The sequence below is a fragment of the Leucopleurus acutus genome (assembly GCF_964270905.1).
Source record: "Leucopleurus acutus genome assembly, chromosome: 11".
NCBI classification, from domain to species: domain Eukaryota; kingdom Metazoa; phylum Chordata; class Mammalia; order Artiodactyla; family Delphinidae; genus Leucopleurus; species Leucopleurus acutus.
Genome location: NC_139152.1, coordinates 46,619,049 through 46,689,372, shown reverse-complemented (window position 1 = coordinate 46,689,372; position 70,324 = coordinate 46,619,049). Strand labels below are relative to the sequence as shown.

At 51.8% G+C, this 70,324-nt stretch overlaps 1 protein-coding gene across 1 annotated transcript; it reads left to right on the top strand.

Annotated features, from left to right (window-relative positions):
• Positions 1-44,324: 44,324 nt before the first annotated feature.
• On the top strand, positions 44,325-68,204 carry CTDSP2 (CTD small phosphatase 2). Its single transcript, XM_082849672.1, has 8 exons — positions 44,325-44,704; positions 58,485-58,633; positions 60,433-60,471; positions 60,905-61,006; positions 61,606-61,662; positions 63,833-63,925; positions 64,048-64,233; positions 64,439-68,204. The coding sequence occupies exons 1-8, from the start codon at positions 44,641-44,643 to the stop codon at positions 64,562-64,564; spliced, it is 816 nt and encodes a 271-aa protein (XP_082705798.1). The 5' UTR covers positions 44,325-44,640; the 3' UTR covers positions 64,565-68,204.
• Positions 68,205-70,324: the final 2,120 nt, after the last annotated feature.

Below are 70,324 nucleotides of genomic sequence, written 5' to 3'. Positions count from 1 at the left end.
AAGCCTCCAGCTGGTTCCCTCAGGGTTTTCAGTTCACCTGTACACTGCCGCCAGAAACATCACACCTCGTACCTGCCCTTCACCTTCACTGGATGCCAGGCTGCCTTCATCAAATCGAGTCCGCGCTCAGCCCTGCTCCCTAGGCTGCCTGCATCTGGCCCCGTGTCTTTCCAGCCTCCAGCCCCATCCTCCACTCCTCTGTTCCACAGTTTAGCAAAGGATTGCTTGCTGCACACACCCCTCCAACACCAAGCTCCTTTCCTCCCCTCTCCTCCCCACTTGTGGCCCCAGTGCCCCCAGGAGGCTGTCCCCTCCTCCCTCCCGCCACCTCTCAGTTCAGGCCTGCCAGCCCTCCCCTCAAAGCCTGCAAGACTCATTATCTGTACTGTTCATCAGGCAGTAATTATGTACTGCCTTGTAACTCTTCTATTTAGCCTGGAACAGGCTTTGAAACACGCTAGTGCTATGTAATCTCTCACAAGTCTCTATCTCATCACCCCCAAACAGTATAAACCACTTGAAGAAGACCGTCTAATGGGTCTAGTAGGTTTCTCCCCGCGGTGCCTAATACTTAGATAGTAGGTGCTCAACACGTGTTGATTTCCTTTTTCTTCCCACATACATTGGCCTCAGACAAATAGCCAGGACTGGTCAGAATAACAAGCGTCAGCCTTGGAAGCCTGACTTTGGCCACAGCAGATCTCCCACAGGACAGTTCCATGTTGACCCCTCGGCTGAGGGCTCCCCAGGGGCATCCAGGGCGCCAGCAGCTTTCAGGGGGAGCTGGTCTCCAGAGAGGTCTCTGACCCACGCCGCCAACCCGGGTTGACTCTGCTTCCTTTGGTGATCATACTTCCATGTCCTTCCCTGGTCTCCAGCTAAAAGGAAACATCCCCGAGTATGGGCTGGGGGTGGGATGGGAGTGGGGGGCTCCCTAAACCCTGACGCTCTCATTCGTGAAGCCACCTCCAGCCAGCTCGGGGCCGTCAGAAACACCCCGGGGGCATCCCTGCCCTTGGGAGAGAAAGAAGACACTGCACCTTTAAGTCTGCAGCCAGTTGAGAAAAACAAGCTGTGATTTATATAAGCGGGAAAATCATGTGATTTGCAGGAACGCTCCCTCCTCCACCGGCCCCCTCCCGGTGTCGCCTCCAGCCCTTCCCATAGGGGCCCAGGCCGCCGGGCTGGGCTGGAGGGGAGGGGGCCAGGCGGGCGGGCCAGGGGGCGCCCCGAGCCTCTCTGAGCGCCGGAGCCCCGCGAGCCGGGGCGCGGCCGTGACCGAGAAAGGCCTCGGTCCACGGTGCCTCATTCCTGCAGCGCTGCCCGTGGCCCCAGACGCCGGCGGAGGGCGGTGTTCGGCCTCGGGGCGCAGCAGTTTGCTCCCCAGCGTTCTGGCGGTGGGTCACGTTCAGGAGCGCTGGAGACGCCCCTACCCGGCCCCGCGGTCTGCGCCCCGGGTCGCAGCTGCCCGCGACCGCGCCGCCCGAGCATCCCCTGCCCAGGGCCGGGGGCCGCCTGCCCCCTTCGGGCCAAAGTGTGCGACAGAGAAACAGGCTCTCCCTCAAGTACTCCGGGAGAAAGAAACACAGGGGCCCCCACGGACTGGCTCCTATGTCCCGGAACACCCAGCAGGGGGGAATGCAATTTAAGAAATAACTTGATCGGGAAAGGGCATGATGAAAACCAGCCATTTCTAGAGCTGAGAGGCGGTTGTGTTTAGCCCAGAGGACCTAGCTTTCAGGGGAAAAAGAAAAAAAAAAAAAAAAGACCGATGTGGCCTTTTCAGGCAGAGCCAAGGAAAATAAATCGATGATCTTAAGGCCCTAAGAACCAGCACAGATCTTTTAAATATTAGAGGGAGGGTGGTGTAGCTACAAGGAGCCCAGGCCCACGCCCACGTGGAGTTAACTCTGACAACTTATGAAGGAAAGGAAATGCTTAGATCCTCCTGAGATGCAGAAACTGTAGAGTGGGCAAGACTTGGAGAGGTCATCTCAGCCATCCCCCTGTCTCTGGAGGAACACTATACCAAGCCCTTCCAGGAAATGCTTACAGCAGGAGACGATTACCCATCACTTCCAAAACCAAGCCCAAGCGAAGTTGGGGGATGAGAGCCTCCCGCAAGGCATAGAGCTGGGAGGGGAGGAAATATCTCTCTCAGTGCCGTGTCTTTTCCCTAAACCACAGTAATGGGCCCTGAAATTGTCCAAGGAAGGTGACCCATGGTTTCTCAGAGTAACCAGTTCCAGGAGTTAAACCTTGTCAGAGAAAAGATTTGAGTTCCATTTTATTTTCCCCCACTGGTTATCTGCTGGGGATGAGGCACAAGCCAGGCGCTGTCACATGGAGAAGAACATGATGCAATTACCGAAGTTGCTAATGCATCATCTTGCGATGACCTCCGCATCACCAGCACGGCTTGGCGAATTTCAGCCCACCCTCTGTATCCCACAGAGCCAGCTGGACCCTGAGAGGTCATTCTGGCCCTCCTCCTGTCTCCCCTCCCTCCCCAAATGGAGGGTCTTTATGCTGAGATAGTTTCCAGAACAGTGCCTAATGCCCTCTGTCACACCAATGGTAAGATCCTTCCTGAAGGAGAAGGCTCAAGTTAGGCAGATGTTCTTGATTATTCCTTAAATCCTGAAGAAGAAAAATAGTAGTTAACATAGGGAGTCAAGAGAACAGCACTCCATGCGTTCGGACAGATACCAACTTCATTCATTCAGTTATTCAGTAAGCACCTTCTGGGTGCCTGGCCCTGAGCCGGGCACAGGGGGACCATGGGAACAGCACATAAAATGCCCCTGCCCTGAGCCCTGACTTTCTCCTCCCCCACTGGCCTCCCTAGACAGGAGCCTCTGAAAGACTTTCCTCTCCTCCACCAGCATATGTATGTCCCCTCCCCAGCCCACACCCAGCTTGTGTTGCCCCCAATTCCAGCTGCATATGTCTCACTTGTCTGCCAAGAGCTTCTTATATCAGAAGGTGATAGCTCTCTGGTGATTGGGTGGTGGGTATAAGAAATAACCCCAAGGCCTGTCCAGAAAGTGAGATCAAAGTTGGCAGCCTCCTGGGCCCCTCCCACAACTTATAATCAGTTCAGGCCCCACTTCATTCCGTGCCCCTTACTCTCTCTCTTTCTTTGCTCTGATAGAGCCGGCTGTCCCCCATCCAGGTCTCCTCTTTCCTAAGCTTCCTGTGCCAGAGGCCTGCCTATCCTCAGAGCCCTCCCTTATTGATCCAGGTGCCATCTTCTTAAGGCAGCCTCTCTGCTTCCACAGGCGGCCCCAGCGTCCAGCCCTGCGCAGATGCGGCGCCAAGGTCTCTTCTGTGGCCGTACGGCTCCTCGTTGAGGGTGCTCAGACCTCCACCCTTAACCACAGGCCTGTCAACCTCCATCTTCCAACCCCCACCCAGACCATACCAGCCCCTGCCTTATTCCAGTCCTTTCCTGAGTTCGGTTTCTGGCTTCCCTGGGCCATTCACAAGCACAGCCTGATAACGTGCAAAAGGAGATCTGGCAAGAAGCCTGTGGTGAACAAACAATTTAATGAACAAACAGAAATGATGGCTCCAAACTGAAAACTCCCTGGAAGCCACAAACTCTGTTAATTTCAAAGAAGCCAGATCTGGACCTCTGAGGGCTGTTTTGTTTGTCTGTTTGTGTTTGTTTTTGTTTTTTTTTTAATGCACCAAGGAGGCCAATGAGTGAATGAGTGAAATCAACTCATCTCGGACACTGTCTCTTTCAGGAAACGGGGCCTCAGAAGAAAAAAGGCATCCCAGCCCCTGCCAAATTCCATTCTGTTTCAAATTAGCCTCCCAGCAAAACGAGGGGGCTGTACTAGCTGGTCTTCAACATCCTTCTAGCACCAAAGCTCTGAGGCTCTGCAGTTCCCCTAAACAACCGATTTCAGAACCCATCCACATTCTCCTAACGGAGTAGAAAATGCATCTGTGCCCTGGGCCTGGGTCCGCAGCTGAAGCTCAGAATTAGGCTTTCACTACAGTGTTTTCAGGCCTGTTTTCCCTCTTTCTCCTTTCCCTGAAAGGGCCTCTGGTCTTTCCCAAGCTGCCTGAGTAGAAGGGAACACACAGCTCCCCCAGAGCAGAGGGGCCCATCAAAGGGAAAGCTGGCCCGGCCCCAGGACAGGCTTGCCTGTGATTCTGCAGCGACATTCCTCCCTCCCAACCTGAAGGGAACTTCTGGAACTTCTAAACGGCACATCCTCGGGCCAGCCCAGGCCCCTCAGCACCCTGCACCCCAGTTTACAAGCTTTTAGTGGCAACTAACACATTTGGCAAACCTCCTCAAGTGTGAGCCAAGCCGGGCCCTTTTCCCCAGGACCCAGCTAACGAAGGGATGCTGGGCTGGGACCAAAATGGGATCCAGCTAGTCAAGCCCTGAGCCTTGGTTCTCTGAGCCAATGCTGGAGAGGACCAGAGGGAAATGTCCTCGGTCGGCCCCACCTCCACCATGCAGGCTGGTCCTGAGATCTCTGGATGCATCAGTAATTCCAGGCAGGGCTCCATCCCCAGCCCACACTTAGCCCAGGACCTGGTGAGGGAATCTCCAACGTTCCCGGTGACACGAAGCTCGCCTTCCATGCCAGATTCCTCTGGGATCTCTGGGTGGGAGCAGCCAGACCCTCTCGTTGGGCTCCTGCTATGTCTGGAAGTTCCCAAAAACATCTGTCTCCATCAGAGACAGTCACGGCCCCAGATCTCTGCTTTCAGACGATTTTAAAGAGAAGGGTGTTTTGAAAGCTCAAGACATGTTCTGGGCTTGGGTTTGGCTCTAGCCCCATCTCCACCTCTCAGAAAAACAGTTCTCTTCCCCGTGAATATGGACATCCTGGAGGCAGTGAGCTTAGCTGATGGGACCACAGAGAGCCTCTGCTTCCTAATGAACCAGGCTGTGCCCTGTCTAGATTTTGCCAGAAGGTCTCCAAGAAGAGAAATCCACAGCCACTCATTCCTTCAGGCTATCTAACTGGAATGCCTGCCCCTAATATTCAAGAAACGACTTGAGCCCCATCCCAACTATGGGGACCCCATCACTGTGTCGCCCCCCTCAGCCTCACAGTCCCTCTGGCCTCTTGCCTCCATCATGGACCGTGTGCGCAGGACCCTCAGAAGGTTAATGCTTCCTCTGGCGACCTCTGGCTCTATTTCCTGCTTGTCCGCCTCTCCCCTCCTTCTGCATCTCACCTCCTGTAGCTGCCGTGCTCCCCCAGCACTCCTCTATCACCCATGCAATGCCCCCTTCCCGCTTCCCCACCAGCCACCCCTCCAACTCCCACCAGGCTAATGGGCACAGTAGTAGACATTTACTTAAAGTTTGGGGAAATGGAGGGGAATCACAGTGAGCACGTTCAAATCTACTAGTAGACATTACTCTCCAGCTCCACCATCTCCCAGCCTTGAAAAATTTCTCACTATTTCCTAAGTCCCAACTTAAACTATCTTCTCCAACCTCTCTCTTCTCCTCTAGACCCTTCTATCCAAACTCCAAGTTCCTGTGGATTTCTCTCACACAACAATTTGTCTTGCCTTCAGCATGCCCAGAGGGGCACACTGTACTCACCAGACAAAGCGGCTTCTCCATCAGGGTTCATAATCCTCAAAAAAGAGGCATCTATCTCCAGGGGGGACGCACCCCTCCCCTGGAATGAGGAAGCGCGCCATTTTTTTCTATGTAACACTTTCTCCTTCTCCACTCCCCACCACCGCCCCCTTACGTCTGGTACCCCTCCCAGTTGAGAAATTCACCCCAAGTCACTTTTGTTCTCTCTCTTTCTCTCTCTCTCTTTTTTTTTTTACCCCTTTATGGGCATGGAGCACTGCTAATCAGTATCCCAGTTGTAGTTAAAAATGATGATCCAATAAAAAATAAGTCAACGTAAGACAGACACAAAAGGACAAATACTGTATGATTCCACTTACACGAGGTCCCTAGAGTACTCAGATTCCTAGAGACAGAAAGTAGAATAGTGGCTGCCAGGGTCTGGGGAGAGGGGAGAATGGGGAGTTATTGTTCAGTGGGTATGAGTTTCAGTCTGGGAAGATGGAAAAGTTTCTGAAGACGGATGGTGGTGACGGTTGCACAACAGTGTAAATATACTTAATGTCACTGAACTGTACACTTAAGAGTGGTAAAAGTAGTAAATTTTATATGATGCCTACTGTACCACGGTAAAAACGTAATGTCAGCAACATTCACTCTGACCCTAAGAGAGACTTGCAGTTAATTCAACAAATGGGGGCTTTTCCCTCTGCCACCTTGGATCTCAGCAGCTCTGTGAACACCTGTCACAGAGTTCCAGGCTAAGGAGGGCACCCTCACCTGCTCTCAGTCATCTCTCTGCTGACCCCACCTACATGGCTGTAGGCTTCTGCTCCCTTTTCAAATTGATGGAAAGCAGAAGGACCACAGAGGAGACATCACTGGAAAAGGAGTATTCAGACCTTGGCTCTAAACCTAGTCAGTAACCAGCTGTGTGCTCTTGGGCAAATTATCTAGTCTCTGTATCTCAATATCCTTATAAAGGAAATGGAGAAGGGAACAGGCCGCCCCGCATGAGATAATGGATGTGAACACAGTTTGAGGAGTGCATGCAAGTTGGTTTCATCATCTCTAATTTCACTTTGTCAAACTAGAAACGTCTCAAACATTAGAAGGAAGTTGCTGCCTGAAAATAGGGAGGTAGACAGTAAATCACTCCATAAATACGACCTAAAGATAATAACTTTGATCTTCCACCAACACCCTAAACCATCATCCTCATCAGAGGTGGAATGAAGCCGAGTCCTTCCCAGTCTGATCTCCGCCATGAAAGCCCATTTTGTCAAGACACATCTTCTCCACGATTCGCTCTTAATGCAGAGCTGGGATCCAGCTTTGCCCACAGACTGCCCATCGCATCACCTCCGCCAGGCGTGCAGTGGGGTTCCAAGCAGGGGCAGAGTTGGGGGAGGGGCATGCGAAAGGCCAGGGAGAGTTGAACCCCTCGAGCACATATTCAAAAACGGCATCTTCTAACGATCTTCAACGTACTCTAATTCGTTGACATGACTGTCAAAATTTGACTGGTGCAAAGGTGCCAGCACAAGTAGGGCGGCTACAGGACCACAAACCCCACAAAGAAGGTGGCCCAAAGGTGGCTTCAGTTAGCTGAGTTGGCTGCCCCTCAGTCTGACCACCAGCTGGCTTTGCTGCTGTCGGAAGCCCGCCAGCCCCGGCTCTACACGGGACGCAGGAGGCAGCACTTCTCTCCAACAAGAGTCCCTCTGTCCCTCAGGCCCAAGGAGGACGTTCAGGTCACCCACAGCCCAGGTGAGTCCACACCTGGCTTTTCCCTTTCCTCCTGCTGCCACCCCTACGTCACCAGGACCCCTTCTGGTCCTTCTCCCAGCCTTCCCTTCCCTCTGAGGAGGGGCTTGTCAAGGCCCCTCCCCCCTGCATGGAACACCCCAGAGGCAGGGGTTCCCAGGCCTCCACGTCTAGGGCCCTGGCCGCTCCTCAGGACAGCCTCACACACCTCACAGGGGACCCGGCTCAGCCCAGATGGAAGTCATCCGGTTAAGGCTCCACACTGATTTCACCAATAATTACGTTATGCTCGTCCACACCCATTCCCACAGCACGTCCTCCGGAGCCACCTTCCCACTCCCTCAGGCGGTGCCAAGATGTGAAAATGGAAGCAGTCCCGAAGGAACCCTGGTGGACGAGCTGGGGACACAACCAGAGCCCGAGGCTTGGACTGCGTGCAACTCCAAGCTCCGACCTGGTTGGGGCCCAGCCTCCTGCCCCGCACTGCCCCTCAGCTGCAGAATCAGTAACATCAAGGAGCCAATTCTTCCCTTGAGGCACAGGGAGGGGTCTGCAGACGTGTCCCAAGAAGCCAGCTCCCTCTAGGGTGGCCTGTTTCCCTTCTCAACTCTGGGCCTTCCGGGCGCCCGGGCGGCCTGTCGTTGCTGCGGCCCCAAGGCCCCCACCCCACAGCCAGCCACAGGCGTCTGTGGGTCACCACGCCTCAGGTCCAAGGACCCCAGGGACAGGGGGTTGTCGTGAGGGCTCTGAGACTAACACTGTGAGTTCCAGAATGTCTTTCTGTCCCGTTCTGTGGCCTTTCAACTTTTCTAAGTACGCAGGAGAGCAGACCAAGGGGACGTTGATCCCACAGGCACCTGGCGGAATAAACTGTCAGTGCAAATGGGGCCTTCTCGCCACTCTTCCTTTCAAAGGTGGCCTGTTTAAGAGCAAGCTGCTCTCACACTAACCTGACCACAGTTTCCTGGGAGCTGGGGGGAGCCAGGGTAGGAGGGTAGGGATGGGGGCGCGGAGCCTGGAAGCACCAGACGCACACCCCCCATCCTTCCTGACACAGAGCCAGAGTGGTTCCTCACAAGAAAGCGTCAAGTGTCAATAAGCAGACACTAGCACAGCCTGAAATGTCTGAGCCGCCACCTCCTCCATCGGCCACCCTCTCAGCTCCTCAGTGGAGGCTGGGGGACGGGAAGGAGTATAGCGCCCGGCGTGGGGGGGTCCTAGGCCCAGATCCCACCCCCTCCCCAGCCTTCTCACAGCGTGCTCTGAGGAAGTGCAGCTCTGGCTCCTCCAGCCTCTGCCCTCACAAAGGCACCCTCTGTCACAGCCTCCAGGGAACAGCCTTCCCACTCCCCCACCCCCCGCCACCGGCACACACAAGCACTTCCTACAGCGGCAGATTCCGAGCCCGAGCTCCCACCACCACGACCACGACGACGTGCTGGAACAAAGGCTGCGCATGACTCCATGTGCCCGAGTGCCTGTCAGGGCTCAGGGCACGTAATTATAGGGGGCCCAGCAGCTCTCGGGGCCACACCTGGCCGTACAGTAAACAGCACTTCTTCCTGTCGAGCTGGGGGGAGTTGAGAGACAGGGAGGCGACAAACCACAATTTGAATCATTTGGAGAGAAGCTATAAATATAATAATGAGTCATTTGTAAAATATAATTTCATCCAAAAGCCTGGAAAAAATGGGAAAGAAGTTCTTATGCTATTTCAGGCTAAATCGTTCAAGGGTGTTCTGCCAGAACGTGGGGGGGAGACCCAGCTGCCCACCGAGAGCTGGGCTGGGCAGCCCTCCAGGCCCGAGCCCTCCCGACACGGCGCTGCCTCACGCCCCCTTCCCCAGTTCCCCTTCATACCCTGGGATCAGAATGTCACGGTGCAGATTTCTCTCTTGGACGGCTGATAAGAATCACGGGCCGAGCAGCCCTGCATCCAGGCTGTTCAGCTGAGAACAGTTTAGGGCAGGCATGCAGTTTGTTTTGGGCAAGATCTTCCCCAGCTTTGGGGGCCCCCAGCCTTTTATGCACAGGGTGGCTTTTCCAGGGTGGCCCCAAGGCCTCCTTCAGAGCCCCGGGAAGCCTTGATTCCAGCCCCGGGCCTCAGCAGCCCAGGGGGGAAAGGAGGCGCGTGGACGGGCCCCCGGGGGAGTGTGCCGAAGTCACCACTGCTGTTGGGGTGGCTGTGAAGAGCACGAGCTCTGCAACCAGACCTCTCCTAGGTTCAGTTACAGGGGGGCCACTTACTCTCTGCGTGATCTTAAGTAAGCAACTTACGCTCTCTGAGCTCAGTTACTTCATCTAATAGATGGGCTTAATAACAGTACCTTCCTCAAAGGGTTGTTGAGAAGATGAAATGAATTAATATGTAAAACAGTTAGAATAGGACCTGGCAAAGTGAGCACTCAGTAATGTTGGCTAATAAGAGTCTGGTTGTTACTTGTCACTGGGCGCTTGGTGCAGCAAGGGACCACAGGACAGAGGCACCACAGAGTACAAGATCAACCCTGAGTGATGGTGGATAAAACGGGGTCAGGGCCCCGGGCTTGTCCTTCAGCCATTTCGTCATCTCAACTTGCCCATCGACCTGAGCAAACTCCTTAATCTCTGTGGCCGGAGCAGCCCCTTTATCCCTCCTTAGAAGCAGCTTTGTCTCTGGACTGAACTGCAGGCAGCACGAGGGGAGGAGGGGAGCGTTCCACCTAATGTCTAGAGGCTGAAGTCAGCTGGTACTTGGAAGCATCTGAGTGCACGCTGAGCTCTCTCTCCTTGTTCTCTTCCCTCTTCTCCTTCCCTCTCTTCTTTCCTCTCCTTCATGCCAGTTCTCTCCTCTCTCCTGGTCTGCTACCCCCAGGCAGAGCTGAGAAGGTGGGAGGAGGCTGAAGTGCTCAAAGCCTCTGTCTCCCTCAGGCTGCTGGGTGCTTGTCCCCTGTTGCTAAGGGTGGCCTTGAAAACCCTCAACGAGATTTCTTCCCCCAGGTGGTCCCTACACCCAGGGAGGCCAGAAGAAGTCAACAGAAATAGTCTCCACGTCAATATTCTGCATTTTCCTTTGTCAGAAACCAGAGCACCCCAGCCAGCCCTAGCCCGGGGGAAAGGTCAGAGGACGCGACGCATATGCAGCAGGAGTCTTTTCTCCTGTAAATGCCAACTCTGCCCCTCTCCCTAAGAGGGCATGCCTTTGCCAGTGCTGTCCCCACCCACTGAAGGGATCTCCCTCCTCTCTTTGGCCTGGATAACTCTTTTTTTCCTCCAGTAATTCCTTAATATATCTGTCAGTGTTCGCATTTCCCTAAATGTCTTATCTTTTTTTTTTTGTCCCTTTTTCGTTAGTTTGAATTAGGAATCTAAAGGTCCATACCTACCAATGTAAAGCAATTATACTCCAATAAAGATGTTAAAAAAAAAAAAATAAAGGTCCATACCTCATGATTCTTGACGTGGCTCTTACGTGGCTCTTAAGTCTCTTGTAGTTTGTAGCTCCCCATCCGTGTAAATGTCAATCTCTCTGTTGATGAAAACAATCTGATTGTTTATCCTACAGAATTTCCCAAGCATAGATTTTTTTTTTTTTTTTTTGCGGTACGCGGGCCTCTCACTGTTGTGGCCTCTCCCGTTGTGGAGCACAGGCTCCGGACGCGCAGGCTCAGCGGCCACGGCTCACGGGCCCAGCCGCTCCGCGGCATGTGGGATCTTCCCGGACCGGGGCACGAACCTGCGTCCCCTGCACCGGCAGGCGGACTCTCAACCACTGCGCCACCAGGGAAGCCCCTAGATTTTTTTTTTTTTTTTAATTAAAACACAGTGGCGTCATTTAACATGTTTCTCTTCCCCTTAGATATCTTGTAAATTGGTAGTTAGATCTCGAGGCTAGATTCAGGTTTATTATTATCTTTTTGTTTTTTGATAGCACATAGGTGGTGAAGTGTGCCTCTAACAATGTGTATAATACCTGGTTGTCTCTCTTTGTCATACTATCAGCCATTGTTCTTCATTGCCTAGATCCATTAATTCAGTAGGGGTTTCAAAACTGTGATGTTCTTGGGATTTCCCTGGTGGTCCTGTGGTTAAGAAACCGCCTTCTAATGCAGGGGATGCGGGTTCAATCCGTGGTTGGGGAACTAAGATCCCACATGCCATGGGGCAACTAAGCCCTTGAGCCACAACTAGAGAGCCCAAGTGTTGCAACTACAGAGCCCACCCGCTCTGGAGCCCGCCTGCCACAACGAAGAGCCCGCCCACCGCAACTAAGACCTGATGCAGCCAAAAATAAATAATTTTAAAATTGTGATATTCTAGTTATATCATTCCCTCTTCATTTATTAGTTGGAACATCTCATTTCTACTGCTCTTAACTGTCTTGTGTAGATCCAAACTTCTATATATTGCGTTGACCAAAAAGTTCATTCAGGTTTTTCCATACCATCTTACAGAAAAACCCAAATGATCTTTTTGGCCAACCCAACAGTATAAGTTTCCTTCTGCTTGAAGGACTTATGTCAACATTTCTCATAGTGCAGGTCTGCTGATGATGAATTTTTTCACATTTTGTCTAAAAAAGTTTTCATTTCACCATAATTTCTGAAAGGTATTTTTTGTTGGGTATAGAATTCAAGGGTGACAGTTTCTTCTTTCAGTACTTTAACTACGTTGCTCCATTGACTTCTGGTTTCATTGTTTTTAAAAAGAAGTCTGGGGCTTCCCTGGTGGCACAGTGGTTAAGAATCTGCCTGCCAATGCAGGGGACACGGGTTCGAGCCCTGGTCCGGGAAGATCCCACATGCCGTGGAGCAACTAAGCCCGTGCGCCACAACTACTGACCCTGCGCTCTAGAGCCTGCGTGCCACAACTACTGAAGCCCATGCGCCTAGAGCCCGTGCTCCGCAACAAGAGAAGCCACCGCAATGAGAAGCCCGCACAATGCAACGAAGAGTAGCCCCTGCTCACTGCAACTAGAGAAAGCCCGCATGCAGCAAAGAAGACCCAATGCAGCCAAAAATAAATAAATTTATTTTTAAAAAAAAAGTCTGCTGAAATTGTTTATCTTTGTTCCTTTGTCATAAAATGTCTCTCCCTCCCCCCACACTGTCCACTCTTAAGATGTTCTATTTAGCACTGATTTTAAGCAATTTCATTATGATGTCCCTTGTTGAAATTCAGTTTCTTGTGCTAGGGTTTCATTGAACTTTTTGGAAATGTGGGTTTATAGTTTTCATCACATTTGGAATATATTTGGCCATTATTTCTTCAAATATATTTCCTGCCCTCCCCCTTTTCCTGGAATTCCAATTACACATATATTAGACTCCCAGAAGTTTTCTCACAGATCCACTGATACCCTGTTCGTTTTTCCTTTCCTCAGTCTATTTTCTCTGTGTTTCATTTTGAATAGTCTCTATAATTATATCTTCAAGGTCACTAGTGTTTTCTTCCTCAGTGTCTAATCTGATGTTAATCCCATCAGGGTATTTTTTATTTCACATTATAATTTTCATTTCTAGAAGATTGACTTGGATCTTCCTTATATCTTCCATGCCTTTACGTAACATGCTTAATATTTCTTTTACTTTCTTGAGCATATAATAACTGTTTTAATGTCTGTCTACTAATATCTTTGTTCTAACATCTGTGTCAATTCTGGGTCTGCTTTCATTGATAGATTGATTTTCCTTGTTATGGGTCATATTTTCCTAATTATTTGCATGTCTGGTGATTTTGAACTGAATGGCAGACACTGTGAATTTTACCTTGCTAGGTGCTGGATATTTTTGTATTCCTATAAATATTCTTGAGCTTTGTTCTGGGATACAGTTAAGTTACTTGGAAATAGTTTAATCCTTTTCAGGCTTGCTTTTCAGTTTTGTAAGTTGGGACCAGAATATCCATTAGTCTAGAGCTAATTTTTCCCCACTACTGAGGTGATCCCCTTCTGAGCACTCTATCTGATGCCTCGTGATGTATGAGGTTTGCCATTCTGGCTATAGTGGGAACAAAAACTATTATTTGTCTTGTGTGACCTCCAGGGATTGTTTCCTCTGCTGCCTTTATTTGGTTGCTTCTCTAGACTCAGGTAGTTTCCTCGTACACATGCTCTGACCAGTGCTCAGCTGAAAACTTGAAGGAACCCTCTGCAGATTTCTGGATATCTCTGTCTCTGTCTCTCTCTCTTCTCTATCCTCCTTCCTCTCTCCACATCTCACTCTCTGGTACTCTGCCCTGAAAAGTCTAGCTGCCTTGGCCTCCCTGGACTCCCTGGTCCATCTCCCAAGCTCAGAAAGACTATTGGACTCCACCTGTGTTCCTCTTCTTTGTGCTGCATCCTGGAAACTCTCCCAAGGAACTAGGCTGAAGCGCTCACAGGGCTCATTTCATTTTTTCTCCCTCTCTCAAGGATCACTGTGCTGTCTGATGTCCATAACAATTGCTTCATATATTTTGTACAACCTTTTCATGGCCTCAGGTGGGAGGGTAAATCCCATTCCTGTTAGTCCATCTTGGCCAGAAGCTGAAGTTGACCTGGGTTACTTATACTTAAGTTTATATATTCAGCCGGGAGCCTGCTCCCAGAAGATTTCGCTACACCCCACCATCATCTCCATCTCTCCAAATTGTATGCCCTTCCTTAGTGAGCTTAGAATACCCTGCCTGTGACTATGATCATTGTTCATGAGTCTCTCTGCAGGGCCACTATGTCACTGCTTAGTCTGTGAGCTCATTTGGGGTGGGGTTGTGTCTACATAGCTTTGTATCCTCCCTGGTGTCTGGCATACAGTAGGTGTTGAATTAAATACGTAGGAGAATGAATAAAGAGAAATCTATGATCACTTGGCCATGACCAATCAGAACCATACGGCCATACTCATGACTGGTATATGCTTCAGACTTGCCATAAACAGTGGGCACTAACTCTGACAGCTGTCCTCTGAGCACTTCCCTCTTCCTGAGCTGAGCTGGCAGTGTCCAGGGCACTCCCAAGAATGTGGCTTTAAATATCCTGACCTTGACAATTCCAAGGCCTTCGATGGAAGGCGTGTGGAGTTGAGACACATGAGTCACCTAAGGTACTAGAAAAGTGTAGCTGCTTCACTCAGGCTCTCAGAACACTCCCTGTCTGAGGTGCAGTAGAAGGAAGAAAATAGACATGGCGAAACCTAGTAAACACTCTCCTCACTCCCACAGATGTATCCGGAACTCTCTGCCCGTACAAGGGGCACTGACAGAGGATCCCAGACACATTCACCGCCAGCTCAGTGTCTGGATAAGGCCACTCCAATAGGTGCAAAGCAGGAACAAGCAGAATCGAGGAGCCGGGGAGGGGGGACTCCAGGCAGATCCGTCTCTGGAATCACAGTCTGCACACTTCCCAAATCAACCTTGGATACCCCTGCTTTTCAGGTCTAGTGGGCAAGGCCCTGCCAAACTCCCATTCTGTGCCCTACACAGTGCTAGATGCTACAAGGGCAAAAGAAGTCCTGCTGTCCTTAAGGAATTTAATAATTTCCCTAAATGCAATGCTTCCCAAAGTGCGGGTTCCCAGTCACCTGCATGTGAACCGTCAGGGAAGTTTATTAATAATGCAGATGCCAGAGCTCACTCCCAGACAGAAGGAATCATATTCTTTAGGAATGAAGCCCAAGAATTGATACTTTCTTTTCTTTCTTGGCCGAACCTCACGGCTTGTGAGAACTTAGTTCCCTGACCAGAGATCCCAGGGATCGAACCCGGGTCCCCTGCAATGGAATCATGGAGTTCTAACCACTGGACCACCAGGGAATTCCCAAGAATTGATATTTTTAATAAGCTTCTTATATACATAAAAGTGTAAGAAATACTGCTTTAATGTTTTATCCCTATGAAGGTTGATTCACTGGGTCTGGAAACCTAAGAAATTGGTTAGGAGTTGAACAGTCTCTGGCCATTGGCATCTGGGCTTAGAGTTTCTTTGGCACTATAACTCCCTTGATAGGCTTCCAGTCTGTTTGCTTCTGGTGGATTCTGTGAGCTAGTCTATAAAACCAGAAATCTTGGGCTTCCCTGGTGGTGCAGTGGTTGAGAGTCCGCCTGCCGATGCAGGGGACACGGGTTTGCGCCCTGGTCTGGGAGGATCCCACATGCCACGGAGCGGCTGGGCCCGTGAGCCATGGCCACTGAGCCTGCGTGTCCGGAGCCTGTGCTCCGCAACGGGAGAGGCCTCAGCAGTGAGAGGCCCGCGTACTGCAAAAAAAAAAAAAAAAAACCCCACAAATCTTGTTGAGACTAGTCTTTGGGTCTGGAGTCTGGTGTGGGTATATCTTTCTCTAAGTAACAGGCCTTAGTGCTTTCCCAGACACTCAGCCTTATATTTAACCTTGAGCTATACCTTAGGACAACTGGAGAGGCATCCCAAGTCTGTCCTTGCCTGTAGGCTATATCCCACTTACATATCTAATGGAATTGATGGTTCCCTTTGTCTTGGAGGTAATGAAAACCAGGAGGTACTTAGGAAAGAGCTAGGGATCAGACTTCATGTGTGTCCCAGTCTTTTTTTTTATTTAATATTTATTTATTTATTTATTTTGGCTGCGCCGGGTCTTAGTTGCAGCACGCGGGATCTTTTTTTTTAATTGCTGCATGCGGACTCTTAAGTTGCGGCATGCATGCGGGATCTAGTTCCCCAACCAGGGATTGAACCCGGGTTTCCTGCATTGGGAGCGTGAAGTCTTACCCACTGGACCACCAGGGAAGTCCCTGTCCTTCCAGTTTCCAGAATCTTAGCCATTTTTTTTTTTTTTTTTTTTTTTGGTACGCGGGCCTCTCACTGCTGTGGCCTCTCCTGTTGCGGAGCACAGGCTCCGGACGCGCAGGCTCAGCGGCCATGGCTCACAGGCCCAGCCACTCCGCGGCATGTGGGATCCTCCCGCACCGGGGCACGAATCTGTGTCCCCTGCATCGGCAGGCGGACTCTCAACCACTGCACCACCAGGGAAGCCCCCTTAGCCACTTTTGACCATAGGCAGAAAGAGCTTCTCTTAGCAAAGCTCTATTTTCTTCCTTTTCTGTTTTTGGGTAGGCTAGTTTGAACATAAGTTTACCTTTTTATAGTACCTTACTAAGAGCAACAAGAAGGAACTAACCCTATCCAATGCTCTAAATTTCTCTACTAAGTAATGTGCTGCTATAACCACAGTAGGCACATGAGCTGCATCCCAAGATACAATAGGAAACTGTATAACTAGCTGTATCAGACTGCCAGTTTCTCAACCCAAGATATAGGGGTTATTACTACCCTTCATCTTACCTCCTTGGGTTGAATCATTTTAGGGTTGAATCATCTAAGGGGGGAGCTGCCTCTTGAAACCCCTGGCTCATGGTACTAATTTCTGTGCTAGTTAGGACTTTTTAGGTTGAAATAAACAAAAATCCAACTCAATCGGCTTAAACAATAAAGAAAATTTATTGGATCACATTACTCTAAAGTCCAGAGGAAGAGCTGGTTCTGAGCAAGGCCTGATGCAAGAGTGCATACAGTGTCAGCAAGGACTCTGCTCCCTGTCTCCCACTCAGCTTTTCATGGTGGCTTCATCACCATGTTTCATGCAGCTTCAGGCCTTCCATCAGCTCCAGGTTCATCCGGTCATAAAGTGGCCACAGCAATTCCCAACTCATATCCTCACACTAGTATCTGCTTTACAAGTCCTGGGACTCATATTCTCTCATTCACTCGAAATGGGTCAAGTACCCACCCCTGAACCAGCCCTTGTGGCCAGTGTGCTGAGTGGCTAAGGGATAATTGGAGGTAAGAGTCCATCCCACCCAAATCCCAGTGCTGGGAATGGGCGAAATCCTCTAAGGGGAACCATGCGCTGTGGCAGTAGGGAGGGAATGGCTGCTGGGTAGGCAACCAACAAGGAGTTTATAGCCAAATGTAGAGGGGAGCAGACACCTAAATGGTGTTACCAAAATGAGGTTAGGACTGTTACATTAACCAGGGGGATAAAAGAAGGTGCACCTAAGTCTGCCTTGAGAAATTTAGAAAGCTTCTCAAATGTTGGTGAGGATGTGGAGAAAAGGGAACCCTCCTACACGGTTGGTGGGAGTGTAAGTTGGTGTAGCCACTATGGAGAACAGTATGGAGGTTCCCTAAAAATAGAACTATCATATGACTCAGCAGTTCCACTCCTGGGCACATATCTGGACAAAAATGAAAACACTAATTCGAAAAGATACATGCATCCCAATGTTCACAGCAGCACTATTTACAATAGCCAAGACATGGAAGCAACCCAAATGCCCATCAACAGGCGACTGGATTAAGAAGATGTGGTATGGTTATATAAATGGAGTATTACTCAGCCATAAAAAGAACCAAATATTGCCATTTGCAGCAACAGGGATGGACCTAGAGAATATTATGCTTAGTGAAATGTCAGACAGAGAAAGACAAAACTGTAGGATATCACTTGTATGTGGAATCTAAAAAATAATACAAATGAATGTATATGCAAAACAAAAATAGACTCACAGGCATAGAAACAAACTTACGGTTACAAAGCAGAGAGGAAAGAGGGAGTATAAATTAGGAGTATGGGATTAACAGATACAAACTATTATATATAAAATAGATTAGCAACAAGGATAGACTGTATAGCACAGGGAATTATACCCATTATCTTGTAATAACCAATAATGGAGTATAATCTGCAGAAATACTGAATCCCTATGGTGCACACCTGAAACTAACACAATATTGAAAATCAGCTATGGACTTCCCTGGGGGCCCAGTGGTTAAGAATCCGCCTGCCAATGCAGGGGACATGGGTTTGAGCCCTGGTCTGGGAAGATCCCACGTGCCGCGGAGCAACTAAGCCCGTGTGCCACAACTACTGAGCCTGCGCTTTAGAGCCCGTGAGCCACAACTACTGAAGCCCATGTGCCACAACTACTGAAGCCTGTGAGCCTAGAGCCCGTGCTCTACAACAAGAGAAGCCACTGCAATGAGAAGCCCACACACCGCAACGAAGAGTAGCCCCTGCTCACCGCAACTAGAGAAAGCCCACGCGCAGCAACGAAGACCCAATGCAGCCAAATAAATAAATAAATAATTTTTTTAAAAAAGAAAATCAGCTATACTTGAGTAAAAAGATTAAAACTAAAAGAAACCTACAAGACCATGTTGCCTTTATTTGCCACCAATGACCTCTCTCTTTGACAGGCTTCATGGACATAGTACTTCCCTGGTTTTCCTCCTACATTCCGGGCTGCTACTTTCAGTTTCCTTTGTTAAATTAAGTTAATGGTGTTGAAGCTGGCTATGAGCTCATAGGAGGGCGTGGTAGTATTTTATACTTCTCTGTGTTCTACACTTCTCAAGATACTTTTGAAGAATAATTTTTTTGTTTTCTTTTCTTTTCTTTTTTTTTTTTTTTTGGCCGAACCGCGAGGTTGGCGGAGATCTTAGTTCCCTGACCAGGTATCCGGCAGTGAAAGCCCCGAGTCCTAACCATTGGACCAACCAAGGAATTCCCTGGGAGAATAACTTAAATGAAGTTTTTCTTCTCATCTCTTCCCTTCTCCACCTCCCCAAGTTGCTCTCCAATGTGTGCAAAGCGCATGTAACCATCACCTGCAGATCTTGTTAAAACTTTGCTCACCCGGCCCTGCTCTTTTCCTGACCTTATCTCTCACCACACTGCCTTGTGCTGACGTCATTCCAGCCATTCCGGCCTTCCTATCCGTCCTCAGATACACTGGTAAGTTCACTCTGACCTTTGCACTTTCACAACCACAAACAACAGGATCCCTGCTCAAATGCCACCTCCTCAGTCAGTCGGAAATAGTGCGCACACACACGCACACGCTCTATCACACGGGCCTGTACTATTGTCTGCGTAGCACTTACCATTAGCTAAAATTATCTGGTTTATTTGGATTTTGTCTACTGCTCCATATTGTCTAGCCCTCCTAGAAGGTGAGTTCCTGTCTACTGCTTTATCCCAACTCCTGGCAGGTTCAAACTGCTGGATAAAGGAAATTCCCTGACGGTCCAGTGGTTAGGACTTGGTGCGCTCACTGCCAGGGGCCCAGGTTCGATCCCTGGTCGGGGAACTAAGATCCCACAAGCTGCCCGGCGTGGCCAAAGGACAAAAAAGAACAAAACTGCTCAATAAATATTTGTTGGTTGGCTGGATAGATATATGCCTGCGGAACTCAGGACAAGGAGCTGGGGGTGTAGATTTGGGAGCTGGCGTCACAACAGTAACAGCTGAAACCATTTCATGAATCAGTTTGCCCAGTGAGAGTAGGTAGGAGAAGTGGGGAAGACCAGAATAGAATCTAGGAGATGTCTACAGAGTGGAAAAAGGGAAAGGAGCCTGGAAAGGAAACCAAGGGGTGGCCAGAGAGGCTGCAGAGAAGCAAGGGAGGAAGACTTGGCCTAGAAACCAGGGCAGAAGAGAGCTCAGGAGCAGGAAGTGGGGGACAAACACAGCAAAGAAGCAACTGAATAGCAAGATGCCCACTGGATTCTGGTCACCAGGAAGTTACCAGTGAACATCCAGTTCCAGGAAAAGGAGGAGTGACCAGCAACCAATGAACATCGCTGGGTAAATGCCCCAGCCTCGCGCCTATGGAGAGACAATTCGGATGTCCCTCAGAGGGTCCCCAGCAGGACTAAGCCCTAGTGCAACAAGCTCAAAGTACACCCTTTATTGGCTTGTCTTCCTTTCCTGTTTCCTTCTCCCAACTCTACCCTCTCTTCTCCCTCTCCCCTGCTCCCTGGGATCCCCTCTCACGGAAACCTCTCATGGAAATATTAGCATGTGAGTCCTTCCTCAGATTCTGCTTTCAGTGAAATCCAAACTCCAAACAGACCAGTTGTGTTTCTCATCTCTTTCTGTTTTTCAAGGAGAGAACAAGACTTCCCCTTACATCTCATTGTCCAGAACTGGACCATGTAATTGCCCGTGTGTAAACGACTTATAAGCACGAGGGAAGGGGATGATTATGATTGGCTTAGACCAGGCATGAGCCATTCCCTGGGGCTGGGCGCAGCATCCACTGAGAACATCAAGCTCCATCCCAGCTCCATCTCCAAACCATCACGACTCCCATGACGAAGGAGTGTGGGGGCCCCTCACAAGGATGGCACATCTTAACCCCTGCACGACCCGCCCCACCAGCTGCACCAACCACAGCTCTGCACTGCTGGATGTTCGGTGCACACCTCCGCTCTGCAGGTCACCATGCTGAGCGCTGGGGGCCAGAATACAAGCAGCGCAAAATAGAATTCCTGACCTGAAGGGCTGTATCATCACGTTACACACACAGGACTATGGCGCAAACAGAAGGAGAACAGCACAGTTGATTCTACATCACAGAGAGAAGAATTATCAGTCAGAATAGACTCGGTTATGCTGAAGAGACAAGCACCCCCTCCGATTTATTTCTCCCACACTTATTTAGCCCTCACGCTGGACAGGAGGCTCTGCCCCAGAGCATCATGCTCACGCCAGAACCCAGCCTGACAGAGCAGCAGATATCTGGATATTGCTGAGCCAGAGGGAAAGAGAGCTTGGGAGGATTTTGAATTAGCAATTGAATTCTTGGCTCAGAAGTGAAATGTGTGACTTCCACTTACAACCCATTGGCTAAAACTGGTCACATGGCCCCATCCAACCTCAGAGAGCCAAGGAAGTGAGAGCCCGCCATATGCCAGAAGACAGAGAGACAGATATTCGGTGAACGGTGCAAAGACTTCCAGAAAGCATGAAGGAAGAATGACGCTCGAACCGCGCTTTGAAAAATAATTTAGTCTTTAATAGATGAAGTTAGGGGAGAGGTGGGAGGACCTGCCAAACAGAGAGCTGCACAGGAGAAGACACGGAGGTCTGAAAGTGCCTGGCCAGTGTGACCAAAGCCTGGCTTCATGAGGGGTGAAGATCAGGCTGGGATTGGGACTGGGCAGAAAGGCTGAGTTTAGACTGTGAAGGGCTTTGTGTATCATACTAAGGGTTTTATACTCCTATAGGTTATTGACAGTAGGGAGTTACCGAAAGATTTTTAAGCAGGTAAGTAACATGACCTGATCTGTGTGCTGGGAGGATAACTTCGGCAGCAAAATGGGAAGGAGATTGGAAGGGAGAGAGACCAAAGGCTGGGAGACTATAGGAGGAGGCTGTCATAATAGCCCAGGAGAGCAATAAGGTGGACTTGAAGCAAGGGAAGAGCTGGAAGGATCCACAGGAAGAGACAGATGGAAGAGACACTTCCCATCTAGAAAGGATCACTGCCTTTTTTATACAAGAGCATAGAAAATAGTTGACCAACCCCCCATAGACCATCACCCAGCTTCTTTTTTTTTTTTGGTCGCGCTGCATGGCATGTGGGATCTTAGTTCCCCAGCCAGGGATCAAACCCGCACCCCCTGCATTGGAAGCCCAAAGTCTTAACCACTGGGCCGCCAGGGAAGTCCCATCACCCAGCTTTAACTGTCATCGACACATGGTGGATTGCCAATTCTGCCTCATCTACGCCCCAGCACCCACTTCAGTCCACTCAATTATTTTAAAGCAAATCCCAACTACCATGTTATTTCATCTGTAATTTCTTCCGTATATACCCTAAAAGACAAAGACTCTTTTTAAGAGTAACTACAATACCATTATCACACCTAAAAAATCAGCGACAATTACTTCACATTATTGAATATCCAGCCAATAGCAAAATCTCCCTGATGGTCTTTTTCTTCTCCCGGTCGGTTTGTCTGAATCAGGATCCAAATAAGGTCCACACATTCCATTTGTTTCTCCCTCTTTCTCTCTCTCATCATTTACCAGTTGAGGATTCTGGGTCATTTTTCCTATAGAATTTCTGAAATTCTGGATGTAAAATTTCTCCCCTTTGAACAGAAGCAGAGGGAAGAGAAGGGAAGAGGGAAGGGGGCCATTATTTATACAACACCTACTATATGGCAGGCAGTGGGTGGGCTCTTCAGGAAGATGATCTCATTTAATCCCCACCTCAACCCTCTGAGGTGAGTACTCATTATCACTGCTTTGACAGATGAAGAAACTGGAGCTCAGAGATGTTAAGCAACCCGCCCAACGCACAAAGCCAGAAAATGAAGGAGCCAGGTTGGAACCTGGTTCTATCTGACTCCAAAGCCCCTTCTCTTTCCACTGCCCCAGGGTGGGAAAGGGACTTGACCCACAAGTGGCAGTCGGGAAGGAAACCTAGCTATCCTGACTCCTGAGGTAACCTTCGTATTAGTAATAGATACTGTGACTTCAGATGTGCCAGGTACCTTAATACATCACAAGGACCTAAATGATAGACGCATTATTATCCCCACTTTACAGGTGGGGAGACTGAGGTCCAGAAGGGTCACTGCAGTTGGTGAGCAGAGCCAGGGTTCACCCCCAGGTTGGTCTGACGGCAGAGCCCGCGATTCGCACCACTGCCCTCTGCAGCTCTCCCTGTGAACGGTTCCAGCCTTCCTGGTGGCCTGGCAGGATGGAGCTGCGTGCCGAGGCAGGGGTCAGCAGGCCGCCTTTCCTGTCTGGAGTCTGGAGAGTGAGGTCTCACTATTGGCCCAGAGTGGATCTACTCCCTTCTGCCGCATGCCCCAACCAGAGACGGCATAGGCTCAGCTCACACAGCAGTGAGGCAGTGAGGGAGGGCTGGCTGCGCGGCCCCATCGATCTCTGTGGCATGGACTCCCTCCTAGAGCTTTCTCACGAGGCCCTGCTCCGTGGTTTGGCAGAGCAAGGATCCAGGTGGAGCCCACTCAAAGGGGAGATGGAGGCCACGCCGGGGACGCCCTGCGAGCCCTCTTCCTCCCCAGAGCTGTCACGGACAATTGAGAGAAAAACCGGGACGTTCTCCCCCACCAGGGTATTTTGTATGCTTTACACTTGCTGCTGCGTTTCCTTCATCTAAAAGCTCTAAAATTTCAAATAAAAAGGTACAATGAAAGCATCAGCAGGATAAATAGCCACAGAGATCTGAGCTGAAACCCTGCAAGCTTTATTCACATCTTTAGAAAAACTCTGAAGGCTCCTAGTAGCAGCTGCAGTACAAAGCCTCACACTTTAATTCTAAGGCTGCCAGAAATAGGTCTGTCAGGCCTGAAATATCACTGCATTTCATTACTCTTAAATGTGCATTACCATCTCTGCCTCATTACCAGCTGGGGGGTATTCTCCAGACCAACTCCAGAGAGAACCGGGAATCTGGGACTTGTGGGGAAGGGGAAGATTGTGCTGGAGCTAGAACATGGGGACGGGAGGGGAGACCCAGAGGCTTAAAGCCTCACGAGGACACAGATGAGACGGAGACCCACGGAAGTGGAGGATGCTGTTATTAACGTGTCCCCATCAGGCAGGCACTTGGGAGAGTCTGATGTCACCAACCTGGGCGGTGAAGCCGGGAGGAGACGGGGAAGAGGCAGGCTGCTGGGGTGCCAGTGAGGACTGGCTGCTGAGCAAAGAATGGGGCCTGAAGTGGTGCGTAAAGGGCACCGAGGCCTTCATGCCCGGCGGCAGGTAGGAGCTAGTCAAAGGCAGATTAGGCCGTCAAGGCCTGGGGAATCTGAAATCACAGGCACAAAGCAGCCAATGAAAATTCCTGGAGGGAGATGGCTGCTGGAGATTTGGAAGTTGGGAGCCCGGAGAAATCTGCATGTTTATAATAACACTGACACTCAGGGCGGCTCTGAATAATTCAGCAGGCACTGTGATCTCGTTACAGTGCGTGTCCCTGGGGTACAAAGGGAGAGGGGCTGGATCGGCCCAGGCCGGCCGCTGATGCCTGGCTCTCTGAAAGGGCATGACAGATGGGCCAGCGCTGGCCACCACCCAGTCACGCTTCGCACGATGATTGGTTTTCAAAGGAGGACAGGGTTTGTGAATGGAGCCAGCTTGTTGCTTGCTGCCTTCGAAAGGATGCTGCTGGGTCGCGTGGCCAGCCTGGGCCCCCTTGTGAATGGGGCATCACCGGTGGGTGGTGAACAAGCCAGAGGTGACTCCCCATCCCCTCCCCCTGTCCCTGATGAGGCTGAGGCAGAAGGAAGGGGGAGAAGTACCCTAACCCTTCTCTCTGCTGACAAGTCTAATCCTCCATTGGTTTTTCTCTGTGCTAGCCCTATATCAGTTGGAATCAAGTTCAGTTGCATATACAAAAAAAAAAAAAAAACGTTAAGATGGAAGTTTCTTTTTCTCCCATGTAAAAAAGTCCAAACATAATCAGAGACCTAGGCCCCTTGCATCTGCTAGTCTGGCATCCTTAGTCCTTACATGCCACTCCTGGCCTAACATGGTTGCTCACACTCCAACAACATATCCACATTCCAGCCATCAGAAGCGCAGGGCATATGCCAGCCCCCCCCCCTTTTTTTTTTTTTTTGCAATTCCCCAGACGCTGCCACACAAAAGCTTACACTTAATAGACCACAACTTAATTAGATGGTTACACCTAGCTGCAAGAGAGGCTGGGGGCTTCCCTGATTGCGCAGTGGTTAAGAATCCACCTGCCAGTGCAGGGGACACAGGTTCGAGCCCTGGTCCAGGAAGATCCCACATGCTGCGGAGCAACTAAGCCCGTGCACCACAACTACAGAGCCTATGAGCCACAACTACTGAGCCCGCATGCCAACTATTGAAGCCCACGCACCCTAGAGCCTGTTCTCCACAACAAGAGAAGCCACCACAATGAGAAACCTGCGCACTGCAACGAAAAGTAGTCTCTACTCACCGCAGCTAGAGAAAGCCCGCGTGCAGCAATGAAGACCCAACGCAGCCTAAAATAAATAAATAAAATTAATTAATTAAAAAAAAAGATTAGGGCTGTTTTACCTATGGGCTTCTGTATCCAGCACTTCTCATTTAAAAAAAAAAAAAAGAGAGGCTGGGAAATGTGTTGTTTGTTTTCTCTGGCCATGTGTTTCCTGGCAGAGAATTCTCCATGGTTCTATTCCATTTCTGCATATCTTGCAAGTGAACCACTGACTATCCTCCATTTTAGATTATCATTTCCAGGATACAGTGAACATCCATAGAAAGTATATAGTGCCTTCCTCTACAGTGAAGGGCAAGCATACTTCCCATTATAAAAGATTTGGGTTCCCCAAGTTCGGGGTTCCTCTCCTGAAATGCAACTGACTGTGTGTCCTGACATCATCACTTGGCCATCCTTGTGAAGCCCTATGGGAACTGAGGTTGATACTCTTCTACTGCTATTGCTGTAATAAACTGCCCTTCATCTCGGACCAGGAGTCTCAGCTCCCCAGCAGCTATCACAGGGGCTCATTTGCTAGCTTGTAAATAGAATAAAATCTCAGACCTTCACAATTCTCAACAGTGTTCAGCAGAGAATCAGGGTTTCTGTGGGGCGGTTACTAGAAACCTGCCACAGGTCCCTTCCAGCTGCATAAACTGTCCACATAGGTGTTTTCAGGTACCTCTGCTGCTCCCACAAGCAAACAGAAGCATCAGCCTTCAGATTAAACTCCAGCCACTTCCGGAACTCCAGCAGGTGCTGACACATCCAAAGCTGGGGGGTGGGGTTAAAACAGTTGCTCGCCTCCTCGCCTCTGAGCATTCTCTCAGGGTCCCATGGACCTCCTTGTCCCCAGGTGGTCCAATCTCAGATTCCAGGAGGATGTTGAATCCTGCTCTGGCTCTGTGTCTGGAATGACATGGTGACCTTCCCTCCGTTCCCTGAACCAAACTGCCCTCCTTCTCCATCCCTCACGCCATTTCTTTCAGTGCCCCTCCTCTCCACTCCCCCACCCTCCCACCAATGTCTCCCAGGTCAAGGCCCCCTGAGCCACCTGAGGGAGCTACAACCCTCAGTTGGCCTGTTCTGCAGCTGCCTCCCATCCCTAAGACAGTTCTCCTCCGGGCAGTGAAGCTGGTGGTCCAGCGAGCCCATCTGTGCGACACCCCATCCCCGGCCCCCACTCAAGACGCTCGTCTGGGGCTTCCCTGGTGGCGCAGTGGTTACGAACCCGCCTGCCGATGCAGGGAAATGGGTTCGAGCCCTGCTCCGGGAAGATCCCACGTGCCACGGAGCAACTAAACTAAGCCAGTGCGCCACAACTACTGAGCCTGCGCTCTAGAGCCCGTGCTCCGCAGCAAGAGAAAGCGCCGCCATGAGAAGCCCGCGCACTGCAACGAAAAGTAGTCCCCACTCACCGCAGCTAGAGAAAGACCACGGGCAGCAACGAACACCCACGCCGCCAAATATAAATAAATAAATAACATAAAAGAGGGCTTCCGTGGTGGCGTAGTGGTTGAGAGTCCGCCTGCCGATGCAGGGGACATGGGTTCGTGCCCCGTTCGGAGGGATCCCACATGCCGCGGAGCGCCTGGGACCGTGAGCCATGGTCTCTGCGCCTGCGCGTCCGGAGCCTGTGCTCCAAAACGGGAGTGGCCACAACAGTGAGAGGCCTGCGTATCACAAAAAAAAAAACCAAAAAAACATAAAAGAAAAAACGATGCTCATCTGTCTGATGAGCAGCCCCCTGAGCCTCCCTTCCCGTCCTCTGCAAGCCAGGGCTCTGAAGTCACCCTTAACCCCTCTCACCTCTCACCACGGCCCCTGCCATCCAGTCACTAAGTCCTGCCTCCTAAGCTTCTCTGGCGTCTGTTCCCTCTGCCCCAAACCCACGGCCCTGGTTCACACTCCATTGCTTCTTGTCTGGTTTCTCGTAGCAGCCACCTACCAGGCGCCCCTGAACTCCAGTCCAGGCGCCACAGAGTGCCCAAGTGACCATTCCAAGAAGTAAACTGACTCCTAGTCCTCACCCCCTGCTGAACAAGGTTCAAACGTCTTACCATGGCACCTAAGCCCTGGCTGTTCCACCTGTCCCACTGGTCTCTCTAACCACCCTCTCCTAAACCACCTGAGGGTAAGCCACGCTGGGCTACCCTGCAGTTCCCCGAAAATGCCCTGCTCTCAAACACCCCTGCGCTTTCACACCTGCTCTCAATCCTTCTGGGAATGCCCTTCTTCACTCCTCTCCCTGCCCACTTTCTGGGCACCTACCACTTCCTATCCATCTTTCAAGACCCATCTCAAGCATGACCTCATTTGAGAAGCTGTCCCTATGGTCCTGCACAACCCCAGCAGCTGGGCTCTGCCCCCTTTCCTGCCACACAACTGTTCACACACATTATCTCCATTAGGGCATGTCCCCATTTACGCAATTATTTGTTCACATTGTCTCCTCCTCCAGATGGTAAGATCCTGGAGAGCAGACACCAGAATTGTTCATCTTTGTGACCCAGCCATGCTCCAAAAATCCTGGCTGACCAAATAAATGGATTGTCTCACTTCATTCACCTCTAATCCCAAGGCTCACTGGATGGTGAGCTGTGACCAAGTAACACAGCTCAAGAGAGAGGTCGCCCTGAGGGTTTCAGGCTGGAAGACGACTCCAGAATGGAGAAAGAGGAACAGTGAAGCTGGGGAGGGGTGTATGGGGGGTTGCCCGCTCATGAAGACCAAGGAATGGCAGCCAGATAGTGAGGGGCATAGAGAAGAGTCAGGTCCCAGAGGAAATGCAGACCTGGAGCAGCATGGCTATTCCCTGGCAGGTATGTGCATGGTGGAGGGAAGGGGGCAGGGAGGGGAGACCCAGTGGGGTCTGGATTTGAACCAGATGCTACCAGATCCAGCAGGCAGGCCCAGAAGGAATCCCTTAGCAGCACTCTCAGGAAATCCAGGGCTCAAGGTATTTCCTTGGCCCCCAGGACAGGGAGCTCAGTCCAGTGACAAGGGACACTCTCTCCTACCTCACTGCCAAGGAAAGAGACCCTACACAATGAGACCTGGCTCACATATTAAAAAGCTTCACACCCTAGGGACTTCCCTGGCAGTCCAGTGGTTAAGACCTTGCCTTCCAATGCAGGGGGTGTGGGTTCGATCCCTGGTCGGGAGCTAAGACCCCATGTGCCTCGGGGCCAAAGAACCAAAACATAAAACGGGGGCAATGTTGTGGTACTTTCAACAGGGACTTTAAACATGGTCCACATGAAAAAATTTTTAAACTCTTTAAAAAAAAAAAAAAAAAGCTTCACACCCTAAATGCAATGTGACATCCCTGATTGGATTTGGATTTTGGAACAGAAAAAGGACATGAGTGGAAAACATGAAATCCACAAGAAGTCAATAGTTTGGTTAATAGTATTGCGCCAATGTTAATTTCTTCATTTTGACAAATGTACCACAGTTAGGGAAGTTGTTAACTTTAGGGGAAGCTAGGTAAAATGAAAAGTATTTGGAAACACTCTACACTATCTTGCAACTTTTCTGTAAGTCTAAACTTATTCCAAATATATTAAAATAAAACAAAACCCCCAAAACCTTTAAAACATAAGTTCAAGATTTAAGAGGCAGAAAAAGAGAGAAAGCAAAAGTTCAAAGGGAAGGTAAAGATGCAGAAAGTGGGATATATGTTTAATTCTTAGTTAGAAATCTGAAGACCTTTTCTGTATGCATTTATCCGCTCAACAAATATTTATTGAGCATCTACTATGTGCCAAGCATTGTTTTCAGAGTTGGGGTTACAGCAGTGAACAAAACAGAGCCAACCCCTGCCATCCTGGGGCTTACATTTTAGTGAGTCTAGACTCACTAGTCTACAATCTAGAGCTTAATCTGTTTGTCTAACCCCACTCCACCCTATAGGCTCCAACACTCAGCCCCCAAGACTGAAAAGCTGGGCCAGTTCCTCTCGGGGTCACATCAGGGTCCAGGAAGGGCTTGCTTTGACCAGCGAGAGTCAGGAGGCCTGAGGTGGCCCCGGATTGTGCGCCGAGTTGGGCTGCTTCTTGGCTTCTGACTAGAGATGGAACTACATGCCTGGCCTTTCTCATTTGTAACATGAGTAAAGCAGTAAGAAACCAACTTTCTCCCAGAGATATGCTGAAGTTCAGTGGGCATAATGTGTATTCAAAGGATAAAAGTGCTTGCATTAATACGATTGTTGTAAATATTTAGATTCAGACTAAGAAGTGGGTTAGGACCTCTCTTCTGTAGTTACTACAAACCCTCCTCCTTCCGTCGTCAAAGAACCTTCGCAACTGGAGGAAAAAATCGAGGCAAACATTGCGCGCTCAGCCAGGGTCAGGCCCACGCAGCCGCTTGGTCCTTAGGCAGTCCTGTTGCAGCGGGCAGGAAGCGCGGAGCGTCCCCGGCCTGCGCCCGCCTCGGCTCCCAGGGGAAGGGCCGGCGGCTGTGGCGCCGCGCCCTGGACGGGGATCCGCGCCGAGAGCGCCGCGACAGGTACCGGAGAGCGGGCCGCACCCCTTAGGAGGCCCACACTGGCGACCCGCGCCGTGCCCCGCGAAGGGCCCAGCGCAAGCGGCCCGGGGCGCCTGGCCCCGGCCCAGCCGCCTTCGGAGGGAAAGTTGTTGCTCAACCCTGAGGAATGCGTAGCCGCAGCGGCGGCGGGCGGAAGCGGCGGGAGATCACAGCGACGGCCGGCCGGGGACCGCGCTGGGGCGGCGCGCTGCAAACTTGGCCCCATGAAAACCCCGGGTGCGGCGCGCAAAGCTGGGCCGCCCCAGGCCCCAGCCGGCCCACGTCCTGGAGGTGACAACCACGCGGCCCGGTGGTGCAGCGCGGGAGTAGGATGGCCGGGCCGTTTGGGAAGGGCGGTGGCAGAGGCAGGCCCGAGGACAGAGGCAAGAACCTCCCACTGAGAACTCTAGGAAGGCAGAGGTTTTTGTCTTTTATGATCTCGATTAGTCCCCCCCGCCTGCAGAGTGCCATGAACAGAGCAGGCGCTCAATAAACAGTTTTGAAAGTGTGATCTAATCCCTCCTGGCCTCAGTTTCCTTCTCGGTGCAACAAACGGTTTGATCTCTGAGGCCCCTAGCAACTCTGAAATTCTAGGATGCTGAGATTAAATCCCATGTGTACTGCTGTGGTTTTGCTTTTCGTTTTTCAGGGACATTTTTAGTGCTACCCTTTATGATGTGCCAGGAGTGAATTTGACACCAGATGGCTTTTTTTTTTTTTTTAAATAAGAAAGAAGACAAAGGGAGGGAAAAAAATATTTTCCAACTGGCAGTGCTGCCAGCATTTTGGAAGAGAATCCAGGGAGGCAAAGAGGAGCTGTTTCAGCCTGATTCTTCCTCCTCCCGCACACTCTGCCACCCTGGCCTCCACCAGAAATGGGGTAGATCAGATTGGAGCTTTTTATAGATGAGGCGAAGGGAACATCATCACAGGAAGCTCCACCCCGAGTGAGGGCTTGCTTTGTCCTCTCCTGCTCTCACAGGGGACTGGCCCCTGAGCCACAGGGGCACGGACTCCAGCTACAGGCAGGGATCCAGCTACAAGCTGACCCTGGCGTTAATTAGAAGAACAGAGAGACACCTGGCAAATCAAAAGCTAGCGTTCCCTGCCTGGGGAACATTAAGGAAGAATGACCCAAATGGCAGTGTCTCTTCCGGGATTCCTCTCTTGGATCCCAGCTCCTTCTCCTCACACAGGGAGGAGGGGAACTGGTCCTTGCTCAGAATGGCCTCTAGCTCAGTTCTTAATATTGTGGCAAGGAGAAGGGCAATTCCTAGAATGAGCCAGTTTGGCAGTGTGGACTGTGGTGTCAAACGGGGATGGACACCAGCAGTCACACGGCTTGGGTTCAAATCTTGGCTGCATGACCCACTAGTTGTTTGACTAGGACAGTGACTTTGCTTCTCTGTGCCTTAGTTTCTTCCACTGTAAAACGGAATAAACCGCCCCCCGCCCCCCTCCGCCTCCCTTGAGGGGTTGTTGTGTAGATTTAATGAGCTAGCACAAGAAAATTGTTAGTGGTCTGCCTCTTCAACAGATCAACAAGGAACGTGTTCAATGTTTTTCTTATTTGTTCAGCTTCAGGATCCCCCAGACTAGGACCTCTTGCTGGATAGGCCCTTGAAGAGCCCCACTGTGGTACTGTCACCTCTGGGCAAAGGGATCTCAATCCAGCTAACTGGTCCCTCCCATCTCCTCCTTCACATCCCCAGGAGACTGGAGGAAGGCAGCACAGGATGAACGGAAATCATACATCAGGCTCCAACTTGATGAATCACCTTAAAGGGATGGGGTGGGGGGAGCTCAGTAAGAAATAGGTCACCCTTAACCCGGGGGGAAGAAGGGAACAGTAGGTGAGGAGACGGGACCATTGGTGCTGGGCTGGGAGGGTGTCACCACCGCAGTAGACAGTGAGGGGACTGTGATGGTCACCGTGGTATATAACCCTATGAGGTATCCTTGATTTTCTGCTGAGAAATTGTTTTCTAGTTGTTTCAGAGGCAGAGTTCTTGAATTCTTTACCAGCAAGCTCCTTGAGGTTAGGTTTTATCTTTCTGTCGTGGTATCCACCCCACAGAAACTCCCAGGAGAAGCTACACAAAAAGTAAACATTCTGGAAGTGCTTATTGGTTTGGTTGAGCTGTTTGTTATGGACTAAAGGGGCGTGTGTGTGTGTGTGTGTGTGTGTGTGTGTGTGTGTGTGTGTGTGTATGTGTGTGTCCCCCCCGTCCATCCATAACCACCCCCGGCCCCGCCCAAATTCATATGCTGAGATCTTAACTCCCAATGTGATGGTATTAGGAGGTGGGGCCTTTGGGTGGTGATTAGATCATAAGCCCTCATGAATGGAATTAGTGCCCTCTTAAAAGAGATCGCATAGAGCTCTCTTGCTCCTTCTGCCACGTGAGCACACAACTAGAAGCCAGCCATCTAGGAACCAGGAAGCGGGCCCTCACCCGACGCTGACCCTTCCTGCACCTTGATCTGGAAATGGGAATGTGAAAAATAAATTTCTCTTGTTTATAAAGCCTCCTAGTCTATGGTATCATGTTATAGCAGTCTGAACTAAGACATGTTAAAACAGAGGAACAGGTTGGGACTCTAGACTGGAGAGACAAGGGGAGATACGTGGTAGCACCAGGGTCACCTGCTGGCCCCAAGTGTCTTTCTTTCAACCCACAGGCTCTCTCTCAAAATACTGCATTCAAACTTTTTCAGCCTCTAGAAAGTCAACGACACCTCAGTTCCCAGCCTGTCCTGTCACAGGGGAGCTAATGTCCAAGGCAGAGCCGGGAAAATACAGGTCTTCAGCTATTCTGTCACTCCTGGCCCGAGTGAGCCTCCAAGGCAAGTTTTGCCGCCATGTCTTTCCCTTTCTGGAATTCCCAGCCAGGACAGAGCCAACTGCTGCTCCCTGAGACATTTTCTGGAATCTCCATATGGTTCTTCACGTAGCTGGCTCATTCCCACCCTTTGGGTCTCCTCTTCAGAGCAGACTTTCTGGACCTCCATCTATCAAAATTAACTACCCCCCTAAGATTACCTTCCATTACCTTATCCTGTTTATTGTGTTATTTACATGCTTATTGTCTCTCTGCTCCACTCAGACTGAAAGTTCTGTAAGAGCAGGGATCTTGTCTTCTGCTCATCACCACACCTTAGCCCCTTTCACAATGCCTGGTATATAGTAAGTGTCTACTTAATAACTGGTAGTCCCCTCTCAGAGTTATTCCCCTTCTCTCTAGCATTTTTAGTCAATTCTTATTTATGAGGTAATTCTTGTATCTTCAAAAGATGCATCAGTCTCCTTTATTTTGAAAACTTATCAATCCTACTCCTTAGCCATCAGCTTATTTTTCCCTCCTTCACCCCAGGCTACCAGGGAAAGATACTTGGCAGTGTCTTATGTGTCGGTTAGGACCTTTTGGTGGAAAGCAACAGAAGACCAACTAAAGGTGGCTTAAACAATGAACAAGTATATCATTTTTCGGGCTTCCCTGGTGGCGCAGTGGTTGAGAGTCTGCCTGCCGATGCAGGGGATGCGGGTTCGTGCCCCAGTCTGGGAGGATCCCACATGCCACGGAGCAGCTGGGCCCGTGAGCCGTGGCCGCTGAGCGCGTCCGGAGCCTGTGCTCCGCAGCAGGAGAGGCCACAACAGTGAGAGGCCCGTGTACCGCAAAAAAAAAAAAAAGTATATCATTTTTCAGAGGCACACAGGGTTGATTCCACCTTCAATAAGGTCAAGGTTCCAGTCAGCTTCTCTGTGATTCTGTGGAGACCCCTGGCCTAGTGGGCTTCCCACCTCATGTCTCATTGACCAGGGTTGTATCACATGCCTAGGCCTAAACCAATCACTGGCAAGGAGGCAGAAGCACCCTGATTGGCTGCTTAGATTGATCAACATTCAACTCCTGTGGCTGAGGGGGGTCCCCTTCCCTGAGTACAGGGCGGGTTAATTCCAGAACAAAATCAAGGCTTACCAGCCCAGAAAAAAAGGTAGGGAGTGGCTATTGAATCTGTGAGCTGCCCAATAACCTTCCAATCAACTGCTTTTCTGCTTAAGTTAGCCAGAGTTGGTTTCTGTGGCCTGTAGCCACAGAATCCTGGCTGGTGCTGCTCTGGGGCTGCACAGTGAGGAGTGACAGAAGTGGCATTCATGGCCAGGAGGAGTGATGTCAGCACACAGCCGAGAGGTGGAATAGAACGGCCACACAAGGAGCAGGCGGGAAAGAGCTCTAAGACCCCGGAAACAGCCTGTGGGGTTTTGAGAGCTGCATGATTAGGGCTGAGAGCCAGAGGCTGTATACTTCAAGTGACTTTACTCTGATTGTACCCCCAGGCTATGTAACCTGGGGAAGGTCAGTCACATGGAAGTTCAGTAAATATTGAAGTGGACTGAAGTGACCACCCTCCCTTTTAAAAACTCTATCCTTCCTCGGTGTCCAAGAGGCCATCCATGTAGATGACTGAAATGACTGGCCTTTCCCACCCACCGCGTTTCCTGCAGAAGACTTGAGCAATCACACAGCCCTCTCCCCCCACCTCACATCTCACCCTCCTCAGGGATGTGCCCGCTTGGTGGTTCTGCCCTGAGGGGCTCTCCCACCTCTGGACCCAAGACTCCACTGTCACTCCGACCTGCCTCACCTTCAAACCTGAGCCTCAGACCTGCCCTCTCTGACCTTAAACTCCTTTCTTTCCCCTCCTCCTCTCGGCTGCCCACTCCTCTGAGCCTGCTTTGAAGAACTTGGTTCAGCCCCTGGCACATAATCAACATCTGATTAGTGGTTATCAAGACTATCTCATCTTCTTCTGCCTCCTGGCGAATGGCCTGCCTCAAAGCCAGTCACTTTGTTGCCTCTCCCCTCCCCCCTCCCCCCCATTCTAGAACGGCTCCCAGCCCCTCACTCTCTCCCTCCCAGCTAGGGGTTACTCCCTGCCTCTCACTACCTCCATCCCTGTTCCTTGCTGCCTTCTCTGCTGATTCTCAGTCTCACCTCACCCAGGCCTCACTGGGGCCCAGTAATCCTTGTTATCTCTGGGGGCCTCGCAATCAGGTTCCCACAGCAGCTCTTCTAAGCTCTGAAGCTCCTCTTCTCCCCTGCTCACCTCCTCCTACAGATAAGCCCCTCCCTCTCTGTCAGCAGGAGTGTCAGGCACAGACTGGCTCTACCGTCCACCTCAGGGAGACATCTCAGACTTGTGGTCACAAGATGGTGGAGTACAGCCCTTTCTGTCCCCTTTTTCTCTCAAAACATCACCCTCAAAACAAGGAGAATCAGAAACAGAAACCCAAACTTCACCTTCAACTAAACTAAGAGACATTAAGAATCCTGAACCAGGCTTCCCTGGTGGTGCAGTGGTTAAGAATCCGCCTGCCAATGCAGGGGACACAGGTTCAAGCCCTGGTTTGGGAAGATCCCACATACCGCGGAGCGACTAGGCCAGTTAGCCACAACTACTGAGCCTGCGCTTTAGAGCCCGCGAGCCACAACTGCTGAGGCCACGTGCCACAGCTACTGAAGCCTGTGCGCCTACAGCCCGTGCTCCGCAGCAAGAGAAGCCACTGCAATGAGAAGCCTGCGCACCGCAATGAAGAATAGTTGCTCGCCGCAACTAGAGAAAGACCGCGCGCAGCAACGAAGACCCAATGCAGCCATAAATAAATAATTTTTTTTAAAAAAAAGAATCCTGAACTACATCATATGAAAACAGAAAGTGTATGGGAGAGTGGCAAGAAAGGCAGGCCCAGAACACCCACGAGAAGCAAGTGGACACTCCCCTCAGAGAGGCTAGGAATTGGAAGGAGTGAGTAAACTAGAAGGCAGGGGTCTAAAAGCTGGGGGCTTGTTCAAAGACCTACTTAAAGTGCAATTTGATCGTCAGGAAACTCAGTGGTACCCAGCGCAATGAAGTGATTTATTGTGTCCCCTTCCCCACTCATGCAGGAGACAGGAAGATCGATTCTGGAGATACAGTATTGAAACAGAGAGATTCTGGACTTTGCGGGGGGTCAGGGGGAGAAGAAGGAGTGGGATCAAAAGCTGAGGGAGGGGGCTTCCCTGGTGGTGCAGTGGTTGAGAGTCCGCCTACCGACGCAGGGGACACGGGTTCGTGCCCCGGTCCGGGAAGATCCCACATGCCGCGGGGCGGCTGGGCCCGCGAGCCATGGCCGCTGAGCCTGCGCGTCCAGAGCTTGGGAGGGACTTCCCTGATGGTCCAGCGGTTGAGACTGCGCACTCCCAAAGCAGGGGGTCTAAGTTCAATCCCTGGTTAGGGAACTAGATCCTGCATGCTGCAACTAAAGATCCCACATGCCCCAACTAAAGATCCCACATGATGCAACAAAGATCCTGCGTGCTGCATCTAAGACCCGGCGCAGCCAAATAAATAAATATTAAAAAAGAAAGAAAGAAAAGAAGGAAGGAAGGAAGAAAGGGAAAGGAAAGGAAAAGAAAGAAAGAGTGAGGGTGGGATAAAACCATTTTAGGTAGGCAAAAGTCTCTAAACTGTTACCTCCCAGGCATTCTTTCTCAGGAAGCTACTGGAGGATGTGCTTCATCCAAACAACGAAGTAAACCGAGGAAGAGGAAGACACTGGGTCCCTGAAAGAGGAAAAGGGCAAAGTGAATTCTTAATTACTGGCCATGAGAAGTCCCAGGGTGACAGGTGTGCTACAGGCCTCAAGAGCAACGCATCCAGAGAAAAGCAGAAGGATGGAGCACCACGGGACAAATGTCTCCAAGGAGAAACAAAACAGGACCAATAAGATTATATGACAGGTTTGGCCATATGCAAAACTGTACTGAGAAGGTGTTCTACAGAGCTGTTGAAGGGTGTGGGAAGATGGAGTCAGAGATTCAAAGAAAACCAAGCAAATAAAAAATGAGGCAATTAACTCCAGGAAAAACAAAAAAGTAGTACAAGAAAGGAAATGTAAACAGAGCACACAACAAAAAGTTATATTAGAAAAGGAAATGGAACCAGCATACTTGCCTCAAAAGTAAACAATATTTTCAAAGTCAATAATGAGATCACTGAACATGGATTTAACCCTAAATTGTGATATAAACATAATGGGAGTGGGAAGAGGGAAAGAGGCAAGGAACAGAATCAAAACCCTCATCTACCAAGACAGGGAGTCAACAAATTAGATAAATGAACCCAGAATGGCAGTACATATATTATTTAGAAATAAGGAAGGAAATACCAGAAGACACAGCTAAACGAGTTGAAAGCGGCTGCCCCTGGGGAGTAGGATTAAAATTGGGAGAAACGCCAGTGGGACTTCTGTGTTTATTCCAAGCCCTTTAGAATGACTTGATTTGTAAGCAATGTGTTTGTATTAGCTCGATAAAAAAAATATTAATTTTATAAAGCAACTATAAAAGGAGGTGTCACATCCTCCACTACAGAATGCCTGAGGAACTCTGTAGACTCAGAGGAGCAAGGGTCTCCCCAACCTCATCCCCTCCCAGATGGGCATTACTCATCAGCTCAGCCCTCTTCTCCCAAATGCACTCTCTCCATCTCCTCCTGTTCTGTCAGCCATTCACAGGGTGGCTGTACTCCACGGTCCAGAACGAGCTTCTGGGACTTCGCATGCACCGTGCGTGCCCTCTACCTGGAAGGTTACTCTTTCCTAGTCCACTCTCACCCCAACCTATATAGGATAGTTTAAGCTTCAGCCCTCGGCAGAGATAACACTTACTCCATAGCCATCCTCCTTCCCAACCTAGTCTGGGCTAAATGCTCTTCCTCTGTGTTTTCCTACAACTCTGCGTCCCCACTGTCGCTCTTAGCACACTGCTCTGTAAATGTCCCTCACTTGTTTAGCTTTCCCACTAGACTGTAAGCTCGATGAGGACAGGAATTCATTCTTAATCACTCCAGCTCCAGGTCAGGACCTGTGACTGGTAAAATAGCCGATGATCATGCCAATGGCTAAACACGTGATTCACATTTAGTAAGGGCTCAATAAAGATTTGAAAGAGTAATAAATGTTCAGACGCAGACCTCCCCCTCCATCCAAAATATGCCTCCCTCCTGTCATCTCCATTCTACCCTCCATACTCTCCCTCCCCTACAAGGTCAAACTTCTCAGGCAAGTTGGCTGTGGCCAGTGCCTCAACTTCCCGTCTACCCGCTCCTGCCTTGACCTCATAGAGCAGCCAAGGCCCCTTCACGGGACCAGGTTCAGCTCCAGGAAAGGGATTTCCAACTGAGTTCACACTAAAATTGACAGAGCACTTTAGAGACTGTCTGCACAGCCCGGAAGGAAAGCACAACCCTCTTAAGTTTTCTTGTCCCCGGGGCCCTAAGTACAGCTCTCAGAGGTCAGGCTGGGTCCCAGGCTACGCAGAGGGGACACGGTTAGCTCTGGACTTGGGCCTAACAAAGACCCGTCTTGGCATAAACTAAGCCAGTCTCTCACCTCCCTATCCATTTTGCCTTGGTGACTCCCGGCCAGTGTTTCCAGTGGGAAAGGCGTGAGCCCCCTGCCTGGGTGCAGGGAGGCCTGGAGGTAAGAAGCGTGAGTACTCAGCACGGGCCAGGCACACAGTAGGCGCTGGAGGGTAAAAATCCGCCTTGCATCACTCCCCAAACGAAGCTGGCCTCCGAGAGGCCTGGGGAGAAGGCACCAGGATCCGCTTCACTGCAAAGCCTCTAGGTCGCCAGCCTAGGTCAGGGGCGTCCTGCCGCCCCACCCCCATCGCGCCACGTGACCTCAAAGGGCCGTCCGGGGTTTGGAATGCGGCAACCTCTGCTTTGCCCCCAGAGGGGCCGGCGGAGCGGCTGCGGAGGGAGGGAGGGAGGGAAGAGGGAGGGAGAAAGAAGTGGCCGCACCCGCGGCTCGGAGGACTGGAGGGGTGGGGGTGGGGCGCGGGAGGGGGCCCTTCTCTCCTTTCCCCAGTGCGCGCGCTGGGGGAGCGAGGGAAGGAGGTGGTTTGGCTTCGTCCAGGAAACCTGTAAATACGGGCCGAGAAACTCGATCTACTCCTGTCGCTTCCCTATTTAGGAGAAGGGACGGAGCCAGGCGATTAGTGGCTCCTGGGGGCGCAGGTCACGTGGCCTCCCAGGACTAGGTGGGGGGAGGGGAGGCAGTGCTCCCGAGGAACTGGGATCTAGGGAGGCCGAAATCCCGGCCAGGCCCGGCGGCTCCTGTCCCAAATAGTTTCATTTGTCCTTATCTGACACGCTCACATACGGCCTGTGGGGTGGGAGGGTCGAGGGTCTACCCTGCTGCGGGTTCGTCCACGGCACGCGCCCTTTCTGAGTGCTGGGCGAGGTGTGTCTGTCGGTTTCACCAAGCCTTAGTCGGCTCCGGCCTCGTTTGCAAAGCCCGGGTTAGATGTGACCAGACTTCCGAGTTCCAGACTCTTGTGCCTGTGGTGGCCGTCAGGCTCCGAGGCTCCGCTCCGGGTCTGGGACTCCCTGTCCTGGGTGGTGGAGAAAGTGTCTAGGAGGCTGGCGTTCTGCCTCCGAGCTTCCCTGGCTCACTGGCCCGGGAGACCCGCAGTGCCCGGGGAGGAAAGTGCCCAGCGGGACTGGCTTCCAACAGAGCCTACTGTTTGCCACTCTGTGAGGGCATGAGGGGAGTGGAGGAGAAAAGACAGTGCCTGCCCTCAAAGGAGCTTACTCTGGAGTGGGGGCAACAGTCAAGTAAACCAGAATGAAAATACAGGAGCACAGAGAAGCATCTAAGTCCCGCTGGGGACCTGGGAGGATTTGAGGAAGAGGTGGCACTTGAATTGTATTTTAAAGGTTGAGGAGTCATCACACACCGGAGGGGGAAGGGCACGCAGGCAGAAAGACCGGCCTTTGCAAAAGCGTGGAAGCACACGGTGCCAAAGAATCACAGGTGCCTCTTTCCTCCGGACAGAATCACGGGTGAGTGTGGGGAAGGTGTGCGAGATGGGTGGGGTGAGCCACCAGGAGTCAGAGCCAGGCATCTGTGCTTGTTCTGAAAGTCGTGGGGAACTGCTGAATCATTCCATATAGCCAGGATCAGATTTGCATCATCTTCTAGGAGAGCTGGGGATGGATTTGGATTTGGGCCCTAGAGGAGGAGAGAGCTTGATGCCAGCGTCCCCTGAGAGAGAGGTAGTGGGAATGGGGAGAATGAAAAGGCCTGACAAATACTTGCGAGGGGAAGAGCCACTTGGCCTCAGGATGGATTGTGGGGGTGGGTATGAGTGGGGAGGAGGAGTCTTGGGTGACCTCAGGTTTCTGGTGTGGGGAACTGGGCAGATGATGGATGCAGAAGGCAAGGTTGATGATGATGAGAGTAATAGCTATTGAGCACCTCCAGTGTTTCAGGCGCTCATTGCTTTGCATATTATCTCATTTAATCGTCACAGTGCTCTATGAAGTAGGTACTAACATTATCCCCATTTTAAGATGAGGAAACTAAATCAAGAGGCTCAATAACTAAGTGGTAGGGTTGGGATGATGAACATGCCTACACCTTGCAGAATGCATCATCCCAAATCTGAAGCCCCAGTGAGGTTCCCCGGGCTACTCTACGTAGAAGCTATACTCACCACCACTGGCTCCTCCCTCCCTCCCCAGCCTCCACATCTGGCACCCCCCACAACTGTTCAGTCACTGTCACCAGATCCTGTCTTTTCATCCCACCCCACCTCACCCCCAGGACCTTGCCTGAAACAGCCAGGCAAAAGCCTTGTGACAGGAGGGCACAGGGGTCCGGAACCCTGGTGCTGAGACCCCACCTTCCCAGTTACAATACAAAACGGAACTGAGACTCTGCCAGGAACAATCAGAGAAAGCAAGAACATGGATGTGTTCTGTTTGTAATAAAAATTTTCTTAAAACATTTTAATGGAACATTTCAATGACATCAGAGGGTCAAGAAAGGTCTGTCTCCGCCCAACCCTGTGTTTATTTTCTGTGGGGAAAGGGGCAGGGTCCTGGAGTGAGCGTGCACCTCCCATGGAGGAAGCTCCTTCAGCTATTTCCCTTTCCCAAACCTTGGCTCAGGAACAGCCAGTCCAACCGGAGGAGCCATGGGAGACAGGAATGGCACTCCTTTGAGCCACACCCTCACTACCCCACTGCCTGCACTCAGGTGGCGGTAGGGGCAGGAAGGGGCTGTTGCTTCCAGATTGCCTCTCAACAGCCTTCCGGTAGAGGTAAAGGTAAGATACGGGGAAGAAGCAGGTAGGTGACCAGAGATAGTTTGTAAGCTTTCTCTTGGGAGAGGTGTTAGGCCCTGAGAGCCCTGGCCTCAGCTGTCACCCTTGAACCTAATTAAACGGGGCCCACCCAAAGTCACACAACCAGCAACTGGCCCAGGGCCTGGAGGGAGGAGGGTATTTATGAGGTTGTTTGAGGCAGAAGTTAGGCCTCCCACTTCCCCAACCCCCTTAACTGTAGGAAAGATGCCCATCATGACCCCAGACAGCTTTCTGGGCTAAAGACCTGTAATCTGGGGACAGAGCAGTGAGAAGCCCATGGCATCAAGAGTGCAAGCCCTGCCTGTCTGTGTTCCAGGCTCCAGTAAAGCTGCCATTGCTTTTGTAGTTTCTGGGGGCACAGAGGTGCTCACCAGGCTTCACAGGGACCTTCCATCGTCTCACTCCTCTGCCCTTGGTTCTATTAGCACCCCAGTGCCTCTGGTCTTAGAAGGGTTCTGTGTGTTTTCTTAAAAATGAAACTTTCTTTGACCTCAGAGCAAGAGGTACTTGAGGGCCACCTCCTCTGTATCTTTCAGGGACAGCTAGAGCCGTACACACGGAAGGCGTCCACAGCACACAGAGATGAAAGCAGTGTGGTTCCAACTATGGGTCACAACCTGGTGGTGGGTCATGAGATCCATTTAGAGAGTCATGACCAGCATCTTAAAAAAACAGAATACAATAAATAGAAAGTATCAGAGTGCATGCACATAGCAAGGATAAGTATTGTCCCATGAAACTTTTGTTTCAGTTATCTCACAACACAAAATGTATTTCTTGCTGTGTGTCTTACTGAACTGCTGGTTCAGAGCACTGGTTAAGACATAGACTCACAAATACATAAAGAAAGTCTGCCTGCTCTGTGTCAGGCACTATGCTAGATCCAAAATGAATAATACAGTCTTAATCCATCTTCTGGTGGGGAAGTCTGTAAGCAAACTATCTGCAAGAAATGATGCTAAGTGCTCTGAGAGAGTACATAGGAGGCTATAAAGCTCTGGCTTGAGAGTGGGTATCTGGGAGGGCTTCCCAGAGGAGGTGATGCAGTCAGAGTTCTTAGCAAGAAAAAATAGTGACCAAAAAAAAAAAGAAAGGACAGTGACTAGGTTCTGGTATCTCCTCCATCTTATAGATAGGAAAGGAACTAGGTAAAGTGTCAAGATTCAAGTCTTAAAGTCAAAAGAGAACTTCTAGGGAGTTCCCTGGCAGTCCAGTGGGACTCAGCGCTTTCACTGCTGTGGGCCCAGTTTCAGTCCCTGGTCCGGAAACTAGGATCCCGCAAGCTGCGTGGCGTGGCCAAAAATAAATAAATAGATAAATAAAAAGACAACTTCTAGTCCTGCCTCCTCTTCTTAACAAGCTGTGAGACCTTAGGTGAGTCAGTTAACCTTTCCAAACCCTGTTTCCTCATCTACAAAATGGGCATATCTGCTCTGTCAACCTCGAAGCAATAAGAGATCAAATGTGACAGAAAATGTATGTGAAAAGTACTTTGTAAACTATAAAAGGGGGAGGGATTGTCTCTATGGAGGAGGAAATTACAGTGTAGGGAGGTGAAGTGTCCCGCCCAACACTACAGAGTGGGATGAGAGGGGTGGGGGGGAGCAGGTACCCCTCAATCCTCAGTCCTCAGCTCCTGTCTGCACTCCCCCCTCCTCCCACCGCAGCAGCTTAACTACCCCACTAGAGGGTGGGGGAGGGCCCCAAAAGGCCCCCTAGCAACCTATTAAAGATTTACCTCAAAAATCCTTTTCTATTCATGACCTTTTGACCTTCTGACAAAGATGGGAGGTAAATATGTGAGAACTCCTCCCTTTCCCCTTCTGTTAATGAATTAGGATCTACCCAAACTCAGTGTTTAAAGTTACATAAGCATCATTCAGATCTGTACCAGCTACTTTCATTTTGGAAAAACTGCATTTCCATTAAAATGGTGTTATATAAAAAGGTTTTATGTATGTATGTGTAGGAACAGAAGGAACAGGTACACGTGAGCACTGTGAAGGCACACAGGCACATACACATCACAACCTCACCTGTCCTTATGGGGAGCAGGTGTTTGATAGTTCCTGGTGAGTTAAGATGTGACCCGCTTGCTTGTCCTCCAACCCCCAGTGAGACCTGGTGCATGTTGGGCAATGGGAACTGCAGCAGGAAGGCCATCAGCTGCCCCCACCCCCCCAGGGACCAGAAAAATCCTGACCTTCCTGAAAGTTCCTTCCTTGGCAGGGTGAGCTCCATTGAATCATAAACTACGGGGGTTGGAAGTAGCTCAGAAGTCACCCAGTGCAATCTCACTGGACAATACTCTCACCAGCCTTGACGTGAACAGCTCCCTTTCTCCCAAGGCAGCCCGTGTCACCTGTGGATAGCTGTAGCTCACTGGAAAAGACCTTGAGCTGAAACCTGCCCTTCTGGAGCTCCCACTTCTTGGGAACAAATGTATATCCCTCACCTAGTATCTTGAGCCGGAGGCTCACGAGAGCCCAGGAGCCTTAGCCAGCGAAAGGTGCCTGGGGCCTAAAAGCAAGGAGGGAGGGCAGCAAGAGTCCACAGAGCTGAAGCTCTACCCTTAAAGACCTCTATCCATCTAAACTGAGGCTGGGATTGTGAGGGAGGGGGAGCGAAGCGGGCAGGGCTGGATTGGGAGGAGGGGAAGAAAGCGGGGGAAGACTTGAATGGGAATAAGTGAGAGGCTTTGAGCAAAGCTTGGCTCCTTAGGTCTCATTTGAAGTGGGGCGGGGGGGGGGTCAGACCATCCCGAGGTCAGTTACAGCTCTCATTCTCTGAGGTCCTGAGTCCGCCTACACACACACATATTCCTTTCAGGGTTCGATGCTTGTACTCTTATGTGAAACAGTGGGTCCACAATTCGAGCGCCAAATAGGAAGTAAAACAACTGTCCGAACCCTCTCATCCTGGCCCGACGTGAGTTAGGCTTCGCGGCTTGCTCGGTTACCGGAAGGGCGGAACCATTCTACCTTACCCACGTAGAACTGCACAGACGGGAACACCCCTGCACCGAGTAGGGAAACGTGAGCTTTGGAGTGTCCTTTTAAGTAGTTGGGAAGGGGGTGTGGCCGAGGAGGCTGGGAGGCCGCAGCCCGGCGAGGGGGGGAGTGGCCCGGGGGCGTGGCCGTAGCGTCTGGAATGTTGTTGGGTCCTCGCACCGCATAGTAAGGAGGGGTCACGCCCCTTTTCTCGGAGGGGGCCAATCGGAACGCCGGAGCGGTTTCAAGTCTCCCCTGCCAGCCTGCCCGCCCGCTACCCCACCCCCCTCGGGGATTCGCTTTTTCCGTAACAAAATTGCAAAGCTCCGGATGTTCCGCAACCCGGGCCGCTCACAGGTGGAGGATCCCGGGGCCTATGACGGTGCTTCGGAGCGGGAGGCGCCAGCGGGCTGTAGAGAGGCCGGGTTGAGATCCTGGAGGCGCGCGGGGGTGGGCGCTGCAGCCGCGGGTTGTTTATCTGGAGTACGGAGGGGAGGGGGGAGCCTGGAAACCGCCCCGTGTCCCATTTCCTCCTCTTGTTTTCGCTCCGGATTCTCCATGTTGGACCCAAACTGAGGAGCCCGGAGCTGCCGCCGGGGGATCGGGGCCGGGGGCAACCGGGGGAGCCGTTGCCCGGGCCTCCCGCTCTCCGTACAGGCCGCCTCCCTTCCCGGCCCAGGGGAGGAACAAGAGCAGGGATGTGAACAGCAGTGGGAGTCCGAGTCTCGGGAGCCGGAGCCGGAGCGGGCCCCCGCCCAGGCCCCCCAGCCCAGCCCAGCCCAGCCTGTGCGCCCCCGCGTCCTCCCGCCCAGCCAGCCCGGGCCCGCGGGATTGTTAGATGGAACACGGCTCCATCATCACCCAGGCGCGGAGGGAAGACGCCCTGGTGCTCACCAAGCAAGGTAGGGGCAGCAACTTCCCAAAACTTTGCGTCGCCCCCGGGCGGGGAGGGGGCTAGTACAGCCCAGAACCCGAGTCTCGGCCCCAGATCTCCCGGGGCTCAGAGTGAGGGATTCCCACCCGACCCCCTACTCCATCCGCCTCTGCGACCTGGTGCGCACCCAGGCCCCGGGGAGGGTTGCGCGGGGCCCCGGGCTCCCAGCGCCCGAGGGGGAGGGGCGTCATCCGCGCAGCTGTCACTCTGTCCTGAACTCCCTCCCCCCGGGCAGAGAGACAGAGGGGTAAGCGCTCGTAGCGCGAGTCCACTCGCGCCCATCCTCTCCAGAGTTGGGGGGTGGGGTCGTCACTTTCCCGCACCAGAGCGCGCGGCTGCCCCAGGACCGCGGGGAGAGAGGTGGGGAGGGGAGGGGAACGAGGGGGTCCCGGATGATCCCGAGCTAGAATGGAGCCGGGACTGGAGTCCAGCACTTCCCAGCCCCCACCCCTCCCGCCCCCAAGCCCGAGGTTGCTCAGGCAGTGGTCGGTGACGGCGTCCGGCGGGACTTGGGACCAAGTTCACCGCCCGGAGGCGGGGGCGGCCGCGGTGGGGGAGGGGCCGAGCTCTGGCTGACCGGACTTGGTCCGCGCGCGGCCCTGCGCTCGGCCTGGGACCTCGGCGCGCGGGACTCTGGCCCGGACGCCTCCTGCCTCTTTCGCTGAGCAAACAAGCGCGACCCCGAGGCCCGGCCGGAGCCCCTCCCTGCCCCGGTGCGCTTCCCCGGGGCCGCCGCCGCACACACAGAGCCGCGTTTGTTTAGCCCGAGATTGGTGTCCCTGGTTATATAATTCGCCGGATGGCATCAGACCCGGCGTGTTTCTGAATCGCGCCGCGAAAAAGTGCGAGTTCTTCGTGGGCAGCGGCTCGCGGCCCCCGCCTTCCTGCGGGTCGGGTGGAGACACGAGGGGGGTCGCGGGCCCTCTCGGGGGCGGATTTGGGGACCGGAGAGTGATGAGGCCGAGGCCTCTCCTGGGGGCGGGGGAAAGGTTGAGGCCTGAGGGTGGAATCTCTGAGTTTGGTCACGGTGGAGGCCCCGAAACTCTTTTCCCCTCCCCCACGTTCTTCTTCGGGGCCTTGAGGAATGTGTCTAAAATAGTGGACAGAATTTCCGCGGGGAGTAAAGACTAGCGTTTTTTTTCTGGAGAACTTCCCAGACTGGGGCCACCTGGCCTGAGGCTGGGGAGATCACGCTCTTGGGCCCAAATTCGGAGCGTCCCTGCCCTTCCCCTCAACGCCCCCAGAAGAGGGCAAGAAGGGCCAGTGCTGCACTTGAACATATTGAGGCCTAGAGCCTGCGGGGGGGCCCAGCTGTGGAGCCTGGGTATAGCCCCATATCCCCGTATTTGGCAACATTAGTCAGCAGATCATTTATTTCAGGGGTTCCCGGTCCCAAGGAGCTCCCCCAACTTGCCTAGGGGCAAACGGGCTGGCCTGGTGGTTTCAGCCATTCCCTAATTCCCCGGTGCAATGGGGGGGGGAGGGGGGCGGCAGTGTGTAGTGTGTGTTTCCTGCATCGCTGGCCCTACTTTCAATAAGCTTTGCCTGCTCGGATCCCAACCCCCGCAAAAGACCCTGACCCGATGCTCTCCTGACTGCATCACTAACCAGGCTACAACTTCACCCCTCTACTGCCTGCTCAGCTGTGCTGAGGGCTGAAGAGGGGAGGCTTTCTGTGTTTATAACTTAACTTCGGACTCTTCCCGCTCTCTTCCTAACCTCATCTCAGGAAGGGACTCCAAGTGCTAGCCAGAAATGAAGAAATGTGGATGTGGAAGGATTCCAGAGGGGGCAGTGTTGATGAGAAGGGAAAGAAGAGTCCTGAGCTTCCCTACTCTGGTCCTCTCCTCCTGGTGGGGCTCAGGAGGGTGCCTTCCCAGTGAGGGGACCACACCAGGAATGAGGGAAAGCTGGACTTCTGAAGGGACAGCTTACAAATCAGAGTTGGAAGTTTCATCCACCAGGGCAAGTGGTAGGGAACAGAATAGATGACAGTAGAAGGCAAGCAGCTGGCTTCTTGACAGTGTTCAGCTGCTGATGTTGGTTGGATTTTTCTTAGAGTTATGTTTTTCGTTTTTTGTGTGGTTTGTCCTTCAGACTTATCCCTGGAGGAGTCTGAATTCTCAAGCGGACAGCTTGGGGGTCTCTTTCCCCCCTGTGTAATTTGACTGCATTCCAGAGAAGACATGCTTTCTTTCTAGGCTGCTTGGGCATCCAGCAACCAGCAAACCAACTTTCTGAATCCCTCATCACTTACAAACAAATCCTGCATCTTTAAAAAAATAAAATAAAATAAAATAAAAGTAGGGGTGGGGAGCAGATGTTTTATTTAGCTCCTTTGGAGTTCCGTGCCCTCTCCCCTCCCCACAGTGTCCCATTTCTAGGCTCTGCCTCCCTTTGGAAAAAGGGGAAGGAGTACTGAGGCAGTTTATTAATCAGTAAATTTCTAGAAAAATACAAATTGCTCCTAGCATGGGCGGTTTTTTAGTGAAGTTGTTTGCCATTGCAGGTTTTTTTTTCTTCTTTTTTAGCATTTTGTTCTGGGAGCTTTAAGGCTGGCTGGGTGTGTTGATGATTCAAAAGTAATTACAGTAGGGGAAGCAGAACAAACAAAGTTGCTGAAAGCGTTGATGATAAAAGGACCAAAACTGGATCATCTTCCCAAACAGAAGGGTGAAATGGCTTCCTGGTACAGCAAGGATAGGGGTGTGTACGATACCAAAGTAAAAGAGAAAAGTTAATATCAGTTTGGCCAGAAAATGGCCATTTATTGCAGCCCCATACGAGGGTGTCGCCCCATTGCTGGGAGATTGTGTCTCGGGCTTCGAGGTTAGATGGGGAGAAACTAGGGAAGTGGGCCCACCTTATAACCTCCCCGTGTGAAATGAGAGGGCGGAGGCAAGTTCCTCCAGAGCTTGAGTGACCCACAGCCCCTCTGGGGGAGTTGGGACCTGTTCTGTTTTGTTTTGTTTTGTGAGGCCTGAGCCCCTTCCTTTCAGGGAGGGGATGATGATGCCTTGAGTTGTCTTTTCACATGTAGAACTGAACAACAGGTTCTGGTAACTGAGCACCCCTAAGAATTAGGCAGGTGGCAGGTTTTTCTAACTCTTGCTTTCTCCCCATAAGGGAGAAATTCTGCCTCTCTCTCTCATGTAAAGGCTTAAACACCTTTCGCTGTGGTTGTAGCTAGGCCCTTACCTTGAAAAGTTTACACCAAGTCTCAGCCTCCCTGGGGCTTTCCTCCTTAGCTTGTTCTGGGAGCATCCAGGGTGTGTGTTCGCAGCTGCCTCCTTCCGCCCCACGGGAGCCTCTCCCCTCCTCGCGCAGTCTCAGCCTTGGCCTCTGTGGCTGCTGAGTCTCGCTCCTCTGTCTCCTTTGGAGTTGTTCCCCCATCTTGGAGTGAGGTAGGGGCTTGTGTGGTGACTTAAGCTTGTGTTTGCTCTCTCCCGAAGCAACCCAAGGGAGCCCTGCTAACTCAGCAACAACGTTTGTAAATGCCCACCATCCCGGGACTGGGAGTTTGCAGTTCTGCTGCTGAGTTTAACTTGCAGAGCTTGCAACGGACCAGGACTCAGGAAGTGCTGTGAAAACCCCTTGAGAGACGGCAAGGGGTGGTAGTGTCCCTGAATCCTGTCTCCTCCTTCTCAACTATAGGGGTCTTAAAGAAACTGGGTGGAAGAGAGGTCCCGTTTCATGCTCTCGGTGGGACCTTCCAAATCCCTCATGAACACGGACTTTGTTAAAACGGTAAATACGATAGAAGTGACATTTCTAGCCAAGGTGAGTTGATGCTCCCAGCCTTTATGTGGAAAATTAATACATGTGCTCATTACTAAGTAAGAGAAAGACAATACGTATTTGTATGTAAGTATATATCTCTTCCCCTTCTCCTCAACTTTCTTCCTCCTAGCTTTTGGGTAAGTTGGGTTATTATCTTTTATTACCATCTTGGGAAGTTTGTCTCTCAGAGCGAAGAGGGGATTGGGGGGCAGGGGCAGCAGTTAGAAGTGTTCAGAAGAATTGCTCCAGGAGCAAAATTGGTTGCCTCAGGCCTGGATGCAAATCCCTATTTGCAGTGAGACTTGACAAATCACTTTACTGTGCTGGGTGACTTATCTATAAAATAGGAGTATCGGTCTCTACCCTTCTCCAATGCCTTGTACTTAGCAGATAATTGATAGATGTTAATGTCCTTCCTTTTTAGACAGCTAGACCACCACTCCGGTTCTCCTCCATTCCCCCAAGGACATAGTGCAAACAGCACATGGTCATGTGGGTTTTATTGTTAAAGACAGGTGGCCGGGGGTCAGAGGGGACACTAATGTGAGGGCTTAGGCCTTCTGGAAGAATCACCCTTTGAGACTGACAGACAGCCTTGCTGCACAGACCCCTTCTTTGTGCCCCTGTTACATAGGATGGGATTTTATGTGAGTAGCATGTGCCTTGGGGCCTTTGCCATCCTGCCTGGCGCCTGGGCATCTGGGATGGGAGGAGGCCGGGGAGCCACGCACCTCCTATGAAGAGTCTCTGAAGTCTAAACCTTGTGAGCAGTTGCTCGGCCCCTCAGAAGTGGATGTAATGAAGACTTGAGACAACTGTGTGCTGCGTTCTCTTACCGTCTGCATTTGTTTTGAGAGTTAAAGAACCCAGTGAGATTCAGATTTCTTTAAGGAATGCTAGTAACAAGGAAAGAAAAAGAAGCTGGGATTTTGAAGAGAAATAGATGTTCTTAAGCTATGTCTTTGCTGCTGTGGTTTTGGGGTATAACCTTGAGAAAGCACAAACTCAGCATTAAATTGCTTTTCACCCTGTCTCAGGCCAGCCAGCTCGGGAAGCACAGAATTAACTCACTTGTCCTGCTGACACCGGGTTGGGTGTGGCTCTGTCATGATTCCTTCCCTCTTCTGAAATGGAGGAATAGTTCCCAACTGGGATGCAGATGAGCTTATTAACGTGCAAATCTTATGAAGGAACTAGTAGAAATCAAAGTGGAGAAGTTGACTTAGAACTTGAAGCCTCTCTGGACCAGAGGCCAAATAGAACAGAGTTTCTTTGTCTGGCAGAGTGCCCAGCCCTTCAGGTCTGAGTGTGCCTGCACCAGGTCTGTTATTACAGAATGGGTACTCCAGCGAGCACACGGCCTTCTGGGCAGGAGGTGCAAGGATGTCCTGTTTTATATTCGTCAGCTATTCTAAGGGTTATAGCCTTAAACCCGATCTCTCAGTGGACCTGCTGGCATTTCCTTTCTTTTCCCAGGTGCGCCGTCCTCCCCTCCCACCCTGCCCCCCACCCCAAATCAGGCTTTGCTCTTATTCTCTTTTTATTCACTACCTTCTTTTTCTCTCTTGACATATGAATAGTTTTCGCATCCTGTAGAATTTGCTCTTTCCCACCCACACAGTTCTCAGGGAACAAATGTGGCCCCAACCCCAATGAGAGCCAAGCAGATTCATGGGACGGCTCAGAGCACATACCGCCCGTGTGTGGAAGTGCCTTCCCAGGACGTGGGTCCTAGCTCTTCTGCCTCCATGGCAGAATGGGGCTAGGGCTCCTCCTTCCCAGGAACAGGGACCTGCAGGAAGAGACAGGAGGCTTGGGTGTTTTGCCTTGTGACGGATTAGAGCGAGTGCCCCTAGAAAGGAAAATCAGGCTCTGGGGTGCAAGTCCCCTGAGACCTGCAGAGACATTGAGCCAGTGAGATGTGGTGGGGAAAGGGGCCACGGGGACTCTGGCTGAATCGCCCTCCAGTCCTGCAGGGGTTAGTCAGGGACCACTGGCAACCTTTAGACATTGGCTCCCAGCCAGGGACACACATCAGAAACTCCTGTGACACTTACTAAAAATACAGACCCCACCTGGGTCTTAACTGAATCAGAGCATGAGCAGGTGGGCCGGGCATCCGTGTGTTCCAAATGCTCCCTGTGATTCTGACAGGTGTCCCTGGAGAAGAGCCAGGTGAGCGCAGCAGCGGCCCCAGCTGCCTGTTTAGCCCTGAGCAGGAAGAGTCCCTGGAGGGATCCAGTTTTCCTGTTTGTTAAAGATCCTGCGGCTCCTAAAGGGGAGTCCAAAAGTTTTCTGAGTGTGAATGGACAGAGTCGTGATGCCCACTTACCAGTAATGACCACGTGGTATTTATAGAGCACTCACTGTGGGGCAGGCACTGCCCTAGCCTTTTGTATCTATTGATAGTGTCTCACTTGAGCCTCACAATGACGTTGTGAGATAGGAATGATCCCCACTTGACAAGTGAGGAAAACCTCCGCTGAGAAACCCCAAGCACCTTGTCCACAGGAACGTGGCTGGTTCGTGTCAGCTAGGACTGGCTCAGAGTCAAACGTAACGCTGACCCGCACTGCCTCTCATTCGTGTTGTGCGTTCCACTTTTTAGAGTGCCTGTTCAAGCTTTCAGGGGATCTGAAGCCACCTTGTAAGACACCATGCAGTGTAGACCTTTTCTGATCGGCCTGCGAGGAAACAACCCAGGGTGGTGGTGCCTTAGGTGAGACCACAAGGCTGCTTGAGAGGCTGAAGTGGGGCAAGAGCCAGGCTTCCTGACTCCAGCTCAGTGCTCTCAGTGGACACACCTATACTGGTGGGCTGGTCCCAGATGCAGCTCGGGTGTGGGAGGAGTAGGTGAGTGACCCTGTAGGTGGGACAGACTCCCTGGCAGGCTCCTTCCATTCCTTCTGCAGGGGCCAGCCATGAGAGGAAGGACGGAAGGAACCGGTTGGCCACCCTCAGCGAGCGTGTGTGTGTGTGTGTGTGTGTGTGTGTGTGTGTCTGTGTGTCTGTGTGTCTGTGTGTGTGTGTGTGTGTGTGTGACTGGGATTGGTTTTTGTGGAGTCCTGGAAAAGGCCATTTCCCAGGATTGACCCTGCCACTACTCCTCTGTGACCTCTGGAATGAGAAGAAATCTCTGGCTCTCTTTCACTGTGAACATTTTGAGATTGAGACTGAGTGAGATAAAGGTATGAAAGTGCTTTGTACTGAATGGCTAGCAGCTGAGATTTACTGAGCGTTTTACTAGGGTCAGGACACACCCAGACCACATTGTAATTCTCACAGCTCTGTGTAATAGGTAATGTTAGTCTTCCCATTTTACAGATGAAGAAACTGAGGCCCAAGGCCACACACCTTATATGTGGCAGAGCCAGGATTTAAGCCTAAGTCCATGGCACCTATGTAACCACTCTGTTGTTCACTGGTCAGAGGAGAGACGGTTGAGGGTCCCTTGCTCTGTCCTGAGCTTTCGTTCTTCTTCCTCCATCTCACTCTCATGCATATGTCGCCTAAAGCAGGCTTCCTAGCTGGAGAGGAAAGAGGCACTAGATTCTTCAGGTCTTCCACCAGACCCAAGCATTTCAGGAATCGGGCAGAGAGCCAAGTCAGGGGCTGAAACAGCCACTAAGAGGGTGTTTGTGTCCTGCTGGCAGGTTTCTTTTAGCCTCCCGGCCTCCCACAGGGCCTTGCTCCGCACCTCCTTAGGGGGAGCGGGAGGCTCAAGGCGGGCAAGTATGGCTTCCAGTCCCCCACAATGACATCTCTGCTCTAGCAGGCATTGCATACAGTAAAACAAGGGCAGGGTCCAGCCCTTTGGGTTTTCCTGGATGGCATCTCAGGTCTATCCCTGCTGCTGCTGTGAGCCATCAGATCACTTCCTGACATCCACCAAGAGCACTCTGGTGTGGGGCTGGGGGCTGAGCCTGCTGCTGACGTATCCGTGAGGAAATTGCTCTGGTCCAGGACCTGTTGCTGCTTCTGGGAACCCACCCCCAGCCCCAGCATGTTTCTAAAATATGTTACAGCTGCCCAGGCGGGTGTTCTGCCAATAACTCTTTTAAAGGCTGATTTGGAAATTGACAGAGTATCTTGATCCTGTTTTAGAAGTTGCTAGGGACCCCGTGCTTCCAAAACTTAGTGCTTCTTGAGGGAATGTCCTGAAGTTGAGGCCCTATGTTGAGATCAGTGACGACTGCTGGAGGGGCAGGGAAAAGGCAGGCTAGGCAGTGAGTGACCGGGTCCCCCACCCTCACCCCACAAGTGGCATTAAGGACCCAGGACTGAAAGAAGCCCTCCTCTCTTAGAAGACAGGTAGAGGCAGGGAGCTGTCCTGTCCAGGGAAGGGGAACTAATGGAGATGTCTGCGTAGGTAGGACGTCCTGGCTGCTGGTCGCAGGGAGGGTGCTAGTGTAGAACATGCTGGTGTGAGCCAAGCAACATGGCTAAAACTACTTTTTAAAAGTCCATGCTGGGCTTCCCTGGTGGCGCAGTGGTTGAGAGTCCGCCTGCCGATGCGGGGGACACGGGTTCGTGTCCCGGTCCGGAAAGATCCCACATGCCGCGGAGCGGCTGGGCCCATGAGCCATGGCCGCTGAGCCCGCGCGTCCAGAGCCTGTGCTCCGCAACGGGAGAGGCCACAACAGTGAGAGGCCCACATACTGCGCAAAAAAAAAAAAAAAAGTCCATGCTGTCAACTTCACAGCTGCTTTCTGGAACTTCGGGAACTGGTGCCGAGCTGGGTGAGGCCCCCCTGCGTTGTCACCTGAAGAGAGCAGTGTCAGCAGTTGCGCACTGTGGAAACTGGTACACCCTGCCTCTGGCTTCCAGTCTTTCCTGTGTGGGGGATGTCTAGGCATCTCTCACCTTCTTGTTCCCCTGCTGACTCACCTGATGGTCCAAGAGTCCTTCTGTCCACCTGGCGCTTTAGGGCCTGTCCTTAGCCAAGGCACAGATGCCCCTTGCTGAGGACCTGGGAGGACTCCTCTCCACGGGGAGCCCCAATCACATGCAACTTGGCTGCAAGGCCCAGGCAGCTGGCCAAGAAAGGCCAGAAATGCTCCAAATACTCTCCTTCCTCCAAAAGCTAAGGGGAGGGAGGCCCCTCCGGGAGGCCATTTTATAGTGATAGCCAGACTAAATCCTTTGCTGTGGGGGGAATGAGAGATGGTGGAGAAAGAAGTACTCTGAGAGATGAACCAAGAAAGCATCCTTCTACATGAATGGGCTTGTTAAAATCCGACAGCCTGAGAGCTTGCCTTCTGCCGAATCCCAGGCGGATGTGTGAGGAGTTCCTTTGCTGGGACACAAAGCTGTGTTGTTGGCAACAGTGATATCTCAACCTGACCTTCAGAAGAAGGTTAAAAATAGTGTTGTCCAGGCAAAGCCAGTCTTCATCTGTGTGTGCGCGCATGTGTGTGTACACGCATACATGTATGCGCACAGGCTCCTTGAGAGTCAGAGGCAAATAGTATCCCCACCTGGTGCCTCTTGGGGGCCAGTGATGGTGGACACAAGGGGAGAGGGCATTCTTTGTCTCAAGTGGAACAACCTCACCTGCTTTCCTGTCACTTGCAGAGACCAGCCAAGGAGTTTGCAACTGGAAAACAAGTTTTGTGGTGAATTTGGGAGAAGGTATAGGGGTGGTTTTGACTTTCTGAAACCTGCTCACGATCAGAGTTCCTCTGGCACCTTTCTCATCTTCTGTTCTTGAGCTTCAACCACATGCTGGGTGGGTGGCCACAGTGTTGCCAAGGAGTGGTCATCTCCCCTTAGATAATGTGAAAATGAGCACGGCATTTAAGTTTAGTCTGCACAGTGCGTTACTGTGTTCAGTCAGAGTGGTCTTGCTGTTATCCCAGTTAACGGATGAGGAAACTAAGGCGCAAAGAGGCTGTGTGGCTGAGTAGTAACTGGCAGAGCCTAGACCCCAGCCCAGGTGATCCTGGGGGGAGGGGGAGGGGAATACCTCCCACATCCCCACTTCTCTTCACATCCTGCCTCCATAGGAAGCCTCACAGCAGTGAGATGAAGGGGTGGCTTGGCTTCCCTGTTCTCAGCAACCTGCGCACTTTCTTCTTGAGCCAGAGCTCCCCCCGTTAGGTCTGTGCTGGTCCTTTCCGACATTCAGCCCCAAACCAGATGTTCGGAGCCGGGAGAACAGATGCACATCAGTAATGGAGCTTTGTGGTACCCACTGGAATCCTGCCTTCGCTCACTGGGGAAACCTGTGCAATGAAATCCTCACCGGCCTGTAAACCCTCTTGTGCCAGTGTTCGTCTCCCGGGAGGGGCCACTGCCCCTTCCTGTCACACGCGGAGGGGTGGGGGTGACCTGCACCTGGCTGTCAGGGACACAGTGCTGAGCGCTGGTTGAAAGGAGTCCTTTGAAAGGCTCTTTGATACGAGTCTCAGATCCCTCTCTGGGTGTATCCCCTCATCCTTAAACCCCCTCAACAAAGTGGCTCTTGGACCAAAGCTCCTGGTTCACGTTCCTCCCCCCGCCCCCACATTGTCCTCTTGATCTCCCAGAGGTATCTGCCAGTCGGAGCAGGTGCAGGGCCGGGGTGGCGGTGAAGGGAGCCTTGTACTATTTCACCCCTTACACCTTTCATGGACTGCCCAAGAGGACAGCAAAGGAGGGGGGCTGGACCCCAAACTGATCCTTCACCAGCCCAGCCTAGAGAGGAGTAGGGCACACACTTGAGAGATCTTAAGAGTGCACCGCCACTTCCCACCTGTTGCAGGAGTAATCGTACACGATGCCTGAGCTGTAGGGGACCCTACAGAGTAGTTGTTAAGAGCCCTGGTTCTGGGTTCAGGCAGATCTGGGTTCAGATCCTGGCTCTGCTGTCCTACTACCCGTGTAACCTCAAGCAGGTTACTTAAGCTCTCTGTGCTTTGGTTTCCCTTCTGTGAAATGGGGGATTAGTGCTTAGAAATGGGTTTGTAGTGAGGATTAAATGAAGTAATGATGTCAAGTGTCTTGACACAGGCCTGGCCCATCACTGGTGCTCAGTAAACATGATCAAGGCCCAGAAAGACCGAGTGGCTTGCCTCAGGTGCCCAGCTCGTCATAGCCCACTTCCCTGTCCTCGTAAGGGAGGGAGTCTTTCTGTTTCTAACTCTTCTGGGCGGTTGCAGACCAGCGAAGGCTTCCACAGGTCCTGGCTCTGTAGAAGCAACAAAGGCCCTAGAGGCCCCAGAGTTATTCACTCAGCCAGAGTCACGAGCACCTGCTGCTCAGAAGCCAGAGGCCAGTGAATGTACCCGGCTGAGGCCGCTGCAGGCCCCGTCAGGAGGCAGCCATGTTAGGGGGAGGCTGAAGAGGCCCTGATGGCCACTGATTGTCAGTGGCAGCGTTTGTAAAGGTGAGGAGGACACACAGCCTGGAGAAGGACTGAGGGAAGTGGGGCCCCAGTGGGGGAGGGGGTAGTGAGGAACATCTGGGGTGCTGACCTTGCTGTTGTGGGTCTGGGGTCCCTTCCCCAGGCGCCACAGCTCTTTGCTCTGCTCCGAGCGCCTGCCCCCGGGGTCAAGGCATCTGTGGTCTCTGAGGCCCAGGGGCTGCCTGGCCGCATTGTGTTTTAAGAAGACCTCATCCCCTGCAGAGTCCGAACCAGCTGAGGAGCGCCCCAGCCCCCTCCCAAGCTCCCTGTCTGAAGCTGGAGCGCTCCTGCCTGTTGGGCCTCCCGCAGGGGGCACCGGCGAGGCCTCTCCACGGCCCCAGCCAGCTGCCCCTTTCAACCCCTGCCTCTCAGGATTACTCAGCCTTCACAGCGTCTGTCACTAAGATGCTGAGTGCGTTCTTGATGGCCTCTCTTCAGGAAAGGCTTGGGCTGTGTGGCCTTTTAAGAAAGGCTCAGTGCCCGGGTTAAGCCTCTGATTGTGGTTCTGCGTGAAGAAACCGTAAACCAAAGGAAAAGGGATGGTTCAGCTTTGGTCTTAGAGCTTTGTGTCAGCGTCTGCTTGCGTCCCTGGGCTCGGAATTGAAGGTGGGCCGTACAGGCAGGTGGAGAAGCTGTCCTTTCCTTCCGATTTCTGGATAGATTATTCAGAGTAGGAGAGAGTCCGAGGAACCTCTCATCTTGGTGTCTTTAAGTACTGGGCTCTGCTCTCAAGTTTGTCTCCTGGACTCAGGGGCCTTGGGCGAGGCCTCCAACGCAACTTTTTCCTTCAGGGCAAAATCCCCAGTCCCTGGAAATCTTGACTCTTCCAGCAGGGCCAGGAGCTTGAGAGTGATATCCAGGTTTTTAGGCTAATTGCTGGGGAAGCCTGAACATTTTCTAAAAGGTTTCTAATGGTCATACCAGTGTCAAGGGATCTGCCTGACCCAGGGAGGGGAAGGAGAGAGCACTGGACCAGACGGACTGGGGTGCCCAGCCTGCACCTGCAGGAAGCCCTCAGCCTTCCTGTTGAGCCGCAGCTGAGTCGGTTGTCCTGGGGCGGTGCTGGCTGCCCTTGGACTGAGGGTCAGCGGCCTCACCTTTGGTCCAGGGAACAGTTTGGTTTTCTCTCCTCTCCAGGGGCTCAGGCAGCCCAGTAACTGGGTGTTTAATGGCTCTCCCATCACCTCTTCTGCCAGAGCCGCCTCCGTGCAGGTGCAGCATGTACTCTGAGGACTGAGCCAGGGAGCTTGGCCTTGCTGGGGTGGGGGGCTCACCACATTGCCCCCCACTTCCCTTCTTAAACCCAACAGCACGGGGAAGGTTATCCTCAGTGCCATGTTCTGTTTGCCCCCCCGCCCCACCTACATAAAGGCAGAGACATTTCTGGCACTTACTTCCCTGCACAGGAGTTTGCCCTGTGCTTTAAAGCCGAGTGGGGTGGATTTCATCCCAAGGCCTGGCCCCCGCCCTGGCCCCCGGAGAGGAGACCTGTGGCTGAGGACCATTCTGGCAGCAGTTGTGCGGCGCCACCTCCTGGCCACAGTACCCATCCTGGCTCCCTGCTCATCCTCAACAGTTGCCGGCACAGTTCCTGTAAAATAAAAGGAGCTTGGTGGGGGGAGGGGAGGAAGGCGGTCCAAGAGGGAGGGGACGTATATACACATACAGCTGATTCACTTCACTGTACAGCAGAAACTAACACAACATTGTAAAGCAGTTATACTCCAATTAAAAAATAATAATAAAAGGAACCTGAAAAAGACTTTCCGAAGTCCATTTCTGCTTGATCCTGTAAATGCCTGTAGCTTTTTCTATCAGCTTGGCCTTTCTGGGGCTGCCTTGCCAAGCCTTCTATTAAAATGGCTTTGCATTTCCAAAGCCCAAACTGTCAAGGCAGGACTTAGCAGCTGTAGCCGAGAAGCAGGGACGTCAACGCAGAACCCAGCGCTGGATGTATGTGTCCCAAGAGAGTGATATGCCTGCGGTCTTTGAGGGGAGGGAGTGTTAAGGAAAGTGACTGGAGTGTGGGATGGACACAAGGGTGTGAATGAAACTTGTAGTTTCTTGGGGCTGAAGCTGTTCTATTTTCTAGTCTGTTGTTCTAGCCTGGGCTCAGTGCTGCCAACTAACTGATTGAAGGAAGCTGACCTAGAACAGGGTTGTAGCTGCACCAACTTGAAGCGGTCTAGCTCACTCCCTTCTCTAGAATGGGTAGTATTCTGGGAACTGGTGTCAGGGAGGATTTTTGTGAATTACCTTGGAGTGTTCCCTCAGTGTGCTGCTACCAAAGTAGATTCTATAGCTGGCCCCATCTCTCAGTGCCTCTTCATCCCCACGGAATGAAGAGCAAGTTTTCTGCAGTTCACTTCCCAAACCAGGGACTGGGCATTCCTGCTCTTTCTAGTTTACAGAGAAGATGTTGGAATAAACATGTACATTTCACCATTGACTGTATGTGGTTGTTCGCCAAGCACGTGCCTTGTGCCCCAGTGGAGCTTATAAACTAGAGGGGATACAGCATGGGGGTGGGTATTTGTGGACAGACGCCCTGTAGCTAACGCCTCTGTCGTTCCCTCCACTCTAGGCCTGGTCTCCAAGTCCTCTCCTAAGAAGCCTCGTGGACGTAACATCTTCAAGGCCCTTTTCTGCTGTTTTCGCGCCCAGCATGTTGGCCAGTCAAGCACCTCCACTGAGCTCTCCGCATACAAGGAGGAAGCCAACACCATTGCTAAGGTAGCTGGATCCAGGGTGGTGTGATGCCAGCAAGGACGGGACTGCTGTGAGCGAGTGGGGGTCCCTGCAACCACAGCAGGGAGACAGAGCAGCCTTGCCTGAGTTGGAAGATCTCTGGCCGGGAGGAGGCCCTTCCTCTGTCCTTCCCATAGTGGTCCATCTTCTTCCTGTTGATTCCCATTTGTGGTGTGGGCCATCTGGATGTCCCTGTGGTTTCTGAGGGGCCCCGCGGTCCAGATCCTTCCAGGTTCCAGGAACCGTGCAGGGTGCTTTGCGTAGGTTGTCTCATGTGACCCACAGCAGCCCTGCAAGGAGAGCCACAGGATTTCCACTCACAGACGGAAACTGAGACTCAGAGGGTGTGTGTAGCCGCTGAGTAGTTAATGGTTAATAAATGGTAGTGTCAGGGTTTGAACTCAGATCTCTCTGGTTGTAAGTCCTGTGATTGTTGTTTTTTATTTTTAACTAAGCAAAAATACCTTCCAAGTTACTAGGCTTTCAGGGAACCAAGGAATTGAAATTCTATCACATTCTTGATAACCCCTTCCAGCACTATCACCTGTACCTGTGAGAGACATTTGGAAATGTGTGGGTGTCTTTGATTCTTATAATTACCAGAAGATATGTCTGGCATTTCAGAGGCGGGGGACAGAAATCCTCCTTTCTGCAGTGCCATTTGTACTTCTTTCTGAAACACCAAGGTTTAGCTGTCCTTCCTGTCTTTCAAAACCAGGCTAAAGATACGTACATCAGTGAAAAATCACCTCATTATCCAAAAGGGGACAATGGTTAAATGAAGTACAACATGATGGTATTAACTGAACTATTAATTTTTACTAAGAGTTCACAACAATGTGGAAGAGTATTGAGTTGCAACTGCAATTAAGTCAAAAAGCAGAATGCAGGGCTTCCCTGGTGGCGCAGTGGTTGGGAGTCCGCCTGCCAATGCAGGGGACACGGGTTCGTGCCCCGGTCCGGGAAGATCCCACATGCCGCGGAGCGGCTGGGCCCGTGAGCCGTGGCCACTGAGCCTGCGCGTCCGGAGCCTGCGCTCCACAACGGGAGAGGCCCGCGTACCCCCCCCCCCCAAAAAAAAAGAAAGCAGAATGCAAAATTATGTCATGAAGAAAAAAGACTGCTTGCCAAAGCAAGCTTGAAGGAAATGCACTGAAATGCCAACATTAAGTTTTTCTAAGTGCTAGGATTTTAATTTTTCTTCAGGGTTTCCATTAAGATCACTTACTTGTTACATTATAACGTTTTACTTATTAGCCAAAGGCGGGAAGAGGCTTTCTGAGCTCTCTGCCCTCTACCTCCCCTCACATTTCAGGACCCACAGTGTGGGCTCACATGGGCTTACTTGTGTTTTGTAGGGGCTCAGTGCACCTCCCCCTAATGTAGGCCCCCAAGGAGGATGGAGAGAACACATGTTCTCAAAGAGAAGCCTGGGTTTCGGGACTAAGCAAGAGGCCAGACCTCCACAGTGAGGAGTTCCAATTTTGATTCTGCCTCTGACTCTGTGTCCCTGCGTCAGCTGCTTGAGTCCCCCGTTCCTTGGAGAGGCAATGGCAGCTGAGAACAGGGACACTTCCTTCTCCATCCTTCATCAGGCCGAGTGTGGAAAGAAGATTTTGGCCCCTTTCCTGCCCAGCTCTTAAGGAAAGTCACTTTTGTCGTGTCAGAGCTTTCCAGGGGGCTGGGGTCTTGGGGAGAAAATTCCCCTCCAGGCCTGAGTGGGCTTTAGACAACCAGGAAAGGCATTAGTGGGCTGGCACTGACCACCTTCTTTTCTCCCGTAGTCGGATCTGCTCCAGTGTCTCCAGTACCAGTTTTATCAGGTATGTGAATCTCACAGGGTATGGCCTCAGAAGCCCCGACACCCAGCGATGCCTTCTAACCCCATGCCCCATGCGGTGAAGCCCTCATTCCTCTGTGTCTGGCTGGCTAACTCCCTGCCCTTGGAAGCTGTTTGTCCCAGATATTTGCTGAGGGCCCACCACGTGCAAGGCATTAGATTGTGCGGGGGACAGCCGGTATCCATCACCAGCTCTGGCCTCCAGCTCCAGTATCCGGATCACTTCACAGTCCCAGGCTGAAGGAAGGAGCCAGCTCAGTCTCTTCTTTCTCTACCTCTTGGCCTTTAAGTGTCGCCTCTCTTGGGTTGAAGTAGGGGGCTTCCGTCTCCTCAGTGGGCCCAGCTCTTCCCAGAGTTCTATTGGGGAAAATTAGTCTTTCTTGGTGGCAGATTCAGTAGCCTGGCTCTGGTTTTAGATTCCAGGGACCTGTCTGCTCCCGGAGGTGACAGAGGAAGATCAAGGAAGAATCTGCGTGGTCATTGACTTGGACGAAACCCTTGTGCATAGCTCCTTTAAGGTAACTGGACATCTGGAGCTCTTCTTACACTCGTCCTGGGCTGTCTTGGAAGCCTGACTGCAGGTGCCAGTGAAGTGGCCTAAAGTTGATGATGGAAGAGTGATCAGAAGTAGGAGGGCCGGCCTCTGGCATTTGGCCACAGTCGCATCACAGATACCTGGAGGCCCCACCAGAGAATGATGTTGAGTGGGAGCCCCTGCTCTCCGCAGTTGCTGACAACAGGCTACAGCTGCCCCCCAGCCCCGTCGCAGCACAGCCACCAGGGCTCTGTACAGGGGTACAAGAGGGGTTAAGTCAGCATTGGGCCATGCCCCTATCCATTTTATCAGGATGTTTGTTAACTCAAGAAAGCCCAGAGACTGTCTGAGCTCAGGTAGAATTTGCAGGTGGTGGTAAGTAGGGAAAACCAGAAGGGGTGTCGCAGCCTGTACTTGGGTGAGAGCCACCTAGTTGGAACAGCAGGAGCTTCCTAGGGCCTCTGATATCTGTCCCTCCCCACCCCGCCCAGGGGGCGGAGCACTGGCTGTGGCAGGGACTGGGGTGTGGCTGGGCTCTTGTCCCTTCCCACGAGCTGACTCATTAACTCTTCTGCCTTCCAGCCAATCAACAACGCTGACTTCATAGTGCCTGTAGAGATCGAAGGGACCACTCACCAGGTGAGCTGCTGCCAGGCCACGCCCAGCCCAGGAACTCGGGGTCTTCTGCTCCTCGGGGCTTGTGTTCCATCAGTTGATCCTTTCCTGTAACTTCAGCCTCTCTGCTTTTATTGGTAACCTTTCACATTCGAGGCTTTCGCATCTTAAAAAATGCAGCCCCTCATCCCCCTCTAGCTGTCACTTTTTTTCTCTTTGCAGCCAAGCTGTTTAAAATTAAATTATTTAATAGTAGTAATAGCTATCATTTATTTATCTCCCCTGGTCCTACTGAATGTGACCAGCACTGTTATATGACTTAATACATTTTCTCTAAAGCTGAAGAGTTGGTGTATCTGCCTGTTACAGACAAGGAAGTCAGTACTAGCTGTTTTCTCTCCTCCCCTGCCCACCCATTCCATCTAGCCGGTGAATTTCTTTCTCCCCAGAAAAGGCATCTCCTCCTCTGTAAAGCTTTCTCCAATTCCCCTCCCCTTGGGGTCCCTACACTGGATTCTGCCACAATACACACTCAGTACACATCTATCAAAAAGCGCTTGAATCTAAATAAGGTGAGGCTCTGGCCCTACACAACCTGCTCAGTCCAGGGTTAAGGATCCTGTGGTGTTGATAGTCAGATAGAAGAGTTACTTGTAGGGAAATGGGGTTTGAGGCTTCCATGGGTGGTCAGCACTATCCTGTGTCCATTAGAAGCTTTCTTCACCCCACCACCCTCCTCCCAGCTGAGGTGCTCTCCCAGTCCCAGTGCTGGACTCTGCACAGCAGCTCTTTACAGTCTAGTTGAGGGTATAGAGAAATATACAGAACCCACAGATTTTTAAAAAAGGTGTATCTTCAAACACTGTGAACTCCTGGCTAACAAGGAGAGGTGTGAATAATGGAAAAGGGATGACATTTACATGAGTGGGGGGTGGGGGTGAGGTGTCTACCTGCAGAAGGTGCGTTTTCAGCAAAGAGTGTTGAGACGATGCCAAGCTTGATGAATAGCCAGGAGGAGGGAGGGACTTGTTGAAGGTTAAAGAAATGGTAAATGAGGGCTTCCCTGGTGGCGCAGTGGTTGAGAGTCCGCCTGCCGATGCAGGGGACCCGGGTTCGTGCCCCGGTCCGGGAAGATCCCACATGCCGCGGAGCGGCTGGGCCCGTGAGCCATGGCCGCTGAGCCTGCGCATCCGGAGCCTGTGCTCCGCAACGGGAGAGGCCACAACAGTGAGAGGCCTGTGTACCGCCAAAAAAAAAAGAAATGGTAAATGAAAGGAGGCCCGGTTGTGGCTACCTGGAGCAGAGGGTTCCTGCAGCAGAGCTGGGAGGGGTCTGGTGAGTCGATGGCCAGTCCAGGCCGTCTCCAGGAGGGAGAGTCATGGCAGGCACATACACTTGAGCAGGGAGTGAGCTGGATGAAAAGAACTTTGAAGGAGTGGTTCCAGTAGCCCCTGTGTAGGCTGGCTGAGAGGAGAACACCTGGATGGAGACAGGGAAGCAACAGACAGCAGGCCCATGAGGGACATGCGGCCAGTGAAGCTTTTAGGCCATAATGTGCAAGGTTATGAAAGGTGGACACCAGGGTTAGGGGTGGCTGTCAGGGGCAAGCACAAAATGGGGGCGTCACTAGAGCGAGATGCTGCAGGGTGTCAGATCTGTGGTCACTGAGGGGAAAAAGTCACTTTCCCCTGGTGCATTTCAGAGAAGCTCTGCGAGGGCATGAGGTTTCAGGAAGTATCTGCGACCCTGCCTGATGGGGTCCTGGACTAACTGTCCTGTCAGAGCCAAGGACAGGAAACTCCCACAGAGGCTGTGGCTGGATTCAAGTAATCCAGGATAGGCTGTTTCCATCTGTGAGGCCTATTCTTGATTACTTGTTTCTGGAGGCAGCTGATGGTTCGCCGCCGGAAACAGATGGCTCCTGGGACATTAGGTGTTTTTGTTTCTTCCTGAGCTGGGCCAAGGTTGGGACCACTGAGCCGGCAGAAGCCTGGTGAGGAGGTGGCGCTCGTGCCCTGGTCTGCGGGGCAGAAGGCTTCCAGCCAGGTGGTCCCAGAGGCTGGGGTGTGGGCGTCCAGGCAGAGTAAGGTCTGAACTGACTTACTGCTCTTTGTGTAGGTGGTGACGGTGACCGATGCCGTGAGGCTTCACCCTCGTAGGGGTGCCTCCAACAAGCCTTTCTGCTTTTCCTCAGGTGTACGTGCTCAAGAGGCCTTACGTGGATGAGTTCCTGAGACGAATGGGGGAACTCTTTGAATGTGTTCTCTTCACTGCCAGCCTAGCCAAGGTACCTGGGGGCAGGAGGGGAGTAAAGAACTGGGAGCAGGTGTGGCAGCTCCTTGCAGGTCACAGGATGCCACGGGGAAACCAGGACTGCATCCAAACAAAAAGCTTCTGCTCTCTTCTCAGTATGCTGACCCTGTGACGGATCTGCTGGACAGGTGTGGGGTGTTCCGGGCCCGCCTGTTCCGTGAGTCCTGTGTGTTTCACCAGGGCTGCTATGTCAAGGACCTCAGCCGCCTGGGAAGGGACCTGAGGAAAACCCTCATTCTGGACAACTCGCCTGCTTCTTACATCTTCCACCCAGAGAATGCAGTGAGTGGTCCAGATACACCCATATTGCAGGGATTGGGAGAGTCCCTGCCCTGGAAGGAGGAGGGAGAAGGGGATGGTGGTGGAACCATGGGCTTTACCAGAGGAGGGCACCACGCCAGGTGGACCAGCCAGCCTCCGGGGGTCTGGGGCAAGGGAGGGAAGCAGTGGCGGTCAGGAGACTTAACGCTGCCTCTTCCCTCTCCAGGTGCCTGTGCAGTCTTGGTTTGATGACATGGCAGACACTGAGTTGCTGAACCTGATCCCAATCTTTGAGGAGCTGAGCGCAGCAGAGGATGTCTACACCAGCCTTGGGCAGCTGCGGGCCCCTTAGCCTTCCCTGCTGCCAAGCAATGGCCATCCCAGTAGGGGACTTTCCTACACTGTGCCTTTATGATCAGCCTGACAGAGCGGAATCTGGAGCATCTCACCAAATGAGACCTGGAAATAGAAGTGATTGCAAAGAGCTTTAGGACAGGTTAGGTGCTGAGTGGGCAGATATCAGACCAGCGATACCCAGAGCTGCCTGCTCCCTGAGTTGGGTTCCCGAGATGTGAGTAAGTGTATTTGTGTGTGTGTGTGTGTGTGTGTGTGTGTGTATGAGTGTGTCTTGCCTTGAACTGTGGTCCCGGGATATAAGTGTTTCAGGTTGGGGGAGAAAGTGAATGATCAAGACTCTCCCCAAGTTAGTTTGTCTCCTCTCCTGTCACCCTGAGAGCCACCGAGCTCTATAGGGATGAAGACCATTGAAGGCTCCGTCGCCAAACCTATGGCCTTTCCTCAGCATTGTAAGGCTTATGCCACGGAGAAAGGTAGGGTCAGAGGCTGCCTTCGGGTGCCCCAGGCACACATCTTCCTGAAGCCTTTCTCTTGCCGACTGCTGCAGACAGAAAGACGACACTTCTGGGGAGATGAAAGCTTGTATCCAGAACTGGTAGCCCCAGTGGCCATCAGGTCCTGTGGCCCAAGGGCTGCACTAGCCTCTGGCCGAGTGCCTGGCTCGGGCCCTTTCTGTGTCTCCCCAAGGCTTGGGTGCCGGGCCTGCCTTCCTCACCACCTAGCCATAGTCTTGAACCTGTGGGGAAGGAGGTCTTCTCCCTGCCCTGGAAGAGGACAGATAACTGATTTCCGTTCTTTTGACTCTGTTTTAAAATTCTCTTTCGAAATATGGAGTGTTGGGCTGTTTTGTTTCTGACAGAGCTGCAGCCCTGGGCCTGAGGTGAACGTGGGAGGCCCTGGCGGTGCAGGGAAGAGGAGAATCCCAAGGGCATGAGTGTGTGTGTCCCCTTGGCTTGTAGGTCAGCTGGGCTCGGGATGTGTCCCGAAGTCTGCTCTTCAGGCATTCTGTGCTGGTGCTGCCGCAGGGACTTTGTCCCCAAGCCTGGGAAGGGCACTCTGGGTCCCACCCACCTGTTTCTTGGGCAGGGCTCTTTTCTCTCGTGTCTTCCCCCAGGGCCAGGTGTCTTCGTCCTTCCTGGCTGTTGCTTTTTCTCTCCAGGGTCTCAGGCACTCCTGCGTTTCCTGGGCTGAGGGGCTGGGTGTTCTCACCGTTTAGTTTGCCAACGTAACGCACGTGCCTCCTGCCAATGGTAACAGGTGTGAGTGAGCTCTTCACACACCTGCGCTTTGCGTGTCTCTTTGCTTTCAAAGTTTCTTAATAGTGAATGCTTTAAAAAATAAGTCACACAAAGGAAGTTTCCCCAGGATGGAAAACAAAAGGGGAAGTGCTGCTGTAATTGGGAGCACAAGGGATCCCCTAGAGGGAGCCCCACTTCAGCATCACTGCCTTAGCCATGGCCTCCCCTCCCTCCGTCGGGCGGGAGGGGGTTCCTATCCCCCTCTCTGTTTTCCCTGGAGGCAGATGTCACAAAGCATTTGTAAGTTGCTTCAGGTGCAAGAACACCGCCCACTCAGGACTTACCCCCATTATCCTTTTCAGACTGGCCACACACTAGGGCAGTGTGAGGAGCTAGCCGGGACCAGGTGGTGGAGCAGCAGCGTGGCGTTCTGAGCGCCTAGCATCCTTCTCTAGCATTGTGATGCCACCTCCCCTCCTTGTCCCAAGGTTGTGAGGCTTTGTCTTTCCCTTTGGTGTCACATGAGTAGAACAGGGTCCCCAAAGCCCATGTGATCATTTCCCAGGCATCATTCCCTGGTGCCTGTGGGATCCTGCTTCATGCAGGTGGGGGAAGAGGGCTCCAGGGCTGGCCAGGAGCGACACCTCCTGAAGAAAAGTGGGAGCTTCTGATTCTAAGGCCCTGGCCTAGGCCTCTATCCTAATATTGCAGGAGGGGCCTCTCTCCCAAGCCCCATCCTAAGGATTAGCCCTTGGGCCAAATCTGCCATGGGGTCCAGCTATGCTTTTCTGACTAAATAAGCAATAAGAGGCTCTAAGCTGATCCAGTTCCGAGGCCCCTTTCTGCCCTGCTTTGGGTCTCCTTGCCTCCAGGTGAAGGAAGAGCTGGTGCCACCCGCTTTCCTATCAGACTTGTCCAGGTGTTCCAAGGGACTCATGACCAGAGCCCAGGATGGCTTGGTGGGAGTGTCCCCGCTGCTTCTGCATGAAGCCTGGCTCCATAGGCCTCGTTCTCGCCAGAACCCTGCCCTGCCCCCATGCAGTTCCTCACCGGAAATGCCACACCCCCACTCACCCTCTCCTCCCTTCCCTGGAGAGGCAGCTCAGCCAAATAGGTCTAGGCAGGGTCCATCGGTGTGGACCAGAGCCAGCCTGAAGTCATTATGCACCTTCTGGTCTCCAGTTTCACAGTGTGTTAGGGGCAAGAGATGACTGCAAGACGTGCTCCTTAGAGGAATCAGGCCAGACTCAGTTTTGGAGGAAGGCAAGCTTGAGAGGGAGCCAGTTCACCCCAGGATCTCTTCCGGGGTTTCCTACCAGCCCTTCCTGTTTGAGGCTGGTCTTCGGGAAGCAATAGGCCACCAGGCCTGGTCGACCCCAGTTCACGCCGTGCCAGGAATCTGCCCACCTGCCAGGTTCAGTTCTTTAAGGTGCCTCTTCAGGGACACAGTGTGTCTCTCTGATTGGGCTTCTAAATCAAAAGCCTGATGTTCGTGTCCCTCTCATAGGGGGAGCTTTGGACACAGGACCGGTTTGGAAAGGGTCAGGTAAGAGTTTCCACTCTGCACATTGTAGAGGGGACACTCTGTAGGTCCATGGGTCCCTTACTATAGCAAGGTTGAGTAAATTTGCCTTCAGTTAACCTGGGACCTTCTGTTTAATTCCCTCCTGCCTCCCAAAGATTTTGACCATTTTATAAATTCACCTCTGTTAACAGTGGCCCAGAAACTTCTCTGTGCTAAAAGCATGGGAAGTCTAAAGGCAGTCATTCCCTGGGAAATGGATCCCGTCCTGTTTTGCTACCCCTACCCTGTTCATGAGGCCTCATTCAATAAGGCAACCCCCCCGTAAGGCTGTCCTGTATCCCATGTCCCAGACAGGTCAAGTGTCTGCGGAAAGTAAGCCTGTTTTCTCCTTCAGGTCTTCAGTCGGTTACTTGCCACTACTGTCCCTCAGTCGCCTTTTTTGTAAAATGGGGTTTTAGTTTTGTCCTTTTATTTTAATACTGGTAAATACTTGCATTCAAGCAGGGGAGGGAAGGCAGGGGTCTGGCCCCCTGCACCATTCCTTTACTGCTGTGGGGTTTGCCCCTGGAGCAGACCCTCCTCTTTGCGCCCCGTGAGCTGCTTTGCTTGTAGTATCTCAGATTTTACATGTTCCACGTCGTGCCACGTAACCCCCTTCAAGGTACCGTTTGGAGGGTGGGGGAGATCTGCTTCCCAATGTGACTGGGCTGTGGGGTTCTGACTACCTTGCTCACAGGTTCATGGTTTGATAAACTTGTATTCAAAAACTTGAAATGTAGGACGCCATTAAGTGTCTGTTTATATTTTTGGAATATTTGTACTACTTACAATTAATGAATAAAAGTGGGTTTAAAAAACCCATCCGTGAATGGGCACTGCCTCCTGACCCTCCTGTTGTTCATTCGGGCACTTACCCCCCCTTCTTCCCTTAAAACGCCTCTGTCATGACGAGGCTGGAGCGCCCAAGCTGGGGGACCATTCGCACACTCAGCACAGGGATTTTGCTCAAGGTTACAGAAGTCGGGCTACATTAGCTCTTCCCTGGCCCCCATGTGGAATCAACCGCATTGCCATCCAGGTGCTTAATAAGCATATGCTTGGTGTCCTGTTGACTTCTGGGGAGGAACCAGAAGCCCCAAGGGATTTAGAGTCTTCCTTCTGTGCCCCTTACTGATTTCCCCAAACTAGGAGCCTTGAAACTCAGAGCCCGGCATGGTTCTTGGCACATAGTAGGCACTCAGATATTGACTGGGCTGATCTATGACCCCAAGGGAGACCCCAAGGGGCAAAACAGAATGACCTAATAACTCACTCCAGGCCCTTCTCCCAGACTTCCCCTCTGAGAAATGCCCAGGAGCTTCTCGGGAGGTGCTTGCCAGCCTGGACATCCCATGCACTCGGAGGGCGGGGGGCAGCCCCAGCCCCTGCTTCCTGTCATCGGTGTAATGCATTCATATCTACAATATGGCAAATTTCATCTCCTCCCACCCTCTTTCCTGCATTATTGATGGGCTGTGCACTTTTAAAAAATCAATTAGATCAGGGTGTGGAGCTGGAGTTAAAAGAAGCCTTTAAAAGTCTGCTCTTGTTTTTGCTGTTTTGAATAGGAACAGATACAGCTTTCTCTCTGGTTTGAATAAGTCAAGCCCAGGGCTAGGCTGGCTGTGATTGGCCAGGACTAGGAAAATGCAGTTAGGATGCAAATGCAAGCAAATATAACCCAGTGTATGCGCAGCCATTACTAAGGTAAGGCAGCAGGACCTGGAACCTCCAGCATTGGGTGGTTCCTCAACAGTGCTTACCCGCCAGAAAACTGGGAAGACCGCTGAGAGGGAAGGCAAGGTAAGTTCTATTTGGTTCATGGATGCACGTCAATAGAGCAATTTTACTTGAACTAGAAAGAAACAAAAGAAAGAGGAGATTAAAATTTCCTTGGCTTTGTGTTCTCGGATGAGGCTTTTAAAGGGTTGAGCCAGGAGTTTGTGGCCAGTTTTGCAAACTTCCTGCTGAGAAGTCGAGGTGCTTTCTAGAGACCACTAAACATAGGACACACTTTCAAAAGCTTGGAAAGATTCACCCATCTCAAAGAGATGGTGTGGGGCAAGGCAGAAATTTACACCAGCTTCCTCTGCTTGGGGTCCATTCCTAGGAGTATTGGTAAGAATTAAGGGCCACCAGCTTTTAAGCTGGGATTTCAAAACTGCACCCCGCCCAGCGGTTTGTGCAGTGGTCTCAAAGGGTGCTGAGTTGATAAATTAGGACTTGAGGAGGAGGGAGGGAGAGACTGAGCTTTGGGGGACTTTGCTCAGTCCCCCAATCACATTTCCTGGGTGTTCCAGTATGGCAAAGTCCCTGCTTTGAGCATGTCCTCTCCTGCATTTCAGGGACCCTGGCCCAGTGAGCATTTTGATTGCCAAGTCCCTGCTGGAAAATGGGACTGCTTTTGGCCTCTGGACTCACAGTTCTAATTAGTGCCAGCTGGTTTGACTTTTACCAGGTTTACTCTTACCTCTCTCCAAGGAATGAATTCCTTGTCCCCTTACCCTAGTTGGGTCACAGCATTTGCCTTTAATGACTGAAATCTAGGGTCTGAAGAAAACCTGAACAAATATTTCCTGGCAATTCTAAGCAGCACAGGGTGGGGCAGTGCCAATTATCAAATTAAATCCTTAAACACTGGCAGCTCCGCATCACTGCTCTGCTTTAGTCCTGCTGTAGCAGTAGACAAAGAGAGTTTTTTGTTTGTCTTTTGTTTTTTTGCCAACGTCCATACTAGATAATGGCACATACTCTCCAAACCTGGGTTCATCCACCAAGGCTTAAGAAAAGAATGGCCAGACATGCTCCTCTTAACAAGCACAATATGCCTCCAAATAGCAAAACCCCAGATAGTCCTTTCTGGGTGGGGTTGTTTTTTCTTTATCCTATGTAACTTCGTCAAGCCCTTCCTTTTTCCTTTGCCTCTTGGAAGCATTCATCAGTGATGTGTATC

Coding starts and splice junctions, on each gene's coding strand:
- CTDSP2 (XM_082849672.1), top strand. CDS start 44,641: ATGGAACACGGCTCCATCATCACCCAGGCGCGGAGGGAAGACGCCCTG. Junction 44,705..58,484: donor CCTGGTGCTCACCAAGCAAG/GTAGGGGCAGCA, acceptor CCTCCACTCTAG/GCCTGGTCTCCAAGTCCTCT. Junction 61,663..63,832: donor TCGAAGGGACCACTCACCAG/GTGAGCTGCTGC, acceptor GCTTTTCCTCAG/GTGTACGTGCTCAAGAGGCC.